The 72,089-nt window shown below is 44.7% G+C and overlaps 2 protein-coding genes across 2 annotated transcripts; one reads left to right on the forward strand and one right to left on the reverse strand.

Annotated features, from left to right (window-relative positions):
* Positions 1 to 17,963: 17,963 nt before the first annotated feature.
* Positions 17,964 to 19,286, reverse strand: DNAJC30 (DnaJ heat shock protein family (Hsp40) member C30). The gene has a single exon (XM_073565759.1). The coding sequence runs from the start codon at positions 19,160 to 19,162 to the stop codon at positions 18,314 to 18,316; it is 849 nt and encodes a 282-aa protein (XP_073421860.1). The 5' UTR covers positions 19,163 to 19,286; the 3' UTR covers positions 17,964 to 18,313.
* A 50-nt stretch (positions 19,287 to 19,336) lies between these two features.
* On the forward strand, positions 19,337 to 53,877 carry BUD23 (BUD23 rRNA methyltransferase and ribosome maturation factor). The gene is made up of 12 exons (XM_073565758.1): positions 19,337 to 19,606; positions 21,415 to 21,452; positions 21,599 to 21,694; positions 21,773 to 21,855; positions 21,941 to 22,037; positions 24,092 to 24,188; positions 30,387 to 30,437; positions 32,145 to 32,230; positions 32,303 to 32,348; positions 43,273 to 43,334; positions 47,227 to 47,316; positions 52,423 to 53,877. The coding sequence occupies exons 1-12, from the start codon at positions 19,469 to 19,471 to the stop codon at positions 52,475 to 52,477; spliced, it is 939 nt and encodes a 312-aa protein (XP_073421859.1). The 5' UTR covers positions 19,337 to 19,468; the 3' UTR covers positions 52,478 to 53,877.
* The last annotated feature ends 18,212 nt before the right edge of the window (positions 53,878 to 72,089 follow it).

The following is a 72,089-nucleotide window of genomic DNA, read 5'->3' on the forward strand; positions in this document are numbered from 1 at the left end:
CAACAGTATACGACATTAAGGTTATGAAGAAGTTCCTGGGAAACCATGTCTGCAGCAGTCTTCTGTTCCTTCATGCATTCACGGGTTGCGATACCACTTCCGCGGTTTATGGAATCGGGAAAAAACTCGGTCTACACAAGGTTTTGAAGGGAGACTCGGTCTTAAATAGCTGTGCTAAAATCTTTTCCACACCTAACAAAAACAGAGCTGAGATTGAAGACGCTGGGTGTAAAGCGATGGTGGCATTGTTCGGGGGCAAACCTGGAGACAATCTGTCTGCAATGAGGTATTCTACTCTCTGAAAAAAAGTTGGTTCAGCCAAAATCTTTGTTACACCTGAACGACTGCCACCGACCTCCTCTGCAACGAAGTATCATGCCCTTCGGAGTTACCTACAAGTGATGCTTTGGATGGACAATGGTGAGGCCATGGACGCTACTGAATGGGGATGGGAATTGCAGAACAACAGTCTAGTTCCAGTGATGATGGATACTTCACCCGCGCCAGAAACACTTCTGAAAATAATTCACTGAGATTGTTCTCGTGGTTGTAGTACACTTCGGTGCACTTGCAAAAGACACGGACTTACCTGTTCACGGGTATGCGGACCATGTCAAGAAGGGCATTGTGACAATATGAGTGAGGAAGCAGTGTCTGATGATGAAAATAGTGACTATTGACCTGACACGCTTATTCAGTGATGAAGTAGGTCTTAAAATGCACTGTGTATTAATTCTATAATTTCTAGAAATGTACATATATGTAATGACGTCATTGATGACGTCATGACCTCGCCTGTCCATGTAGTTAGAATAAAACTTTGTATAAAAATTGTTATATGAAAATATATAGTATACAAAATGCAAACTCTTCTGTAACCTACAGCTACAGCTTTGAAATAGGGAAATATTCGTTATTTTTAGTGCGATGGCTGTCATCGTCTTATGACGTCATAGTTAGGACCTTTGTGGTGATCAATTTTTGGAAAACTTTTAATATGTTGTTCCCCACATATAATAGTAATTAAAAAAATCATAAAACGCTTTCTTGGAATTTGTTCCGGGTCAAACCGTATTTTGACTGGACTAGAGTCCCCTTGCCTTTATTTGGCTGCATTCAGTATTTTGATTGCACATTTGTGTCATACTGGAGATTTGATTATAAAGGGTTTCTAGGGAATATAACCTAATTTTTAAATGTCTCAGACTGCTTAAAAAATTATAAGAAGTAACACTACCTCAGAGCCTTTCCCCACAGCTCTTAATCCTATACATATTGGGTGGTATGTGCTTTTTGTTCCTGTCCTCTACACATCAGAAATGTTAGGAAATACCAGCTCAGCCAATATCTGGCTGCAAATTCAACCCAAAGGCTACGGCCACGCTATCAGTATTTGTTCAGTATTTTACCTCAGTAGTTGCAAACCAGAACCAGGAGTGGGTGATAAATGCAGAAATGGTGACTTGTTTTTGTATTATACTTTTCCACTGATTGTTCCTCACCTGGATTTGGCTTACAAATACTGAGGTAAGAGGGCGTAGCCTGGGGCTTAGCGATGTAGGGTGCAGGACTCCTGAGCTCCGTGAGTACACCACAAAAAAACCATGAACCAAGCCACTTACAGAGAACTTCCAAACTTCATCCCATTTTGGGAAGACTTGGGACACTATGGAACATTTTAATACTTAAACCATCCCTTTTGCATGCTGACACTCCCGAGTTCTTTTTGCTTAAAAGCCGGCAGGGACATAACACTATGGACGGTGAGACATCCACTGACTTGTTTACCAGCGCAAGTGAAGGGAAGTAGCAGCTGATTAGAACTTCGCCTCAATTCAGTTGTCCTGTGACAGGAACGGACTCGTCAAAAGGCTCAAAGGTGACTTCTGCATCTACACCACAAGACTTCTGGAGGTAACCCTGAGGTGATACCTTAGGTGTCACTGAAGAAAAGGTGCAGGGAGCGCTGCGGAGATCGTGGCAACTACTGAGGCGATAGCTTCTTAAGCGCACACCGGACAGTAGATACAAGCAACTAATATTCCTGGATTTACCTCAAAGCATCTCTGGAAACAATAATTAGGTGACACCTGAGCTGTCACCGAAGACAAGGTACGGGGGACACTGGTAATCGGGATAAACATCGAAGCTGTAGTTTACTATATCTCTGTACCGGTTTTATCACTTAGTCACTGTATGCACTGGGTCACTCTATTATATCCCATATCATCTCGAGAAGTGAACCTGAGGTGATTCTTGAGTTGTCACTGAAAATTAGACTGCCGCAGAAGCCGCCACTTTCAGAATTACACCACAAAGTCTGATACTATCCTGACGTATCATCTGTATAGATACGGAGGACACCCTGTGATAATGATAAGTCTATAGATATACAGACATAGAAACAACAGCTGAGCAATAATTCTGTCATCCCAGCATATATTTTATCTTCTGAGGGAAGGCATATATGTTTGACTGAGGACTATGATACTCTGCAATCTACAACCTATACAACTGTGCTGAGAGGATTTGGAGCGTTCTCCTCACTTTATCATCCATCAGCAATGCTGACTCTCTGGTCCACTTATTAGATCTAGTCACCACTTCTTAAACTTCTACAATATATGTTTAAAGTTCTTTTGCTATAATAAAGTTTAATCATTATTTTACAGATTGACATTCAGCCAAAGTCTTGGAGGTAGGAAATTACTCATGCACTTTTAGTAATCAGTATATGGTTTCTACTCCACTACTAACCATAACTTTTTTTTATTTTTCTCTCAATATAACCATGTGAGGGCTTGTTTTTTGCGGGACGAGTTGTACTTTTGAACAACACCATTGATTTTAACATATCAAATAAAAAAATTCAAAGTTCGGTGAAATTGCAAAAAAAAGTGCAATCCCACATTTGTTTTTGATTTGCTTTTTTACTATTTTCAGTGAATGCTAAAACTGACATGACATAATGATTCTCCAGGACATTACGAGTTCATAGACTATCATGGCTGGTTATCAAGATTAGAGGTGTCCACACTCCGTTTTTTTAATTTGTACAATCTTTTAGATGCTCCAATTCTGGCGTTTTGCCCAGCACTTGCCCTGTGTCGGTGGCAAGTGGGGTTAATATTTGTGGGGTTGATGTCAACTGTTTTATGGCTGCTAACATCAAGACCACAAAAAGCAAAAAAACAACAACCATATCCTTATCTGTCTGACATACGGTGAACTGTGGTGAATTCATTGAGCTCAGCGTTGCACCGTGAAACTTTTTTCTCCCTGTGGTAGCGGTGAACTCACTGAGGTCACTGCAGTTCATCGGCCCAGCTCGCAGCGAATTGATCATAAGGAGTGTTAAAGTTGTATAGCCCTCTGATTGGGGTCATAAATAAAACTTTCACACTCCTTATCTATGAACTGCCAATATTTATGTTTATCCCTCTCCCATAATGACATTTCTGCTTCACATCACTTGTCTTATCTATTGCATTATTTCTGTGCTGTTTTGTGTATAAATATGTGATTCTTCAGATGTTGAATTAGTCAAGTCTGATGAAGAGACCTGAGTAGTCTCGAAAGCTTGCAGTGTGTTACCATCTTTTCAGTTAGGGCTTATACTCACTTGCAAGAGACCTGCACAATTCTCGTGCGAGTCTCTCGCATGAAAATCTCGGACTGCCGCCGGCACTCGGACCTGAGCGTACGGCTACATGTATTTCTATGTAGCCGCATGCTCCGGTCCCAGTGCTGGCAGCAGTGCCGGGTGTTCATGCGAGAGACTCGCACGAGAATCGTGTGGGTCTCTCGCAAGTGAGAATAAGCCCTTAGTCATTAAAAGGTATCAATCACTGAGGACTCTCAATTCTAAATATTCTTCTATCTACTGGCTAACACGGTACAAAGATATACACTCACTGGCCACTTTATTAGGTACACCTGTCCAACTGTGTGTTAAGACTTAATTTCTAATCAGCCAATCACATGGCGGCAACTCAGTGCATTTAGGCATGTAGACATGGTCAAGACAATCTCCTGCAGTTCAAACCGAGCATCAGTATGGGGAAGAAAGGTGATTTGAGTGCCTTTGAACGTGGCATGATTGTTGGTGCCAGAAGGGCTGGTCTGAGTATTTCAGAAACTGCTGATCTACTGGGATTTTCACGCACAACCATCTCTAGGGTTTACAGAGAATGGTCCGAAAAAGAAAAAAAATCCAGTGAGCGGCAGTTCTGTGGCCGGAAATGCCTTGTTGATGCCAGAGGTCAGAGGAGAATGGGCAGACTGGTTCGAGCTGATAGAAAGGCAACAGTGACTCAAATTGCCACCCGTTACAACCAAGGTAGGCAGAAGAGCATCTCTGAACGCACAGTGCGTCGAACTTTGAGGCAGATGGGCTACAGCAGCAGAAGACCACACCGGGTACCACTCCTCTCAGCTAAGAACAGGAAACTGAGGCTACAATTTGCACAAGCTCATCGAAATTGGACAGTAGAAGATTGGAAAAACGTTGCCTGGTCTGATGAGTCTCGATTTCTGCTGCGACATTCGGATGGTAGGGTCAGAATTTGGCGTAAACAACATGAAAGCATGGATCCATCCTGCCTTGTATCAACGGTTCAGGCTGGTGGTGGTGGTGTCATGGTGTGGGGAATTTTTTCTTGGCACTCTTTGGGCCCCTTGGTACCAATTGAGCATCGTTGCAACGCCACAGCCTACCTGAGTATTGTTGCTGACCATGTCCATCCCTTTATGACCACAATGTACCCAACATCTGATGGCTACTTTCAGCAGGATAATGCGCCATGTCATAAAGCTCGAATCATCTCAGATTGGTTTCTTGAACATGACAATGAGTTCACTGTACTCAAATGGCCTCCTCAGTCACCAGATCTCAATCCAATAGAGCATCTTTGGGATGTGGTGGAACGGGAGATTCGCATCAGGGATGTGCAGCCGACAAATCTGCGCCAACTGTGTGATGCCATCATGTCAATATGGTCCAAAATCTCTGAGGAATGCTTCCAGCACCTTGTTGAATCTCTGCCACGAAGAATTGAGGCAGTTCTGAAGGCAAAAGGGGGTCCAACCCGTTACTAGCATGGTGTACCTAATAAAGTGGCCAGTGAGTGTATATCTTTCCGCTAACTTCCTCCAGGAAGTTCAGCTCCACTGAGCTCCCTTGTGTTTTCTGAGGGAGAGCTTTTACCAGACTCCTCTGGTCATCGCTTAAAGGGAACCTGTCAGCAGGATTGTACACAGTAACCTACAGACAGTGTCAGATCAGCGCCATTATACTGACTAAAATGATACTTGGGTTGATGAAGTCCGTCTTGTGATTGTTTAATCTTTCTTTTCAGTTTTGAGTTAATGATATGCTCGTGCTTCGGGGCAGGGGCTTCATGTGGTGCTCTGATTAGCTATTCATCAGTACGGCTTCTGACAGGTCACTGATCCCTCACTGACCTGCTCCTTAGTTTACTTAATTAATATTATATATATCTTGGAAAAAAAATCGCCTTCTGCAGGCAGGTGCCAGCGGTGGCGACTGCGCTGTAGCCTGATCGCATATATAATGTACCATATTTTTCGGACCATAAGACGCACTTTTTTCCCCAAAAATTTTAGGGGAAAGTGGGGGTGCATCTTATGGTCGCAATATACTCACTCCTGTGGCTGGTGCAGGTGCGGCGTGGCTCTGCGGTGTGGTGGTGGCGGCGGGCTGTGCTCCGCTGCAGGGGCAGCGGCTCTCTGTTCTCCATGGGGGGGCTCCGCCGGCATTTCCTCAAAGCCGGGAGGCCACCGCACATCCGTTGCTGCCATGTTGCGGTGGCCTCCGGGAACATGGATGCCGGGAAGATGGCCGCCGGTCTGGGGACTGCGCATGCTCAGGTACAGATCTCGTTCTCGGGAGAAGAGATTCAAATCTCTGCAACGAGATCTCGTCCCGATATCTCACCTCCCGAGATCTCGTGACGAGATCTGAACCTGAGCATGCACCGTCCCCGGACCGGTGGCCATCTTCCCGGCGACCATGTTCCCGGAGGCCACCGCAACATGGCAGCAATGGATGTGCGGGGCCTTCGGTCTTTGAGGAAATGCTGGCAGAGCCTCCGCCCCTGCACCGGAGCCGCTGCCCCTGAGAACAGCGCCCCTGAGAACAGCGCCCCAGGACAGCACGGTGCCCCAGCACAGCACGGTGCCCCTAGCACAGCCCCCCTTCCCCAGCACAGCGCCCCAGCACAGCACCCCAGCACAGCCCCCCTGCCCCAGCACAGCACAGTGCCCCAGCACAGCACAGTGGCCCCAGCACAGCCCCCTTCCCCAGCACAGAGCCACCACCGCACCAGCTTGGGATGGGATTTCCTAGAGGCCACCGCACCAGCCTGGAACACCGAACGACCCCTGTGACCACTCCTCCACCTGTGCCGGATCCCTTCCCCCCTGTTAAGCTGAATTCGGACTGTAAGACGGACCCCCATTTGACACATTATTATTTTTTTCCCTATTTTCCTTCTGAAAATTTGGGGTGCATCTTATAGTCCGAAAAATACGGTAATTCTTTTCTTTCATGTTATCCATAAATTCCTGCAAAAAAAATCAGTTTGAAAATGGCTCCGGCTGAGATCTGATAGCTGCTACTGCACAGGTGCCGCCATCTTACTCGAGGAAAAAAAAAATTGTCTCCACTAAGATATCAGCGCCTGCCCAGTAGCCGATATTGGCGATCCAATAGATGCTACTGGGCAGGCTCCAGCAGCATCATCTTGGAAGAGGCAATTTTTTTTTTTCAAGTAAGATGGCGGCGCCTGTGCAGTAGCAGCTATCGGATCTCAGCCGGAGCCATTTTCAAATTGTATTTTTTCATACACATGAATATGTAAGCAGAGATCCAGATGAAGACCCTACACAGGCTTCGCAGCACGAAGCATATCATTTAACTCAAAACTGAAAATAAAAATTAACAACCACAAGACGGATTTCATCAACCAAGGTATCATTTTAATCAGTATAACGGCGCTGACCTGACACTGTCTGTAGGTTACAGTGCACAATCCTGCTGACAGGTTCCCTTTAACTCCAGGGAGAACAATATAATCAGGTCATTGGAAAGCCAACTATCCAGATTCTTCTTTCCCTAGACATTGTCTGTCAGGAGGCCCTCTTACACAGATGGTCCTTCGATATCAATAAAATTGGCCGGTTCAGACGAATATTGTGTATTCTTTTTCGTGCGCTTTTCTTTCAGTCATTGATTGGTAAATTTTCCAGATGAAGGAGTATTTGTCATTTACTTAAATGAACACTCCAAGTAGAACTGATACACTGTGTTATGCCTAGCGCTGGGTCTAGTGGGGTGGAGAGCTATGTGACTATCCACAATGTGATGTCCCATGAAATCAGACATGGCGCTAGGCATAACACCTAGAAAGAATAGCAGTATACTGCCTGATGTGTTGCTTTAAAAGAGCCATTTATATTATTTGATTAAAATGCTTTCAGAACTCTATAGGGATTATCACAATTGTGATCATCAAAGTGTCCAAGATCTCCCCAAAGATTTTAAAATCCCCTTCCTATCTCGGCTCCACTGTCCACAAGACCCCCTCTACATGTTACACGGTAGAACGCCATTTGTGATATTGGCCGAGCGGTATTGCCTCTGAATGTACTTTTATGTATGCAGCAATGTGTCTGGTGCTGTGTATAATTACAGGAAGGAATCGTGTGTGTCATGGTAGCTCGTGTGTACGCTACAGATAGACCCAGTAATAGTGAAACATAATTTGAAGTGCACACAAATACCTTGCCATTGGAGCAGGATGGTCCATTATTTGAATACTAGTTGAGTATGTAGACCTCCATGATGATGATCTTTTTTGATTTTTGAGTGTTGGTGGTTTAGCTGCCCTTGGTAATAGGGTGCGGTATACTGATTTCCTGGGTGTGTGTACACAGCGATATCTGTGAATGTGTGTCAGTAGTGGTGGATGCTGTTCATTCACAATGGTGGCAGCCAGTGCGTGTGGGTACAGTGTGTGTTGTGGCTCTGCGGAGGTGGGTTCAGACGCCTTTCTCCATGTGCTGTGTGTGCACTGCGTGTCGCTATGTCGGCGCAGTAGTTGATGTAACTCTTTATGATTCTCTGATATATACAAATAAATCCTGTTGCTTTCTCACTTAGGTTTCTAATTCTGTTTCCTTCTGTTTGGTGTAGTGCGATGCTTCCCTTCTCAGCAGGAGAGCCTGACCCACTCTCATTTCTTCTAATTGCTGCCCAGCAGTTTTCAGTTACGCTTTTCACTCATTAACTAATTAGTGTGGTTAATGATCTGTGCACTTTGGGAAAGGTTCCTGCAAACAGCTATCATCCTGTCATATTGTGAAGGAAACTGTAGACTGACCACAAGTTACAATAGGCTCCCATTTTCTGTGTTATTAAAGGGGTTGTCCGGGCTTTTCACATAATCTCAGTACATATCTGGGCTGCAGAATTATGACAATAAGTAATTTACTTTCTGTCACTAGTTTGCACGGTTTTCTAGATATTCTGAAGAGACCGTCCAAGGGGGTGTGTGTTATGGCATTGAAATGAGAACTAGTCATAACCTCCTACTCTACTCCAAACCTGCTCTCTATAGCAACAACCCCACCATCCATAGCTACAGGCCCTCCCCGTCCACATGAAGCAGCCCTCATCACACAGTAACAAATTCTCCCCCTCCAGCAGCCTCATTGCAGAGAGCAGCTGCTCCTCCCCCAGACACACACTGAACAGTGATCTATGGAAAGTGATACTAGTGAGGAGGAGGGAAAATCGTCCTGTATTCTGGGCCACTCCATGATTGCAAAACATAACTCATTATCAGTAATTCCTTCTCCCACTGTCACTGGCAGCAGTGAGAATATAGTTGGGTGGGGTTGTTGCTATAGAGGGCATGTTTGGAGTAGAGTAGGAGGTTGCGACTAGTTCTCATTTCAATGCCATAACACACCCTGTTGTGAACTCATTTTCTGGTCTACCAGTTGTGAGTTCTCCTTCCGGGCTCCCTCTGGTGGTAACAGGAGGTAGTGAGGTTGATTTAATTAGTAGAGATCTGCCACCTGATGATGAGGATAGCGATTGGATCTCTGGAATCTCAGACTGGATTTAAGACAGCCGACGCCCTATTCTGGTGCTGGTGATTCCTTCTGGCTTTTCAGGTCTTGGTTTTCAGCTCTGTTCCAGTCATCTTAAGCTAAGTGTTTCTGCTAATGTTCACACTTGATTTTGTTGGTCTATTCAGTTTTTTGTGTGGTCAGCCAGCCCCAGCTGGGGCTGTGCTGAATTTCCACTCCTATTTATCTGTATTTGCCAATTTGCTTTTTGTCCCTTATTAGATTGGCCTCTTTTTTTGCTCTGTCTCAGAATATTTCAGAGTGCTGATATAGTGGGAGAATTCTAGTGACTTCAGGGTTTATTTTGTTATCAGAAGTGTTGGACATTATTTTTGTAGGTTTTTTTGGGCAGATTGCAGACAGTGTCTTTCCTTTCCTGTCCTTTCTAGTTAGTTTGGGCCCCATCGTTTGCTCAGCCTATTTTCCTGCCTGTGTTTGTGTTTTCATCTTGTTTCACCGTCAATACATGTGTGGGGGCTGTCTATTCCTTTGGGGTCTGCTCTGGGGCAGTTACTTTTCCCCTTTTCTTGCTTTAGGCTTATTTAGTCCTCCAGCTGTGACAAGGCGTCTAGATTCATCGTAGGAACGCTTCACGGCTGCTGCTAGTTGTGTGGTTAGGATCAGGGGTCTGCAATCTGCATAGTTACCAACCTCTCTGGTTTTCTGTGACTTAGCTTGTTTAGTTTTCCTCCTCGGTGACCCATTCATAACAACACCCCCCCTTGGACGTTCTGTTCAGAATATCTAGAAAACCGTGCAAACTAGTGACAGAAAGTAAATTACTTATTGTCATAATTCTGCAGCCCAGATATGTACTGAGATTATGTGAAAACCCCGGACAACCCCTTTAAGGCTCTTTCCACAGCCATGGGAGAGATCTGCTCTTACACATCTTCCTTGAACGAAAGGACGATTGGATCTCTGCATAAGGGACAGGGAAAACATTCTTTATGGAAATATTACCATTGCCCTTGTGCCAATATCTGATCCTAATTTTTATCGAAAGGCCAGGAACTCACCTTGGATAAAGAAGGGAAGGAAAAAAAACTTCCCCCTACACTGTCTATAACCAGTACTGGATTTACAGGAGCCTGTACACCACCTATATTAGCTATCCACAAAATAGATAACAGTATCATTGCTGAGGCTCGCCAGCTGGGAACCCCTCCCTGTCACTGGGATCCCAAAAATTTCTGTGTAAATGATATGGTAGTCAGCATGTGCGACCACAACTCTACAGCTGAGGGTGCACACGCTTATTACCTCTCTGTTTATAAACGGTTCTTCAGGCTGCCTAATCTCAAGATCAGTGGCGTTTTCAGCAGGAAGACCCCCTGCAATCATACATTTATCATCTATCACGTGGGTTGGTGAAAACTGTTGTTTATGGAACAACCCCTGTAAATGTCTGAAACAAGCAGTTGTATGAGCCTTTGTTTATGGAAAACACTCGCTCGTTGCCTGATCATTCTGATCAATAGTCAAGATATTACTTCTCAGCAGCACATTTCTCCTTGTTCGTTATCTTTCAGAGTGCATTTGCCCATGTAGAATGGACTTAACCGCTTAGTGACAGAGCCAAATTTTAAAAATCTTACCTGTGTCACTTTATGTGGTAATAACTCTGGGACGCTTCAACAAATTCCAGTGATTTTTAAATTGCTTTTTTCGGGACACATTATACTTTATGGTAATGGTAAATTTAGGTTGATAGGTTTTGTGTTTATTTATAAAAAGTATCAGAAATTTGACAAAAATGTAAAAAAAAATAGCAATTTCCAAACTTTGAATGATTATCCCTTTAATTCAGACAGTCATACCATAGCAAAAAGTTTAATAAATAATAATTCCCACATGTCTGCTCTACATCAGCACCATTTGTAAAATTGTATTTTATTTTGTTTGCATTTTAGGAGGTTTAAAAATGTAGCAATTTTTCAAGGAAATTTACAAAATTATTTTTTTAGGGACCTATCCAGGCTTGAAGTGACTTTAGGGGTCCTATATATTGGGAACCCCCCCAAAGTTATACCATTTTAAAAACAACACCTCGTGACATACTGAAAACTATCAGACAGTTTATTAACCCTTCAGGTGCTTTTCAGGAATTAATACAAAGTGGCATGACAGGAATGAAAAATTTGACTTTCACCACCTAATTGTCACTGACTTTTGAACATGTTACTATAGCCGGCAGACTCTAAGGCCGCTATTTGCTAGTGAATTGCCATGGCCAGCATCAGGACCACACAATCATGATCTCAGGGTGCCAAAAGGGATAAAGAGGGAGAAACCACACTCTTTTAAACATTTATATGAAGTAGTCAGTATTGGCAGCAGCATCTAAGGGGTTAAACAGATATGGACGGTGACAACACTGATTGTGGCTGATGCAGCAAGTTGTCAGCTACAGTGTACAGCCGACAGCTGCTGGATTGTTACTTGTATGGGGTTGCTAGCCTCATATCTCAGGTCATTTAAAAGACGTATTGACGGTCATTAAGGGGTTAAACAAGCACCGATTCACTTTTTAGATCGCAGATCCGCATTTTTCATATATAAAAATTTACTCATGTAACCTTGCCTTTAAGCTCCACAAAATGTTTTTGTTTTAGTTTCTCATAATTGGTTTGAAATTGTGATGATGCTCCTGAAATACACCAGGTCCAGATAGTCTTGGCCATATGTAGTCATCAGGCGTCACTCCAGGACAGTCTCCGGACCTGCAGCAGCTGACCCATGAGTCAAAGCAGGAAAGCGGAGCAGAGAGGAAAAGACAAAAGAGTAGTTAGAACTGTCTGAGGTTGGGGAAGGCTGCATGGGTTCACAAAACAAAACCGAGGTCAGACAGAACAGGTATACGAGCCGAGTCAATAACAGGAGAGACGAGATGAAACAGTAGACTGGATACAGACAGGAAAAAGAACCTGAGTTCAGGCAGGGAACAGGAGTATCAGCAGCCTAATATATCCCTTTTGGCAGAGGATAGGCTGTGGACAACAAACCCTGCAGGACACAGTGGGGTTAAAATTCTACAGCATCTGGCCGCGCCTCACTATGAACAGATGGAGACAGCGCGAATATGCAGCAAAGTTGGAAGTGCTGCATGAGGCAAGTCAGCTCGACGGCCTGACACTGAGAGGTGCAGAGCGGCGAACTCAGTGAGTAGTATGGCAATGGGGACGTGTGCAATATTCCGCAGTGACAATTAGCTAGTCAGCATCACTTCGTTGGTCAGTGGGTAGTACTAGTTCATAAAAGTAACTCCTACAGGTTACTTAATGATTCATAGTGGTGTGTATTGGGATTTCTCAGCCATTTACTACACCAACTCAATGAAGTGAAATCTAAGTATCTCCAAGGCAATGATCACGATCTACAATAAAAGCACAGCATCGAGGTACTTGTGCCCTGGGTTGAGAACCTAGAGTAGCACTTCTTAACAGGGCTGTGGAGTGGAAGTCAGAGTCGTGGAGTTGGAGCCCATTTTGGTGGAGTTGGTCGGTGTCATGGAAATTGAGGAGTCGGATGTTTGGCTTATTGACTCCACAGCCCTGTTTCTTAACCTGTGAAGTACGCTGAGAAGGCAGGTATTATAGAACTGATCCTTTAGATGCACAAATCTATGGTTCAGTACCATAACTGACAACTTGGGTGTTCATTATAATGGATTCAAGAGACATTAAACCTAAATTGAGCAGGATTTGGGATTTTGGCACTTACTAGTTCTCAGTGGTGAACTGCAGCAAAACCTGATCTCTTGGCAGGAAAGAAGCTGCGGTAAAAATGCAAGTTTTGCTGCATTTTTTCTTGCGTTTAGCTGAAAATTTGCATTAAAAAAACATTTCTAAAAAAAAAAAAAGCCTAGTGTAAACATAGGTGAAATAATCTTGCACTTGTAAGGCTGTCAAACTAAGGGTATGTGCACATGTTAAGTATCTGCAGCAGAAGTTTCTGCACCCAAAATGCATCACTTGGCATGAAAACGTTTTTGACGTGTTTTTCCATATTTAAATGGGTGAAAAACGCTGCAAAAAATGCTGAAAGATATGACATGTTGCAGATTTGAAACTGCTTCAAATCTTCAGGGAAAAAATAAGGAACAATGTGCAGAAATCTCATTCATTTTGCTGGTACTGTAAACTGCAGCGTTCTGGTGCTTTATTTTTGGTGCAGGAATTTCTGCTGCAAATATCGATCGTGTGCAGATCCCCTAAGGCTATGTGCGCACATTTTTTAGATATTTTGACTTGATTCATCAACTGTGACTATTTTAAAAGTCGCTAAATTCGGTGCAATACCATTCCAGTTCCCCCATCCCCAGTGTACTTTTAAGTACACCAGCATTTTTGCACAATGTGTGACTTTTGGCACCAAAAAGTTGCAGTTCAAAGCCAGAAAAGACCCATTTTTTGACTTTGCATCAAATTCATGAATCAAACACGCCATTTTGAAGAGTTTGGCACCAAAACCGGTAACTAATATCACAAGACAAAAAAAAAAAAAGGAAAGTGACTTAAAAGTAAACCATGCAAATGATGAATCTGGGTCCATGAGTTTTTCAAGCAGGATATGCTTTTCTGCGGAGTGTTTCTTTTGTTGAAGCAGTTTTGAATACTTGTTTTCCTGTAGTGTTCTTTGCTGCCCTTTGATTGCACAATGTCAAGATTGGGAAGATTTTCTTCAGGATCTATTTTAAAGTGGCACACACTTTCCTTTTTTCTACTTGGCATTTTCAAAACCTCTTCAGGAACAAATAAAAAGCTTAAAAAACTGGTGATATGAACAGCTGGATTATGCATAGAAATGAATTGGAAGATTTAATATTTGGAGGGGTATGAGCTTAAAAAAACTGTGTGCACATGCCCTAAGCCTTCCTTCAATTATCTTTGTCCTATAGTGACAAAGAGACATAGCCTGCCATTATTTTTGGCAGCCCTGGACATACACTGTAATACTAAATCTGCCTATAAAAAGTTAGTTTTTTCAGGGGGTTGCCCCAAGATTGTAAATTATTCCCCATCCATAAGATAGAGGATAACTTACTGATTGCTAGGGGGTCTCACTGCTGGAACCTACATCAAGCTACAGAATGGGGGGGTCAGTAGATTCCAGTTTCAAAGATATGAAGCATGCACACATCCGGCTCCATCCATATTATACGTGGCTGCCAAAGATAGCCGAGTATAGCACTCATATCTAGGATGGTCAACAGAGGATAGGGGCAAATGCTCAACCTCTGCTCCTTTCTGTACTGCTCCCATTGCACTAACACTCAGCAATTAACAGGGGGTAACTTACTATTTTGGGCCAACCCTTTTAAAGGGACTGTCAGCACAGTTACTGCTCAAACCAAGTACAGGCGCTCTGTGCATCAGGGATTGGCCAAATCTTTAACTACACCTTCCCTCATGCTTGTTTTCCATCTGTCTCCACCCATCTCTGGCTTTATAAAGCCAGAGCTGTCAAAGAAGAGGGGAGACAGAAAACAAGCAGGTGGGAAGGTGCACTTAAAGGGACTGTCAGCACAGAATGACTGTCCTAAGTACCACCACTCGGTGCTTCACGGCAGGGCCAGTCATTTAACTGCACCTTCCCACCTGCTTGTTTTCCCTCTATCTCCATCCCCCTCTTCTTTCATTGACAGCTCTGGTTTCATAGAGCCAGGAAAGGGAGAGGTAGATGAATACAACCTCTGGTCCCTCCATGATGCATCGAGCGCCTGTACTTTGCCGGCACAGAATGACTGTTCAGACTGCGTCCCTACAAATGATTGGCCACCATGCTGCCTTGCGCTCCTGTATTTTGAACAGTCATTCAGTGCTGAGAGTCCCTTTAGTACTGTGTCTCCAGGTTTTCTCATTTTGCACTATTCACAATTATTTTTAGAAACTCATTGCAGAAATTTCCGTGACAATACTATTAATCACAATGTAATTTGTAGAAATCCATGACCTTGTTTCCAAAATCCCCCTTATGCTCAGATTCTTCCGTAGCTTTCAGTTCTCTGATTTTTTTCAGGAGCAAGGAAATGGGGACATAACATGTGACAATGGAAAACAGTTTGCAGAGCTCGCTCAGGCCCCTGAATGCTCATTAGATGAGCTTTTCTTCAATCACAGAATGAACAGGAATGGTAGAGAGAAGTCAGTATACATGGATGCAGGTTGATAAATATGTAAAAAGAAAAATTAAATCCCAAAAACTAATTTTAACATCTGCAGACTGCCTGAAGTCCTATTGGGTTTTCTTCCACCTCCCTGGCCCTATTAATAAGTGGTTGTCCACTACTGATCAACCCCTTTAAAATAGTTGTATCGTAAGCCATGAAGAGCTACTATGACCTAGGAAAAAGCTGCTAGAAAATGGAACATCTGCATACACAGACCGTGGAAGATCTGATACTATATGGCACCAGATCATGTGAATGGACTATTTAGAATCAAGTTTTTCCTGCACCTACATGTAGCTTCAAGTGGTCATCGTTTGGGCTAGAGAAGCTGGATCAGCCGGACTGGCTCCTTTCTGGGAAGTGGCATTGTGTAACATTAATCTGTGAGCCAGGGCAGGCAAAATAAGGGCACCCAATGTAAAATAAAGAAAAACAACACAACTTTGGTCCTCCATCACCTCTTTTATATATACAATCTGGACAATTACAATAAATATTATAAAGTGCGGTGGTCCTGTGCTCAGGAGTAAGGAAGGCACTGGTCTCATCATCACAGTCTTGCTCCTCTGACAGATTCACGTGCCTTATAAGAATTGGCATTAAATTAAAAGTGGCGACAAAGGCTAATATCGCGCGTCAGGATTACATAGACTTTGTAAACATTCGTTGCCACGACTCAATGTTACAGCACCATAATATATATGTGTCCACCTCTGTAATTCTGACAATCCTTAGGTTTAAACGACCACTCAATCTTCACACAGAGATTAATATACTTTGGGCACATTATACTACAAAGTTTAAAGACAGAGATTTCTGGATACGTCAAAATGATCTCAATATCTCAATGTTTCCGTAACCTGCATGACAATTGCAGGTTACAGCTTTCTCCACTTTCATAAACCATTACAGTACCACGACAGAGACTACAGGTCCCCCACATTTAGGTTCATGTACACACAATACATGGAGCCATAATAAAGCTACAATACCAATGCACGGAGCCTCTACATATTTAATATGCAGTTATTCTTCTCTTGAATATCTCCATACATGCCACCTTAGAACGATCCAGCAGCACATAGACCCCGTCTGATTCTATGCAAACAGCACGGACACGTGTGCGGGCCCCAATCTCAGAAAAACTGCAGCCAGCTGTTCCTTTTGGCAGATATGTAACCCCCTTCTCATGTACAGCACCATGGAATTAATGGCGCTATATAAATAAATAATAAAAATAATAATATTACTCCACCTGGAGCTACTCTATAACCACCTACATGTTACACCTCATAGTCAAGGTCTACGAGGGGCCTTACTGTCATCAATTGGGGCTCTGCACATTCACTCACATGAAGGTAAAATAGCTGGTTGTAGTAGGATACATGACTACATTTACTTCTACGGCTTCCCTCCTGCAATGCTCTGTAGCTACAGATGTAAAGAGGATCAGAGGAGTGTAGGCCAGATCTATTTCAGCAGGACAGAGTAACCATCTAACATGTATGGGGCGTCCTAACTATGCTGATGGCATGTTCAGGGGGAGATAAGAGAGTGGGTGTTGCATTTTAACATGCACAATCTTTCGTCCTCACAGGGGGAAAGACCCTTGTGAGACTGGAATACTCCCGTGACCACTCAGACAAAATAGTTTTTTGACTGTGCAGGTGTATGAGATGGAGGGATAGCTGTCTCTTCCAAATCCTCTATACACAAGCGCTCAGCTCAACTAAGCATTAATAGATAGAGAGTCACTGCCAGATACTCTGGAAACTGCTCACCTTTCCTAAAAACAATAAACCATTAAAATTTCAACTGCTTAAACCTCATTTGTCAGGGGAATTCTAGGGAGGCCATATACACATTGGGTGGTCACCTATGCCCACTAAAAACAGTGGGTTTGGTGGTCTTTCATCTAATGTACATGGCGGTCTTTAGGAGTATGGGCAGCTTAAAAGAGGTTGTCCACTACTTTAACATTGAGGACCTATCCATAGTGTAGATCGTCAATGTCTGATCGGTGGGGGTGAGACACCCGACAGCAGTGGATCAGCGGTTCTCAGTTACAGAGCTTTTCTGTCCACCGATATCGCAGTACTTGTCCGCAGCCAATTTCAGTAGATTGAGCAGCTCTGTAAGTGAGCACTTCTGGACGCAGCTGGCACCTAGAACAACTGATCGGCAGGGATGCAGGGTCTTGTACCCCCATCGATTAGACACTGATGACCTATACTAAGGATAGGCCATCAATGTTAAAGTAGTGGACAAATAGTTTATAAGGACATGTGGTTTACAGCAGCCACAGATAAATGGCCCCCAACATTCAGCAGCAAGTCCTAGAAGGATCATTACATTGTTAGTATAAACCACATGTTCACTATTCTGCTTTCCTTTTGTAGGAACTAGAGTTGAGCGACTTTGGTCGGATCGGGTTTCGTGAAACCCGAATGAAACAAAGTTTGAGTCGGATGAAACTGGTCCAACTAGGGCAAAAAAAAAGTCAGAGATTCGTCCGAAACCCGACCCCAATGTAAGTCAATGGGAAATAAAAGTCGGCATTGAGCGGATGACATTCATCCACTCAATGCCGACTTTTATTGACCATTGACTTGCATTGGGGTCGGGTTTTGGACGAAACTCCGACTTTTTTTTTGCCCTAGTTGGACCAGTTTCATCCCAAATACCGTAAATGTGTAGCGAAACCTAGAAATTATCAAGTGTTACACTTTGTGATATACACAGATGTAACTTTTTTCTTAAGGGCGTCTAAATATCAGCCATTTATAATGCATCGATTACATATCCAATGTCCGATTAGCCAATAACGGAGGCACCCAGTGCGCAGTTACCACCAGTAGGGTGGCCATGTAAGCGCATTCTCCAGATTAATGAACAGAAGAATCCCGCATTCACTGTACGTCAGAGGAAGGTCCTGAGTGAAGGGATGAACTATTCCCATAAGGGGCACGTAATGGAGTGACAGATTCATCGCAGTGACAGGAGTATGACAGTGGTGGACAATAATAGCAGCACTGCTGACAGCTCGGCCATCTTATTAGTCCGGGTGGTCTTGGACAACTCCAGCTTCTTCTTCTCGAGGTGCTCCCGCCTGGCCTTCCAGAGCTGCTCCCGGGTCAGCTGCTCCCCATAATGGGCCTGGTAGAAGGCATCAAAATCAAACATGGGCTTGGCGGGTGTTGAGGAGGACGTGGACGTCGCTCTCGGAGCTCCAGCTTCCTTTCGGGAAGGGCTGACGCTTTTCCCGCTGGGTTTCTTTGCGGAGCGGACATCTTCCAGGTTCAGGAGGCCGCGGTCGTACTTCTTCCTCAGGCTGGCGCTGCCCAATATATAATAAGCCTCCATCACCAGCCCAAACTGCCTGGCGGCGTCCTCGTTGCCGGCATTGCGGTCAGGGTGGTAGCGGAAGGACTGCTTGTAGTAGGCGGTCTTGATCTGGGCCTGGGTGGCGTTTCCCGTCACGTCCAGTATGTCGTAGTAGGCCGTGCGGCTCTTATACAGCAGAGGCCCCCAATCCTGTGCCCTATCGGGGCCACTTCTGTGCGTGTCACCTTGGTGATAGGATTTTCTTGATCCAGTCCATTGACAACAAACACGAACCGCCTGGCTGGGATTGTGTTGCCTTCTGCTCCAGCCCCTGTGGGGTCCCGAGGGCCACAATGTGTATAACCGTAGTCTATAGCTGGCCCCAGCAACTGCAAAGGACCCACAGGAAAGGGAAAACGAATCGCCATGATTCCTGCCACACACAGTCCTCTCTTCCAGCAAAAACGGCCGCGCTTTACTCCGGAACAACCTCAAACTGACCTCAGCCATATTTACCGGAGCGAAGGCCGGTACAGTATCAACCAATCACGTACCGTGTTTCTAAGGCGGGCCCTGACTAGGACTAAAACTGTAGCGGTTAAAATGATTGGCTAGCTACTGTGTCAATCACCATCTATAGCCAATAGTAGTAATTGTCGGAAGAAACCTAAAACGGGGCTTGAATATTAGCTCCTGAAAACGAGTGTTGGATAGTGCCACAGCCATTTTGTTGAAGATAAGCTCAGATTGCGGCAATAGAATGGCTCTATCTGAGGAGACTGGTGTAGCGTTCACGTCGGCCTCTTGTGAGAGGAGATGAGGCAGCCTCTTTATGACGTAATTTCTGTGCGCCAGCTCTCACGTGTAGTGTCCGGCATCTACCGGAGAGTTAGAGCTGCGGAGATCATGGCGAAGAGTGTGAGGAGGCCTGAGCAGACCGGACCTGCAGAACTGGTAGGAGGGCGTCCTGAGCTGCCATGTTGTGGTTTTTTAGGATGGCGAGTGTGGCTGCAGACATTCTGTGGTGATGGCAGTGCTCCTATAGATACACGTATTACATAACTTTTAGGAGTTTTTTTTTAAAGGCTTCACTAGCAGCACATATGGCCGCCCTAAATGAAGATATAGCACCCCTCACCACCGGTTTAGGGGGAGCGCCACAGTGATGGCGGCCGGTCGTGGGCAGACTCCATGTTAGTTCTGGGTTACTATGAGCTGCTGTGCTCCTTCCACTGCACAGTCGCCGATCACTGTAAGATTTATTGGGTAAGGTATGCCGCAGCTCGTCCTGAGACAAGCGGCCATTGTCCCATCCACTTTGGCCGCCCACTTTGATGGAGTTGGCCAGAGCTGGCGTGAAAACATGAAAGTCATAAATATTTCTTGCAACTTTTCAAAGTGTTTTATGTAATTGCTCCCATGAATCGGGGTCCGTGTTTGAAAAGCTGCCAGGAACTATAGGGAGGGACCTGACTAGTCCAAGACCTTCCCCAGGCCGCTCCAGTGAGTCACAGGCACACACATGGCAGATGCTGAAAGTGTCCTCTTAACATCAATGTGGAATGCTACACTGTGATGACTCTGTACATGCGGTGTGTGATCACCAACTATTTGCTGCACGTATTCGGTCTGCACATCAGTGCAGCAGCCGTGTAAAGGGAAGCTAATGAGGGACCTGGACTCCATCAGCAAATCACTACTACTTATAGGAGAAATCCAAATTAAGGAAACATTGTTTGTGGATAGGGTTTAATTTTTATTTTTTTAGGATCCTCTTCTCTTGGTCAGATAGATGTTTAAGAGTATCTCGTTGCAGGGGACGTGAGCTGCATTACATGGACAACCTGTTGGTTTGAATTGACAATATTTAATGCTTCCTTTTACCAGTGGTGATGCTAAAGGGAAACCCTTCCCCACAGATAGCTGCTGATTATTGGAGGTCCCAGCGGGTGGGGGGAGCACTCTGTGGTCAGTTCCACGTCAAGGGACTGAGCTTCTTTATTTGATAAGTATTTGTGTTAGTGTATAGATCTGAAGATGACTTCAGTCTTGGTTTGGCAGTAATATTTCAGGCATTACAATTTTGACTGCAACCTGACATATTCCCCATTTGTATGTAAGTCATAAGGACTCAGTGAAAGGCTTATAGAAAAGTTCACTAGTCTTCAGTGTTGGTGGTCAAGTACTTTTTCTTTTCACGTAGATCCATAAGAAGCAATTTAAAGAAGCAGTAACGTAGATTCCCCTTCCACAGATGATTTAAAAATTCAGCACCATGCTGTCTGAAGGATAACAAATAGCTAAGGGGCAAATATAATTCTTAAATATGCAGCCATTACTCTCAGAGCTAGGAAGCTGGAGTCGGTGTCCATTTTATTATTCTAGTAGAGCACAATATCCCTCGGGAGCAGGAATACTATTCGTAAACACAAGTAGCGTTATGAGCATAAATCATATATGAAGCAATCGCCAAACAATATTCATTCATTGCTCATTTTGCGCTTGGAGTAGACTTCCAGCTTAATGAAAAAGAAATTAATATGCCACAAGCGACCTGGAGCTACAGATGAAGTCCAGAAAATGACTTGGCTACTCCAGTAGACTGCAGTCGTGCAAGAAAGTCTCCATATAGCCCAGACTTAGTGGTTTATTCTGATGCAGGAGCCATTGGGTTTATAATGTAGAATTTCAGCTTGTGTATTCTGATCTTTTCATATGGTTATTTCTTTTATGTAATACTCTTATACTTTTCTTCCCTACAGTTTTACAATGAAGATGAAGCTCAAAAATACACACAAAAGTAAGGACTTCTGTGCTCGCTTTTAGGTTATGTCATCTTTTCGTCCTCACTGTCTGCCTGACCACTTCCCTACACTACTTGTCTGTGTGATTGCAATCAGTTCTCTTTGTATTAGTCCCCTGTAAGCTTCTTCCTTTTCGTTATAGCTCCCGTATTATAGAAATTCAGTCTCAGATGTCTGAACGTGCCGTGGAGCTCCTGTGCTTACCTGAAGACCAGCCTTGCTACCTCCTGGATGTCGGGTAGGGTGTGTGCCATATTGGATATACCATGAAGGCTCTGTATAGATGCGTCTTATTTTGTTGTTGTATTTTTTGCAGCTGTGGTTCTGGTTTAAGTGGAGACTTCATATCTGAGCAGGGGCATCACTGGGTGGGCATCGACATCAGTACTGCCATGCTGGGTGAGTGTAATTTCAATGATGATGTTGATCATTAAGTTGCACTCCTTTTCTTAGACGTAATCCCTGCTCTTGTTTCTTTCTCTAGATGTCGCATTAGAGCGAGAAATAGAGGGGGACTTGATCCTTGGGGATATGGGGCAAGGTATTCCCTTCCGACCTGGAACATTTGATGGCTGCATCAGGTAATCCTGCAGCTTAGAGAAGCTGAAAAAGGTGTTCTTATTAGTTGATATTTTAACACACTGGCGTGAATCCACTTGAAGAAAGGGAAAGGTCAAACAAATCCCAGATGCAGCTGGTGATAAGCAGGCTCTGTGCCGGTGCCTGTTAAAAAACCAAAACTAGTAAATAATAACAATCACCGCACTATGCTGAGATAAGAAAAAATCCGGTTACCGGCTACTCACTTTGTGAGAAGAAACTCGCTGTCAATGAGTAGGAACTCGCTGTCAGAGTTGTAACGGTATCCAGGGTAATTCACGCTGATAAAGGTGTAAATGAATCCATATAGATGCAGAGCTGCTGGATAAATATTATAGGGTTAAATCCAGGCTAGCCTGTCTGTAGGATTGTAGGCGGAGTTGGCTGCATTTGTAGTACTCACTTATAATAAGCCAAACCGATTAGGGATCCTGCTTTGAATAAGGCTGGTGCTGCAGCAGCGGGATAGAGGTGCTTGCCAATTGAGATTCTGACTATAGAAGGAGTATGGCAGTTAAATAGAATGAAATATGGTTAAATAATTATAGCCACTTGTATGGCAGATGAGCGCTGCACTTACTGAATATTTAGTTGTATATGCAGGGTTGCTGCTGGTAGATCCAAAGTGTAGATGGCTTTAATAAACAGTGCTGCGTGATAGAGGTGTGTAAGTGATAACGCTTGCCTGCTGTTTAAATGCAGTGCTAGGCGCACTTACTTGTGATGTCGGGGGCTCAGTAGGCAGGCTGGGTGCTGGTGCTCAGCTGAGGAACACTGCTACCCGATCTGCACGTGGGGACCGCCGATAACCAGTGCGCTCCGGCTGGAAGCGATGATGGGGAAGGCGGCGTGATGTGGGGGCGGAGCTAGTGTGACGTCACACTGAGATATGGACGAGTGCGCGCGAGGCACAGAAACCGACGTGTTTCAAGGGAAAGCTTCCCTCTTCATCAGGGTTGTGCCTATTGACGTGCATACCGTCCTTATATAGCAGCGCTATATTTTGATTATATCATGCTATAGCATCAGCAGAATCCAGTATTGTACTCTTATCCAGTTTTGATTATGATATACATTTACTGCTTATAGTATAGTCCACATGGAAGCTCTGACAGGCATCTGGGTTAGGCGATTACTTAATCTAATTAGCGCTGCTATATAAGGACGGTATGCACGTCAATAGGCACATCCCTGATGAAGAGGGAAGCTTTCCCTTGAAACACGTCGGTTTCTGTGCCTCGCGCGCACTCGTCCATATCTCAGTTTGATGTCACACTAGCTCCGCCCCCACATGCTGCCTTCCCCAGCGTCGCTTCCGGCCGGAGCGCGCTGGTTATCGGCGGTCCCCACGTGCAGATCGGGCAGCAGCGTTCCTCAGCTGAGCACCAGCACCCAGCCTGCCTACTGAACCCCGACATCACAAGTAAGTGCGCCTAGCACTGCATTTAAACAGCAGGCAAGCGTTATCACTTACACACCTCTGTCACGCAGCACTGTTTATTAAAGCCATCTATACTTTGGACCTACCAGCAGCAACCCTGCATATACAACTAAATATTCAGTAAGTGCAGCGCTCATCTGCCATACAAGTGGCTATAATTATTTAACCATATTTCATTCTATTTAACTGCCATACTCCTTTTATAATCAGAATCTCAATTGGCAAGCACCTCTATCCCGCTGCTGCAGCACCAGCCTTATTCAAAGCAGGATCCCTAATCGGTTTGGCTTATTATAAGTGAGTACTACAAGTGCAGCCAACTCCGCCTATAATCCTACAGACAGGCTTGCCTGGATTTAACCCTATAATATTTATCCAGCAGCTCTGGCATCTATATGGATTCATTTACACCTTTATCAGTGTGAATTACCCCGGATACCGTTATAACTCTGTGACAGCGAGTTTCTTCTCACAAAGTGAGTAGCCGGTAACCGGATTTTTTCTTATCTCAGCATAGCGCGGTGATTTTTATTATTAACTGTTTTTATTAGTTCTATTATATTTTGAATTTTTTTTTTTTCCTCTTCCTGCTAGTATCTCGGCTCTGCAATGGCTCTGTAATGCTGATAAGAAGACACATAATCCTCCTCAGCGGCTCTTTTGCTTTTTCTCTACTCTTTACTCGGCTCTGGTGAGTTCATGTACTTGTAATTGTACTTCACCCATTTGGTGAAAGTTACTTATTGAATTGTATTAGATGTACAACTTCCAGTAGTGGTGATGGTGCAGAGCAGGGGCAAATTTACCCAGCAGTCAGACAACGCACTGTAGAATGTTGTGTGATTGGTTGCGGGTCTGTTGACATTTAGTCCGTAGCCTCATGCCTATGAGACTTGAGTTTAGGTTATTCTTATATCACGGTTGGTATTAGACCGTGAAACACGGATGTGGGAAATTGTCCTGGCCAGCACAGAATAACTGTTCAAACCAAGTACAGGCACACGGTGCCCTATGGCGGGGCCAAATATTTAACTACACCTTCCAACCGGCTTGGTTTCCATCTATCTCCACCCTTCTCTGGCTCTTTGATGCCAGAGCTGTCAATCAAGTAAGGGGGTGGAGATTGAAGAACAACAAGCAGATGGAAAGGTGTTTATAAAGGCCCCATTACACGCAACGATATTGTGAACGATATCGTTGTAATGTCACCAGTTTGGTGACGTTGCAGCGATATCGAAACGACATAGTTGCGTGTGACACGTAGCAACGATCAGTTGGCTGATCGTTAATCGTTGCCTAATGGTCTGGGCCATGAATCTATCGTTGGTCTCCCGCTGGGCAGCACACATCGCTGCGTGTGACAGCGAGAGACCAACGATCAGTGAGCTCCCAGCGCCATACAGCAGACGCTGGGAGCTGGTATCCAGGGTAAACAGCAGGTAACTAAGCGCCACGCGGCGCTTAGTTACTCGCTGTTTACCCTGGATACCAGCGTGCTCGCTGGTCCTGATCGCTGGTGAGTCTGCCTATGTGACAGCTCACCAGCGATCAGCTAACTATGTCCCAGCGATCCCATCCACGTCGGATCGTTGGTGGGATCGCTGGGACATTGAAGCGTGTAACGGGGCCCTAAATGATTGACCCCACCATGAAGCACCTGAAGCACCAAGTGGCTGAACTTAGTTTGACCAGTCATCCTGCGCTGACAAGAGTCCCCTTAAAGTGAACCTGTCAGCAGTATTTTACTAAGGGTGGTTTCACATTAGCGCTTTTTAAGCGCACGCACGGCCGGGGGTAGCTCCGCCCCCGAGCCGGCTCTCTGCCCGGCGTGCCCGCCCCTTGCTTGTAGCGCCGCCTCCTAGCGCACAGCGGCGCCTGCGATCGGCGCACCCTATCTTTAGCATAGGGTGCGCAGATCGTGCGCAGGCCGTGCGCTAGTTGCGCTTTGACCTGCGCTGCGCACTTTTGAAGGTGCGCCGTGCGCGCCAAAATCAAACTTTTCGGATTTTGGCGCGCACGGCGCACCGTCAAAAGTGCGCAGCGCAGGTCAAAGCGCACGGCCTGCGCACGATCTGCGCACCCTATGCTAAAGATAGGGTGCGCCGATCACAGGCGCCGCTGTGCGCTAGGAGGCGGAGCTACAAGCAAGGGGCGGGCACGCCGGGCAGAGAGGCGGCTCGGGGGCGGAGCTACCCCCGGCCGTGCGTGCGCTTAAAAAGCGCTAATGTGAAACCACCCTAAGTAAAGTACAGACAAGGCCATATTGGTGCTGTCTACTGATTACAATGATGCCTCAGGTGAAGTAATTTGTTTTGAAGTTTTTCTTTAATCTCTGTTTGAAGTTTAGTTGTACTCATATATCTTTGATTACCATCCAAAGAAAAGGTGTGTGTATGTAGTCTTTAAAAAATTTTTTCTTAAACTTTATTGAAAATTAAACAATATAAAATGCATGGAAATTCAGCAGAGAGATGCAGTGGAGGACCACCTGCTAAATTTTTCTAAAAATACAAATTATAAATAGATATAAACTCTACTTCATAAATATTTGAATAATGCAAAAGTGCTGCCTTAGGGTAAGTGCACACGCTGCGGATTCACCTGCGGGTTTTTTCCCGCGGAAATGCAGGTAAAGTGACCTGCGGTTTGGCCTGCGGTTTCACACCTCTACTATGTTAAAGGTGTGAAACCGCAGCAGAATCCGCAGAAACAATTGACATGCTGCGGAAAAAAACCTGCAGCTTTTCCGCAGGTAAAAAACCGCAGCGTGAGCACTGCGGTTTTGAAAACCCATAGGCTAACATGGTAAAGTACCATGTCTGCGGAAATGCTGCAGTTCTGCAGGGCCAAAACCGCAGCGCGTGCACATACCCTTATTTATTTAAGGCCTGTTTCACACTTCAGTCTTTTTGCCATCAGTCATAATCTGTCAGACTGTGAAAAAACGGATCCAGTGTAGATTGGAAAAAAACTGATGCACCGGATCCGTTCTTTTTTTTTTTTTTTGACGTAACCGTCGCAGCAGCTACAGTAGGAAATTTAAAGGAATAGGATTCTAGGGGGGAGGGGAAAGAGAGAATATGAGAATGAAAGAGTGAATTTTTTGGGGCCAGAACGGCTTTTGGAGTTAAATTGGAGGAATGGAAATTCTTCTGAGCATGCTCAGTTGAAAAAAACGGAATCCGTCGCTGGATTCCATCATGTGACGGACGGCGACAGATCCTTTGCCCATAGGCGCCCATTATAGCGGACGGAGATGGATCCGTCGCTGTCCTACTTTTTGACGGAGACAAAAAAACGTTCCTATGGACATTTTGTCCGTCCGATGGACACCAACTTTCCGACGGATCCGTCACACGACAGACGAAATGGATGGCCAACCGTCGATAATAGTGTATGGGGAAAAAGACGGATCCAGCAGGCAAATCCGTCAGATCCGTTTTTTTCTCCTAACGACGGATTTTGACTGACGCCAAAAGACTGAAGTGGGAAACAGGCCTAAGCTGTTGATGCTTGTTGCATAAATGATAATCAAAAACAATAAGCTAACTTGCATAGTTTGCTGGCTGACTGTGGTGTGTGGTCCTGGTGCCCCAACGTACGTTTCACCCTTTTTGCTTCATTAGGGGCGTATGGAAAGGAGCAAACAAGTGGGTATATATAGGGAATGTATATCTTAAGCAGGTGGTCCTCCATTCCATCTGTCGGTTGAGTTTATTTGAATTTTATATTGTTTAATTTTCAATGAAGTTTAAGAAAAAAAAATTTAAAGACTACATACACCTCTATATATATTTTTTTTTTTTTTTTTTTTTTAAATTTGGATGGTATTTATAGCTTAGGTGTGCCTTCAGTAATTGCGGTATTTTCATATGCTCATTATGTTAGTAGGCATATATCATTGTGTATCTGGGCCGGGCGTGTGGGTAGGGTCTTCAGCTTTCTTCTGTCCCGGCCGCTGTATCTGGGGGTCTTTCCTTTTATATTTGAAATTTTGTGCCAGCACTGTCCTAGCTGCAGGCTGCACTTGCGCATATAAAGCTCTTTGAAGTCACCAGGAAAATGGCGCATGCGTAGATTGCTCAGTGCCACCAGCACCATTTTACTGAAGCCCACCATTAGCCACCATTGCCTGATCATGTCTCCTCCCTGTGTGTAAGGCCTGATCTAATGCCCTGCAATGCAAAGGATCAGCTGTCAGGGCAAGAAAGGTTGATGTCCCATGGATGGACAAGGTAAAAATAAAATATATATGTATTTTTCGCTTTATAAGACGCTCCGGATTATAAAACGCACCCCAAATTTTGAGGAGAAAAATAGGAAAAAACTTTTTTAATAAAATGGCGGTGCTTCTTATAATCCATGCGTCTTATTGCTTACCGGGGGTGGTGGCTGTGGTGAAACGGGGTCCCAGGGTTGCTGCTGGAGGAGGCAGGAGTGGTAAGTTGCTGCTGGGATGAGGGAGTGTTTTGATGTGCGGCGCGCCGCCGTGGGTGTCCGATGCTGTCGCTGTGATATGTCCCCAGTGTTGCCGGGAGTTGCTGTCACCGCGCTCTGTCCCTGGTGCTGCCGCCCGCTCTGTCCCCCGATGCTTGCTGCCGCCCGCTCTGTCTCTCCGGTGCTTGCCGTCGCGCTCTGTTTCCCGATGCTTACCGCCGCACTCTGTCCCGTGCTGTGTGGGGGGGCTCTGTTGTTCCATTCATGCTGGCCTGTGCGGTGGATTCCTTCCGGGAAAATGGCCACCGCGCGTGCGAAGATGGAGATCTCCGCACTGAAATCTAGGAAGATGAGATTTCAGTGCCGAGATCTCCATCTGCGCATGTGCGGCGGACATTTTCCCAGAAGGAATCCAACGCACCCCCATTTTTCCCCCAAAATTGGGGGGGAAGTGCGTCTTACAGAGCAAAAAATACGGTATATTATACCAATAAATACATATTTAATGGAAAAACAAAATAAAGTACACATGTTCGGTATCGCTGTATCCAGAGCGACCCGTTCTAGAAATCTGTCACGATAGTTTACCCCTTCAGTGAAAACCTTTTTATTTTATTTTTTTTAAAAAGTGGCAAAAAACATAGCTTTTTCATCATACCTCCGAACAAAAAAGTGGAATAAAACATGATCAAAAAGGCAAATGTAAATAAAATTTGTTTAGCTGAGAACTGCAAAAACAAGCTTGCCATACAGCTCCATCATGGAGAAATAAAGTTATAGCTCTCAGAATAAAGCGAAGAAAAAATAATTATTTTTTTTTTTCTAAAATTGTTTATATTGTGTAAAAGCGCCAAAACATAAAAACAAGACATAGATCTGCTATCTCTGTAATCGTACTGACCGAGTGAATAAAGTCGTGTAATCACGAACACTGCACGAGAAACAGCATAAATAATACATAAAACCAATTCTTCACCTGCTGTTGATTTTTTTTTTTTTTTTTTCATTCTGCCTCCCAATGATTGCAGTAAGGCTCGGCTCACATTTATCCTGCGCTTACACGGGGGGTGTTCCCGTGTAAATCTCTGAAATTCGTGATTTAGACGGAATCTCCGGCGGAATATTCCTCCCCTCCCCCCCCCAAAAAAAAGGAAATCCAGCAAATTCTGTTCTCACAAATCCAAATGCCCCATCTCCTTATGAGTTTGTGTGCCTAAACCACATTTAGCGTCCACATGTTTAGTCAGAACTGTAGCGATGAGATTATTCTTAATTTACAGGCTGTGTGTCTCCAGAAGAACATGCTGGGCACTACAAAGTACTGGTCACTACAACTGCAGATTTACAATTTTCACTCAGCAACATCTATTGCTGTTTGTTTCTGGAAACGCCAATGGAGTCAAAATCATCACTACATCTGCAGATAAATTCATAGAGGGGTGTAATTTCCAAAATGGGGTCACTTGAGTGGGGATTCTTCTCTTTTGGCACTGTATATGGAGTCCGCAAACTGTTCCAGGAAACTCTGTGTTCCTAGAGTCAAATAGCGCTCCTTACTTCCCGAGTCTCGCCGTATGGCTAAGCAGTACTGTACAGCCACATATGGGGTATTGCCATGTTCTGCAGAAATTATGGGACAAATATTAGTGCCATTTTGTTTATCAATTTTTCCCTTGTGAAAATGTAAAATTTGGGGCGAAAGCAAAATTTTAAGTGGTAATAATGTAATTTTGTTTTTCTTCACCGTCCAATGGTATAAGGTTCTTTGACACACCTGTGTTGTCGGTATGATCACTGCACCCCTCGATGAATTCACTGAGAGGTGTAGTTTGCCAAATGGGGTCACGTATGGGGGTTTCTGCTGTTCTGGCACCTCCAGGGGCTCTGCCAACGTGCCATGGCACCAGTAAACCATAAAAGCAAAATCTGCACTATAATATGGCACGCCTTCCCTTCTGAGCTTTGCACTGTGCTTCAAAAGTAGTTTTTGACCACATATTGGGTATTGGCGTACACGGTAGAAATTACGCAACAAATTGTACCATTTGTTTTCTCCGGTTACCCTTGTGAAAATGAAACATTTTGGGCAAAAGCAACATTTTTGTGGGAAAAATGCCATTTTTGCTGTTTCTGATGGGCTCACACGAATCGTCTATTTTGTGCGCTATGTACCTACATTTTATACATATATTCTCTATGACATTAATGCGGTTTATATTTCATATATTCAGTGTTTGCATACATGTCCTGCAGCTGCACTTTACAGTTGGAACGAAGTGTCCACTATACGGGTCTGTTAAGCAAACCATGTTATGGACGAAAATACACCCTTTGATTGCTGACCTACATCTGTATGTGGGTAGTATTACTTTTTTTTTTTTTGTAGCTGTTTCTTGTATGAATACGTTCTGGTATACGGACAGATTCTTAACCTGGTGTTTGTTTGTTCCAGGCTCGGGGAGCTCGTGCAGTCCTTCAGCTGTATCCTGAAAATGGAGAGCAGGTAGGGGCCATGTATTATTCCTACTCTCTTCTATATATAGAGGGTATTGAACGTTTTCAGACCCCTTTAAATTTTTCAATCTTTGTTTCATTGCAGCTATTTGGTAAATGCAAAAAAGTTCATTTTTTTCTCATTAATGTACACTCTGCACCCCATCTTGACTGAAAAAAAAAAAAAATAGACATTTTTGAAACTTTTAAAAAAGAAAAACTGAAATATCACATGGTCATAACACTCTTATTTAAGTCCCATGCTGTCCATTTCCTTGTGATCCTCCTTGAGATGGTTCTACTCCTTCATTGGAGTCCATCTGTGTTTAATTAAATGATAAGACTTGATTTGTAAAAGCACACACCTGTCTATATAAGACCTCGCAGCTCACAGTGAATGTCAGACCAAATGAGAATCATGAGGTCACAGGAACTGGCCATGGAGCTCAGAGACAGAACTGTGGCAAGGCAGATATCTGGCCAAGATTACAAAAGAATTTCTGCAGCACTCATACTCAAGGTTCCTAAGAGCACAGTGGCCTCCATAATCCTTAAATGGAAGAAGTTTGGGCCCACCATAAGCCTTCCTAGACCTGGCCGTCCAGCCAAACTGAGCAATCGTGGGAGAAGAGCCTTGGTGAGAGGGGTAAAGAAGAACCCCAAGATCACTGTGGCTGAGCTCCACAGATGCAGTTGGGAGATGGGAGAAAGTTCCACAAAGTCAACTATCACTGCAGCCCTCCACCAGTCAGGCCTTTATGGCAGAGTGGCCTGACGGAAGTCTCTCCTCAGTGCCTGATAGCTTGCATAGAGTTTGCTAAAAAACACATGAAGGACTGCCAGACAATGAGAAATAAGATTCTCTGGTCTGAGACGAAGATAGAACTTTTTGGTGATAATTCTAAGCAGTTTGTGTGGAGAAAACCAGGCACTGCTCATCACCTGCCCAATACAATCCCAACAGTGAAACATGGTGGTGGCAGCATCATGCTATGGGGGTGTTTTTCAGCTGCAGGGACAGGACGACTGGTTTCAATTGAAGGAAACATGAATACGGCCAAGTACAGAGATATCCTGGATGAAAACCTCTTCCAGAGTGCTCTGGACCTCCATCTTGGCTTAAGGTTCACTTTCCAACAAGACAATGACCCTAAGCACACAGCTAAAATAACAAAGGAGTGGCTTCAGAACAACTCTGTGACCATTCTTCACTGGCCCAGACAGAGCCCTGACCTAAACCCAATTGAGCATCTCTGGAGAGACCTGAAAATGGCTGTCCACCAACATTCACCATCCAGCCTGACAGAACTGGAGAAGATCTGCAAGGAAGAATGGCAGAGGATCCCCAAATCCAGGTGTGAAAAACTTGTTGCATCATTCCCAAGAAGACTCATTTCTGTACTAGCTCAAAAGGCTGCTTCTACTCAACACTGAGCAAAGGGTCTGAATACTTATGACCATGTGATTCTTTTTTAATAAATTTGCAAAAATTTCTACATTTCTGTTTTTTTGTTTTTTTTTCAGTCAAGATGGGGTGCAGAGTGTACATTAATGAGGAAAAAAAATGAACTTTTTTGTGTTTAACAAATGGCTGCAATGAAACAGAGTGAAAAATTTAAAGGGGGTCTGAACACTTTCCGTACCCACTGTACGTGCGTGACATTGTGTAAAGCAGCTGATTGTCTTTGCTGAATTTTTTTTTTTTTTTTTTTCATAGCTAGAATTGGTAACTGCTCAGGCGATGCGAGCCGGATTTACTGGTGGCATGGTAGTGGACTATCCCAACAGTACCAAGGCTAAGAAGTAAGTTTTAGTTGACATACATGTTGGTTGCCTCTCGTGCAATTGATATAATTAATATTATCTATTTTGTAGATTTTTCTTGTGCCTGTTTGTCGGTGTATCTGCAGTATTGCCTAAGGTAAGCCCCTTCTGAGAGCACTGTGATACTTATTGTGCATTATTCTAGTAAATGGGTTGTTTACTATATGGACAACCCCTTTGGTAAATATAGTAGCCCCGTCTCCCCTGTAAAATAATGACAGATACTCGCCTCACGTACCGGTTCACATGACATTGGCTACAGTACTCACGTGGCATAACGATCAGTGGTCGCTATTGGGCAGCCGAACACTGACCGCAGGGCAATACATGGCTCCATAATGTCACGTGAACCCCGGCGCCAACATGGCTGGGTATAGAGCACCAAATCTCCTGCATAGATGTGGATTAGTGTGGCTCATGGTTCATTAGTTTTCTCCAGAATTCTGGCATATAACTGTTTGAATTGTTGCTGCTTTTTTTTTTTTTTTTTCCAAAGCTCGTGGTTGTTTGAAAACTTTGTGACTTTTTGGCATTTTTACCCAAATTTTGCCCAGCTTCACCAACTTTTTAGAAAAGTGTGCTAAACTTAGCTGGAGGAGGCGGCCGTCAAAGTTGTGATAATTCACGGCACAGAAAGTGGCGTAAATTAAAGCAGAAACGTACTCCAGACTCTGGCTTTATTATCTGTATTGCGGGGTGTTCAGCAGCTGAAAAACATGCCAAGTTAAAGGAGCGCACCTCTTTATGAGATGGTGAGCTGAAAACGCCAGCGTATGGTCAGCCTTTTTTTTTTTTTTTTTTTCTCGCTGTGAACTACAAAAAACATACACTGCTAACAAGATTCAACTGGATGGTTATTTATATGGATACTGTTGCCTTCTATTGTTGAAAAAGAAGCAAAGCAAAACTGGACGTCTGCATGTTTTTTTTTTTTTTTAAGGGAATCTGTCACCCTTTTTTCGGCTTGTAGCTGCCGGCATCGACATCGGGGGCTTATCTACAGCATTCTGTAATGCTGTAGATAAGCCCCCGATGTAACCTGAAAGATAAGAAAATCACGTTATATTATACTCACCAGAGGGGGCGGTCCGATCCGGCGCCTCCCATCTTCATACGATGACATCCTCTTCTCCCGTCCTGTAATGCCTTCGGCGCAAGCGCACTGCTCTGCCCTGTTGAGGGCAGAGCAGAGTCCTGAAGTGCGCCGGCGTCGGGAGAGGTCCGGTGCCTGCGCACTGCAGAATTCTGCTCTGCCCTCAACAGGGCAGAGAAGTGCGCTTGCGCCGCAGCCATTACAGGACGGGAGAAGAGGATGTCATCGCATGAAGAAGGGAGGCGTCAGACCGGACCGCAACGCCCACCCACCCCGGTGAGTATAATAGAACGTGTTTTTCTTATCTTTCAGGTTACATCGGAGGCTTATCTACCGCATTACAGAATGCTGTAGATAAGCCCCCGATGTCTATGCCAGCAGCTGCAAGCCGAAAAAAGGGTGACAGATTCCCTTTAATGACAACAGAAAATCTCATGCTAGGTTCATGTGGATGTATATTACTGATTTTCAAAAAAAAAACCTGTTGATTTATCTTGATCCCCAAAAAAGAATACAAAGGGTGTAAACATTTTTGTGGTTTGCAGTAAAATATATGCCTCAAATGTGTGGCAAAAACGTGATGGGGACCTACAACTGAGTGACTGCCAGCAATCACCACTAGAGGGCGATAAATGCTCACAGTTTTTACACTGCACTCGATCATAAAGGCAATGTCAGTAGAGGATTTGGAGCTTTTTTTCATCAAATGTGTTTGGATCTGTATCATGTCAAAATGTGATGGTGATAGAAGGTACCCCTTCACCCCCAAGCCTGTTTTCACCTTCCTGACTAAGCCAATTTTTACAAATCTGATCACTGTCACTTTTATGTGGTTATAACTCTGGAACGCTTCAATCGATCCCGGTGATTCTGACAATGTTTTCTCTTGACATATTTTACTTTATGATAGTGGTCAAATTTCTTTTGATATGACTTGTGTTTATTTGTGGAAAAAAAACCCAGAAATTTGGCGAAAATTTTGCAATTTTCAAAATTTAATTTTTATTCCCTTAAATCAGAGAGTCAAATTGCACAAAATAGTTAACAAATAACATTTCCCACCTGTCAACTTTATATCAGTGCAATTTTGGAAACCTAATTTTTTTTTTTGTTAGGAAGTTATAAGGGTTAAAACCTGACCAGCGATTTCTCATTTTTACAACAAAATTTGCAAAACAATTTTTTTTTTTTTCGGGACCACATCACATTTGAAGTCACTTTGAGGGGTCTATATGTCTGAAAATGCCAAAACGTGACACCATTCTAAAAACTGCACCCCTCAAGGTGCTCAAAACTACATTCAAGAAGTTTATAAATCCTTCAAGTGCTTTACAATAATTTTTTGAATGTGGAAGAAAAAAAATAAACATTTACTTTTCTTTCACAAAAAATTTTTCCTTTAGACCTAATTTTTTTTACTGAACAGGAGAAAATGGACCATACATTTTGTTGTGCAATTTCTCCTGACCATGCCGATACCCCATATGTGGGGGAATTCTATGGTTTGGGCAAACGGCAGGGCTCGGAAGAGAAGGAGCGCCATTTCACATTTTGAATGTACAATTTGCTGGACACCATGTCATGTTTGGAGAGCCCTTGATGTTCCTAAACAGTGGAAACCCCCCACACGTGACACCATTTTGGAAACTAGATCCCTCAAGGAATGTATCTAGATGTGTATTGAGCACCTTGAACCCACAGGTGCTTCACAGACGTTTATAACGCTAAGCTGTTAAAATAAAAAGATCGCATTTTTCCCAGATAAATCTTTTTTAGCTCCAAATTTTGCATTTTCATAAGACTAACAAGAGAAATTGCTCCATACAATTTGTTGTGCAATTTCTCCTGAGTGCGCAGATACCCCATATGTGGGGGAAATCTACTGTTCGGGCACACTGCAGGGCTTGGAAGGGAAGGAGCACCATTTGACTTATTGAATGTAAAATATGCTGAAATAATTAGCGGTTGCCATGTCGCATTTGGAGAGCCACTGATGTGCTTAAACAGTGGAAACCCCCCCACAAATGACACCATTTTGGAAACTAGACCCCATTATAACGTTTGTAACGTTAAGCCATGAAAATAAAAAAAAAAAATCACTTTCTTTATCACCTTATTGGGGGACACAGATTACCATGGGTGTATGCTGCTGCTGCTGCTAGGAGGCTGACACTATGCAAAAAACAAGAAAATTGACTCCTCCCCGGCAGTATACACCCACCGACAGATACCAAGTACCTCAGTTTGTGCTTAGTGTCTGTAGGAGGCGGACCGGGATCTCCCCAGATCCGCATCTAACCATTTTCTTTTAGGTTTTGTGTGTGTGTATTAATCTTTTCCCATTTATTTTCCAGATTCTACATCGGGAAACAGGGGGTAAATGTTCACCCTGCTTTCCCATATCATGCGGCTGAGCGAGCAGTGTGGTGTCGCCCACATCGCAACTCTTAGTACCGCAGGCAGGACTTTTTCCATATCACCATTCGGTGCTATGGGCGGACGACAGGTGGCCGGTCCTTGCCAAAACAACTCCTCATCCCTATCCTAGGACAGGGCTGAGAGGAAGACGGTAGTTGCCATCGCTCCCAACAAAAGGACGCCGTCTTCTACGTGACACGGGTAAGAGGACCTTTCCCAGCGGCCTGTCTGCTATGCATGCCCCTGCGGTCATCCTCTTCAGGGACGTCAGGTAAGACCCTAACGATCCCTTTAGCCCCGTATGTCTTCACAAGCAGTGGTTTCAAACTTTGAATTTTCCGCCTCTACTCCCCCACTGCAGCCGCGCGCATCACATTGCAGCCGCGCTCCGGTTATACTAGGATCAGGGAAAGAGGCACACAAGGTCTACTAGGGCACAGGGGGGTCCTTGTAAGCAGCAGTTCAACGCAGGCTCACCTTTTATTATCGGCGCCGCGGGCATCAGTATAAGAGCTCGGAGGGGAGGGAGACATGGTTTCACTTTTGCTTTCAGCGCGCTCCCTCCTCCCTGTTCGGAGCGCTCTCCCCTTTTCTCTGGGCGTGAATTTCCACTCTGGGCGTGCTTTTTCTCGCGCCCATTTCACACCAATCACAGCACTACTTTCTTTTTAAGGACGTCAATCTCCATTTTTACCGCGCCCCTCCTCTGCCATTGCCTAGTCTCGTCACGACGCCAAGTGCCGCCCACCAAGATCACAGCCAGCTTCCTCCTGCAATTTCACTGGCTTCCTGCGCTGCTTGGGGGACACGTAAGGGTCCAGCTCGTCAGAACTTCGGTAGGCTCGGCACTTAATGGAAAAATTGTCTCTCCTCTGCAGCCCTTCTATTTAGTGCAGCCTTTAGTGCAGCCATAGTGCTCAACATACCTATGTTTAACCCTTCAGCGGTGCTATCTTTCAAGCCCACCATTATCCACTACGCTTGTGCACGCTGTAAAAGGAAGTGGGCGTCAGGTCAGTCGTCTCCCCTCTGCCTGTCCTGCAGCCCTTCAGCTATGTCTGCCTCTCAGGAGCACACCGATTCCCGGGATGAGGGCACTTCCCCTCTCCCAGAGTGGGCCGTTGCAATGTTCCAGTCGGTCTCCGATCTGACTAAAGTCTCTCAGTCCCTGGTCCAGGTCCTAGAACGTTAGCCTCAGCTATCTACAGCCACCTGTGCACCGACCGCCTCTCAGGGTGAGTCGTCCGCACCTGACCGCGACCTTCAGAGGGACAGGCCGAGTAGGATTTCTAGGAAGCATGTTCTATCTGACTCGTCTTCCAGCTCGCTAGGCCCGTCGGCTTCTCCCAGGTGTCCTTCTCCATCTTCAGAGGACGACCCTAGGTCTGACGACGATCCCCAATCGGGATCTAGTTCAGAAACAGATAATATATCTAAAACGCGGAATATGGTCGATAGTCTTCTTTCTGCCCTCTTCCAAACCTTGGAAATTAAGCAGGACGAACCTCCTCCTCAGGAATGTTCTGTTCCATTTAAACGAGCGAGGCCTCCATCCCGAACTCTTCCAAACCACAAGGAGTTCAATACTACTCTAACCAAACATTGGGAGCACCCTGAACAACGCTTTTCAGGCCGCAGGTACTTAGATGTCCTGTATTCCTTTGATGTAGATCTGCTCACAAAATGGACCAAAGCCGCCGAGGTGGATCCTCCCGTCTCTCGTATAGCCTCTAAGACGGTTCTATCCCTTCCGGACGCTTAAGGATCCAACAGACAGGCAGATAGACTTAGCCAGAGATTCTATTTTTGAGGCATCCGGCGCCTCTCTGTCCTATTTTCGCTTCCTCCTGGGTGGCAAAAGTCATTTTAGCTTGGGCAAAAACTCTTCGCAGAGGCATCTTAGCGGCAGCTCTCCAGGACGAGCTGACAGATCTAGCAGATCAAATTAATCATGCGGGTAAATACCTCTTAGCCGCCTCCTTGGATGCGGCTGGGTGCGTAGCAAGGGCTAATGGCAACATAGTAGCCGTACGCCGAGTCCTTTGGCTAAAGTCAAGGAATGCAGGTACCACCTCCAAAAAGTCGCTTACCAATCTGCCTTTCCTTGGTTCTTGGCTCTTTGGAGCCAAGCTAGATCAAATAATTTTGGATGCCACTGGTGGTAAGAGCACTTCTCTCCCTCAGTCTCTGCCAAAACGCTTTTTTAACAGAAGGGGTTTCCGGCCATTTGGGCCCTTTTCTGCCTTCTCGTCCACAGAAAAATCTACCCAGCAAGGTTCTCCTCCAAGTGACGGGTCACCCCCACCTGGAAGTTTTTCCAGGGTGGGAGGCAGACTTTCCTTTTTCGCGGACGCTTGGCTGTCTGTTGTCGACGATGCTTGGGTCAGGGAATCATCGCATCCGGATACAAGATCGAATTTGCTCCCAGCCAAACAGGCGTTTTTTCCTGTCTCGACCCCCAAGACAGCGGTCCCACGTTCCAGGATTCTTTCAAGCCGTCTCCTCCCTTCTTTCCGCCGGAGTGATTGTCCCCGTTCCCTCAGACGAACGGTTTTCAGGGTTCTACTCAAATTTTTTCGTAGTCCTGGGAAAAAAAAAAAAAAAGACGGGACCCTTCGACCAATCCTGGGCCTCAAGTTGCTCAATCGCCATGTGAAGATTCTCCACTTCAAAATGGAGTCTCTTCGATCAGTGATAGCTTCAATGGAACCCGGAGAATTCCTCTGCTCTGTGGACATACGGGATGCTTATCTTCACATCCCTGTTTGTTGGCAACATCAGAAATATCTTCGGTTTGCGATTCAGGAAAATCACTATCAATTCACGGCTCTTCCCTTCGGCCTAGCCTCTACTCCCCGTGTTTTCACGAAGGTGATGGTGACAGTCATGGCCATCCTTCGATCCAGGGGGATTCTCATCATCCCTTCTCTGGACGATCTCTTGTTCAAAGGCTTGTCCCGTCAAGACTGTCTCCTGAGTCTTCACATAACCCTGGATACCCTCGGCCGTCTCAGATGGTTAGTCAACAAAGAAAAGTCCATTCTCAGACCCACTCAGGGTCTGACCTTACTAGGCATGGAATTCGACACGAGTCTGGCCCGGGTGTTTCTTCCGAGGGAAAAATTTGCGTCTCTGTCCAAAGAAATTCGAGCTTTCAAACGGCCGAAGCCCATTCCCCTTCGGCTCTGCATGAAAGTTCTGGGGAAGATGGTGGCTTCTATGGAGGCAGTGCCTTTTGCACAGTTTCATCTTCGCCCCCTTCAGCTGTCCCTCCTCTCAGCTTGGGACAAGACGACGACGTCCTTAGACCGCCCCATTCTCCTCCCTCTCAGAGTGAGTCATTCCCTGACTTGGTGGGCAATGCCTACGTCAGTCCTACAGGGGAGGTCCTTCCTCCCGCTCCAGTGGCAAGTCATTACCACCGATGCCAGCCTTCTAGGTTGGGGAGCGGTTTTCCATCAGAGAACGGCCCAAGGACGCTGGATTCCACAGGAAGCTCTGCTCCCTATCAATCTTCTCGAAACCAGAGCAATCTTCCTGGCCCTTCTTCGCTGGCAACCTCTTCTCGTCGGCAAGCCGGTCCGCATTCAGTCGGACAACGCCATGGCTGTGGAGTACATAAACTATCATGGCGGCACGCGCAGCATCCAAGTGATGTCAGAAGTGGCCAAGATACTGCGCTGGGCAGAACAGTACGTTCCAGCAATCTCCGCTGTTCTTATTCCAGGGGTGGAAAACTGGGCAGCCGACTTTCTGAGTCGCCAAAGCCTAGCGTCAGGCGAATGGTCTCTCCATTCCACAGTCTTCAATCAGATATTCCAGCGCTGGGGTTATCCGGATGTCGACCGCATGGCATCTCGGATGAACCACAAGGTTCCGCGTTTCGTAGCCAGGTCCAGGGACCCTCTAGCCGTCACTTGCGACGCCCTAGTTATTCCGTGGTCCCAGGTCCAACTCCCTTATCTGTTTCCACCTCTTGCCTTGATCCCAAGAGTGGTCAAGAAGATAAAATCGGAAGGCGTGCCAGTGTTTCTTGTGGCTCCAGACTGGCCAAGAAGGCCTTGGTATGCGGAACTGGTGAACATGCTCGCGGACGTCCCCTGGAGGCTTCCAGACTGTCCGGATCTTCTCTCGCAAGGCCCCCTTTACCACGAGACTTCTCGGTCTCTGAATTTAACGGCATGGCCGTCGAGGCCACAACCTTAAGAGAATCAGGTTTTTTTCCAACCAGATGTTTCGATGATGGTCAAAGCCAGGAAACCATCCTCCTCCCGCATCTACCATAGGCATTGGAAGGCCTTTTCCCGTTGGTGCGACGATAAGAGTCTTTCCAATGTCCTTTTCCATTCCGTCCATACTGGGTTTCTCCAGCCTGGCTTAGATTCCAGTCTGTCTCTCAGTACCCTCAAGGGCCAGGTTTCCGCTTTGTTTATCCTTTTTCAAAGGAAGCTCGCTTCTTTACCGCAGGTTAAGACATTTCTCCAAGGAGTCGCTCATGTGGCCCCTCCTCATCATTCACCGATAGAACCGTGGGATCTCCATCTCGTTCCGCCATTTGAGCCCATCCAGGACATTCCTTTTGTCTTTTCTTTCATGGAAGGTAACATTTCAGATTGCCATAACATCCATCAGAAGAGTTTCTGAATTAGCAGCCCTGTCATGTCGTTCTCCTTAGCTGGTACTCCATCAGGATAAAGTCGTCCTCAGGCCCGTTCCTTCCTTTCTTCCAAAGGTGGTATCCTCCTTCCACATCAACGAGGATATCGTTCTTCCATCATTTTGTCCTGTTCCTTCTCTCCCTCTTGAGAAGTCACTCCACAAACTGGACGTTGTTAGAGCCTTGCGTGTTTATTTCGCTAGGACTGCTTCACTTCGTCAATCCCATTCATTGCTGGTCATCTCCGGTCACCGGAAAGGGCTTCCAGCATCCAAATCCACGATCGCTTGCTGGATTCGTTGTACTATTCTGGAAGCATACCGTCTTCAGGAAAAACAGCCGCCTCCGGGAGTGAGAACTCGCTCCTCCCAGGCGGTGGCAGCAGTGTGGGTCGTTCGACACCAGGCTTCGGCTCTGCAAATTTGCAGCGCCGCGACCTGGTCGTTCTTGCATACGTTTGCGAGGTACTACAGGGTTCATACCCAGGCTTCGTCTGATGCAGTCGTTGGTAGGAAGGTCCTGCAGGCGGCGGTGGCGCATCGGCCGACCTAAGCCCTTCCTGTTCTTTCGTTCCTTATTGCTGTTCCCGCCCTTGGGACTGCTTTGGAACGTCCCATGGTAATCTGTGTCCCCCAATAAGGCGATAAAGAAAGATGGATTTTTGGTTCTTACCGTAAAATCTTTCTTGGAGCCTTCATTGGGGGACACAGCACCCTCCCTTTCTAAGTTGTACCGTGTTGGGTCCTTGAGTCCCTTGTTGGGTTGGTACATATGTTTATAGTTCCGTGGCTTCTCCTACTGCTTTCTCACCAACTGAGGTACTTGGTATCTGTCGGTGGGTGTATACAGCCGGGGAGGAGTCAATTTTCTTGTTTTTTGCATAGTGTCAGCCTCCTAGCAGCAGCAGCATACACCCATGGTAATCTGTGTCCCCCAATGAAGGCTTCAAGAAAGAGATTTTACGGTAAGAACCAAAAATCCATCTTTTGCGTAGTTATAGTTACATATAGTTACATAGTATTTAAGGTTGAAGGGAGACTTTAAGTCCATCTAGTTCAACCTTTAGCCTAACATGTTGATCCAGAGGAAGGCAAAAAAAACCCCATGTGGCAAAAACTAAGCTCCACAATGGGGTAAAAAATTCCTCCCCGACTCCACATACGGCAATCATACTAGCTCCCTGGATCAATGCCCTATCAAGAAATCTAGTATATATACCCTGTAACATTATACTTTTCAAGAAAGGCGTCCAGGTCCTTCTTGCATTTCAGTAGTGAGTACCACAAAGGAGAAAATGGAATCCAAAGTTTGTTGTACAATTTCTCCTTAGTTCACCGATGCCCCATATGTGGTCAAAAACTACTTTTGCGGCACAGTGCAAAGCTCAGAAGGGAAGTGTCGCCATATTTCAGTGCAGATTTTGCTGCACTTATTTGAGGGTGCCATGTCACATTGGCAGACCCCTGAGGTGTCAGAACAGCAGAACCCCCCCCCCCCCCATAAGTGACCCCATTTTACCAACTAAGCCTCTCAATGAATGCATATAGGGGTGCAGTGATTATATTGACACCACAGGTGTGTCACAGAATTTTATACGATTGGGCAGTGAAGAGAAAATTTACATTTTTACCACCAAGGTTGTGTGTTAGCCTCAGAATCTGTCCCACAATCTCTGCTGAATGTAGTCATACCCCATGTGTGGCTGTACAGTACTACTTTTCCATACGGAGTGACTCAGGAGGAACAGAGCGCTATTTGCCTCCTGGAATGCAGATTTTCATAGACTAGTTTGCGGATTCCATATAAAGAGCCCCTAAGTGCTAGAAAAGCAGAATTCTCCCTGAAGTGACCACATTTTGGAAATTATAACCCTTTTATCTACAGATGTATTGATGATTTCGTCTCCCATTGGTGTTTTCCTGAAACAGGCAGCACTGGATGTTGCTGAGTGAAAATTGCAAACTGCCGTTGTAGTGACCTGTACACTGTAGTGACCAGTACATTATACCCAGCTCATGCTTCTGGAGACATGCATCTGTAAATTCGGTGGGCTCTCTTCTCTACAGAAATGCCAAACATGTGGGCACTGAATGTTGTTTAGGCACACTGGGGATCAGAAGGGACGGGGGGGGGCATTTGGATTTGGGAGCGGAGAATTTGCTGAATTTCTTTTGGGGATTGAGGAGCCATTTAGCTTTTCCAGAGCTTTTGTGCTACCAGTAACGTGGAAGCCCCTTATATTTCCGCTCCCTGCGTGGTGCCCCTCTGTCGCTGTCACTACTGATCGTGGGTGTTGCTGCGGGGTGTCAGCTGTCACCCGCACCCGATCGCCGCGGCACTCAGCGTGAGGCCGCGCGTTCGGTGCGCCGTACTAGTACTGTTTGCGGGAACGCTATTTTGCTATGTAATCTGAGAAAAGCATGATTCCAGTGATGTATAATTTACTAGGCTACTTGTTGTACTTTCAATGTAATCAGTTTTTTCACAGAAGGAGATTAGCACTGCAGAACTAAATGTCTCATTCCATGTAATTTCCTGCTTTGTGTAACCCCCACCATCACCACTGATTGGCAGCTTTGTGCAGAAAGCTGCCAATCAGTGATGCGGGCGGGGATATACAGGGATCAGCATTCAGAGAACTACTAGATCTACACCAGAGAATACAGTGATTTTCTTGAAACCTCACCAAGCAGACCAATAAATACATCGTGGGAAGCAGGCCCTCGTCCTTACATCATGCTGCTCTCAGATTATATAGCAAAAGCCTGCTGACAGATTCCAAATAAGTAAGAAATATGTCTTACCTTGGGCAAATACAACTGAAGTGAATGTTAATGTTTCTCTTTATCATAGGGTCTGGGAGATGGGTCAGCAGAACAGGGATCAAGACATCAGGCATCATTCACCAATGAGAGGTAAAACGTGTGTGTATGTGGCACACATAGACCTTTTTATTTTCACTATTCTATTAAGGGCTTGTAGCAAATAAACTGTTCCCTCAGAAAAGTCCAAGTAAAAATGTAAAAAAGGTGATTTTATATGTAATATACAGTTAGGTCCATATATATTTGGACAGACACAACATTTTTCTAATTTTGGTTCTAGACATTACCACAATGAATTTTAAACAAAACCAGATACAGTTGAAGTTCAGACTTTCAGCTTTCATTTGAGGGTATCCATTGGATGAAGGGTTTAGGAGTTTCAGCTCCTTAACATGTGCCACCCTGTTTTTAAAGGGACCAAAGGTAATTGGATTATTGACTCCAAGGCTATTTGATGGACAGGTGTGGGCAATCCCTTCGTTATGTCTTTCTCAATTAAGCAGATAAAAGGCCTGGAGTTGATTTGAGGTGTGGTGCTTGCATTTGGAAGGTTTTGCTGTGAAGGAAACATGCGGTCAAATGAGCGCTCCATGCAAGTGAAAGAAGCCATCCTTAAGCTGCAAAAACAGAAAAAAAAACATCCGAGAAATGGCTACAACATTAGGAGTGGCAAAATCTACAGTTTGGTACATCCTGAGAAAGAAAGAAAGCACTGGTGAACCCATCAATGCAAAAAGACCTGGGCGCCCACGGAAGACAACAGTGGTGGATGATCGCAGAATAGTCTCCATGGTGAAGAGAAACCCCTTCACAACAGCCAACCAAGTGAACAACACTCTCCAGGAGTAGGCGTATCAATATCCAAATCTACCATAAAGAGAAGACTGCATGAAAGTAAATACAGAGGGTTCACTGCACGGTGCAAGCCACTCATAAGCATCAAGAATCAAAAGGCTAGACTGGATTTTGCTTAAAAAACATCTAAAAAAGCCAGCACAGTTCTGGAAGAACATTCTTTGGACAGATGAAACCAAGATCAACCTCTACCAGAATGATGGAAAGAGAAAAGTATGGCGAAGGCGTGGTACAGCTCATGATCCAAAGCATACCACATCATCTGTAAAACACGGCGGAGGCAGTGTGATGGCTTGGGCATGCATGGCTGCCAGTGGCACTGGGTCACTAGTGTTTATTGATGATGTGACACAGCACAGAAGCAGCCGAATGAATTCTAAGGTATTCAGAGCCATACTGTGTGCTCCGATCCAGCCAAATGCAGCCAAACTGATTGGTCGTCGTTTCATACTACAGATGGACAATGACCCAAAACATAAAGCCAAGGCAACCCAGGAGTTTATTAAAGCAAAGAAGTGGAATATTCTTGAATGGCCAAGTCAGTCACCTGATCTCAACCCAATTGAGCATGCATTTCACTTGTTAAAGACTAAACTTCAGACAGAAAGGCCCACAAACAAACAGCAACTGAAAACCACCGCAGTGAAGGCCTGGCAGAGCATCAAAAAGGAGGAAACACAGCGTCTGGTGATGTCCATGAGTTCAAGACTTCAGGCAGACATTGCCAACAAAGGGTTTTCAACCAAATACTAGAAATGAACATTTTATTTACAATTATTTAATCTGTCCAATTACTTTTGGTCCCTTTAGAAACAGGGTGGCACCTGTTAAGGAGCTGAAACTCCTAAACCCTTCATCCAATTTTAATGTGGATACCCTCAAATGAAAGCTGAAAGTCTGAACTTCAACTGCATCTGAATTGTATTGTTTAAAATTCATTGTAGTAATGTCTAGAAACAAAATTAGAAAAATGTTGTCTCTGTCCAAATATATATGGACCTAACTGTATATGCTGAAAATAATTGTAATGTTCTGAAAGCAATGTATTCCCTTCAAGGGAAACAAAAAAAAAAACACCCTCTTCCACAGCCCTTATTACATGAGGAGCCCTGTGCTATGGCAGGCAATGGTTTCTGATCTGTTGGGTGACCACAATGTAATGGCATGGAGTTGGCACTAAGATGCATGCACACATGAATCTGTCAATTTATCCACTAAGTACCTTCATCTCTTAAGCATATTCTATATGACAGTAATGCAGACTAAATGACTTACCGTCAATGTTTGCATTCGTCTTGGCACTTACATAGTGCTGCTGTATTCTTTTGTTTGCACATTCTGCAGTTATATCCAGGGCTGTTGAGTCGGTAAGCTAAACCTGCGAGATATATATATATATATATATATATATATATATATATATATATATATATATATATATATATATATATATATATATATATATATATATACTATGACTTATCTCAGCTAAGACAAAGCCTAGATCCTCAGGCTACATTCACACCATGGGCGTAGCCAGGATCAAACCTGGGGGGGGGGGGGCAGAACCTCATACTGCACACCTCAGCTGCTGCAGAACCTCATACTGCACACCCCTACACTTGAAAATAAAGCTTGCACCTTAAGGCTACGTGCACACGTTGCAGATTCACCTGCGGGTTTTTCCGCGCGGATCCGCAGGGAAAACCGCAGGTAAAGTGACCTGGGGTTTTCCTGCGGTTTAGCCTTGCGGTTTAGCCTTGCGGTTTCACACCTCTACTATGTTAAAGGTGTGAAACCGCTGCGGAAACCGCCCAAACAATTGACATGCTGCGGTTTTTAAACTGCGGAAAAAAACGCATCGTGAGCACAGCGATTTTGAAAAGCCATAAGGTTACATGGTACTGTACCATGTCTGTGGAACTGCTGCGTTTCCGCAGGGCCAAAACAGCTGCGGAAACGCAGCAGAATCCGCAATGTGTGCACACAGCCTAAGAAGATGTGGTGGTGATGAATGCAGTCTATTTATTCCAACTATCAGTTGATATTGATTTGTTACTGAAGACGAGCAATGCCTGTCCTGGGCGTCCTTTTGGGCAGCTATGAGGTGTACCTGACTGGTGCTAAAAAAAAGGAGCATTAGTCTGTGTGCTATCTGGCTTTCATTCTTTTTGGTACAGATATGATATGGATAAATAGAGCAGATTTCTAATCTGCTTTTGCTGTTGAAAACATAATCTATGAGCTCAAAAACTTTTCAGGTGATGCGGTTTTTTAAAAAGCTGATCTGCTTTTGCAATTGAAAAACGTATCCTCAAAAAACGCAGGAAAAACGCTGTGTGTGAATGTAGCCTTAGATCAGGAATAGAACAGCCATTTATAGGACATTTCATAACTTTCCCAAATTCCTATCAAAAAATATTCAGCACATTCTGCATTGAACTACTGTACCCAATTTATTATATTTTAGGAGTCGGTCCATTTTATACCGACTCCGACTGCACCAAAATGAGCATCCACTCCACGACTCTGACTCCACAGCCCTGGTTATAGCAGCTTGAACCTGTTCACACATGCTTTATTGTGTTTGGAGGTGCTGGATAGTTGTGGGTTTTTTTATTACTTTTATATGGGCAGTGAAGTTAGATACTTCTACAGTGAGGAAGGCACACCATCGTCTATAATCGCCCATGTGTCCTTACTCTCAGTACCATGCAGCCATGTTGCATGATTCTTCCCAATTTACACACATGCACACGTCTATCTATAATTTGACTTTGTGGCAATATTTTTTGCTGAGGATGTTTGAGAAGATCCCTATACCATTATCGGTGCGCGTCTTTCGGAGATCTTAAATGCCCCTTTCTATATCTACTACCTCCTGACTGACCACTGTGAACATGTTAGATTGTCCATCATAAGTAATTACTAAGTACCAATGATATTGATGTGTCTGCCTGTACTTGCTGATAGGGTGTCGAGTCCCCTCACAGCCCCCAGGACAGACAAACAGCAAAAGAGGTTTTGCATCATGCCTGCTCCGAGGTGCCGGCATGTTTTCCTTCCTCTTACATTTATATGATAAAATAAGTTTTTCCTAAATCAAAATCCACTTTATATAACACAGGATGCGATTTAAAAATGTCCGAGGGAAATCGGCGAAGAAAAGCAGAGATTGGATACTGGAGAAAAAGGAACGGCGTAGACGACAGGGAAAGTAAGTGTGTGGGTGAAATGTGTCCGGATCAGTCAGTGAGCGGCTTTATATCTGGAAGAGGTGTCATTACATATGGTGGGCCACAATAAGACACAACAGTCGTACTCGAGGAACTGGGCAAAGCCAATTTCTGGAAGATGTTGGACCCACAATCTGCGTATCCATCACACCAAGCCTTCCCTGATGATTGGAACATGTGGTGTAGCTCTTGTGACATTTTAGTGTGCCAGTACCTGTTGTTTTCAGGGATGCCACACCCAGCTAGGGGATGTGCACACGATAAGTATTTGCAGCAGCAATTTCTAAGTCATTCCTGCATCTCGTTGCAGGAAAATTGCTGCAGGTTTTGTGACAAATCTGCGCAGAAAAATTTGCAACAAAACTACAACGTGTGCACAGGCCCTTAGAAAGGTCTACTCTTTTCCAATTGTGATATACTTCAATGAGTCCAAATGGCCGTCCACAATCATACCCAGTAGCCAATTGCAAAACATAAAGTCCTTCCTTTTTATCTGCTTTTTCTTAACTCTTGTACAGATGAAACCGGTATGAATGTGGGCCATTCCATCACCGACCAATAAATGTAGTCACTCAAACTGCCCTCGTTTACAGATAAGGAAAGATCTGTTCACACTAATGCCCCGGTGTACGTGTACCTCTCTACGGACACTGCAAAGACCTTTACGGCACAGTGTGCAACATATACGACTATGCTGAAACTGCTGCATTGGTTGTACAGTCATATGTTAAAGTTTGGGCACCCCTATTAATGTTAACCTTTTTTCTTTATAACAATTTTGGTTTTTGCAACAGCTATTTCAGTTTCATATATCTAATAACTGATGGACTCAGTTATATTTCTGGATTCAAATGAGGTTTATTGTACTAACAGAAAATGTGCAATCTGCATTTAAACAAAATTTGACCGGTGCAAAAGTATGAGCACCTCAACATAAAAGTGACATTAATATTTCGTAGATCCTCCTTTTGCAAAAATAACAGCCTCTAGTCGCTTCCTGTAGCTATTAATGAGTTCCTGGATGAAGGTATTTGTGACCATTCCTGTTTACAAAACAATTCCAGTTCAGTTAAGTTTGATGGTCGCCGAGCATGGACAGCCCGCTTCAAATCATCCCACAGATGTTCAATGATATTCAGGTCTGGGGACTGGGATGGCCATTCCAGAACATTGTAATTGTTCCTCTGCATGAATGCCTGAGTAGATTTGGAGCGGTGTTTTGGCTCATTGTCTTGCTGAAATATCCATCCCCTGCATAACTTCAACTTCGTCACTGATTCTTGCACATTGTCAATAATCTGCTGATACTGAGTTGAATCCATGTGACCCTCAACTTTAACAAGATTCCCGGTGCCGACATTGGCCACACAGCCCCAAAGCATGATGGAACTTCCACCAAATTTTACTGTGGGTAGCAAGTGTTTTTCTTGGAATGCTGTGTTTTTTAACCTCCATGCATAACGCCTTTTTGTATGACCAAACAACTCAATCTTTGTTTCATCAGTCCACAGGACCGTCTTCCAAATTGTAACTGGCTTATCCAAATGTGCTTTTTCATACCTCAGGCGACTGTGTTTGTGGCGTGCTTGCAGAAACGGCTTCTTTCGCATCACTCTCCCATACAGCTTCTCCTTGTGCAAAGTGCGCTGTGTTGTGGACCGATGCACAGTGACACCATCTGCAGCTAGATGATGCTGCAGGTCTTTGGAGGTGGTCTGTGGATTGTCCTTGACTGTTCTCACCATTCTTCTTCTCTGCCTTTCTGATATTTTTCTTGGCCTGCCACTTCTGGGCTTAACAAGAACTGTACCTGTGTTCTTCCATTTCCTTACTAAGTTCCTCACAGTGGAAACTGACAGGTTAAATCTCTGAGACAACTTTTTGTATCCTTCCCCTGAAAAGCTATGTTGAATAATCTTTGTTTTCAGATCATTTGAGAGTTGTTTTGAGGAGCTTGCAAGTGGCCACCTTAAATACCTTTTCTCATGATATGATACACCTGGCTATGAAGTTCAAAGCTCAATGAGGTTACAAAACCAATTTAGTGCTTCAGGAAGTCAGTAAAAAGTAGTTAGGAGTGTTCAAATCAAGAAAGTGATAAGGGTGCCCATACTTTTGCACCGGTCAAATTTTGTTTAAATGCAGATTGCACATTTTCTGTTAGTACAATAAACCTCATTTGAATCCAGAAATATAACTGAGTCCATCAGTTATTAGATATATGAAACTGAAATAGCTGTTGCAAAAACCAAAATTGTTGTAAAGAAAAAAGATTAACATTAATAGGGGTGCCCAAACTTTAACATATGACTGTACCTAGAAGAAATACATATCACTGAAATATTTCAGTTGCAAATTTTTATTCATTACATAGTGGAATGCATTGAGAACAATAAAGCATAGAAATGTTCAATGTAAATAAAAATTAATATCCCATGGAGGTCTGGCTTTGGAAGGATACTGAAAATCAAAGTGGAAAATCAAATTACAGGCTGATCCAATTTCAGTAGAAATGCTTGAAGACAAGGAAATGATGCTCATTGCTCAGTAGTGTGTGTGTGTGTGTGTGTGTGTGTGTGTGTGTGTGTGTGTGTGTGTGTGTGTGTGTGTGTGTGTGTGTGTGTGTGTGTGTGGCCTCCACGTGCCTGTATGACCTCCCTACAATGCCTGGGCATGCTCCTGATGAGGCGGCGGATGGTCTCCTGAGGGATCTCCTCCCAGACCTGGACTAAAGCATCCGCAAACTCCTGGAAAGTCTGGGGTGCAACATGACGTTGGTGGATGGAACGATACATGATGTCCCAGATGAGCTCAATCGGATTCAGGTCTGGGAAACGGCGGACCAGTCCTTAGCTTCAATGCCTTAATCTTGCAGAAACTGCTGACACACTCCAGCCACATGAGGTCTGGCATTGTCCTGCATTAGAAGGAACCCAGGGCCAACCGCACCAGCATATGGTCTCACAAGGGGTCTGAGGATCTCATCTCGGTACCTAATGGCAGTCAGGCTACCTCTGGCATTTGCCACCCCACACCATTACTGACCCACTGCCAAACCGGTCATGCTGAAGGATGTTGCAGGCAGCAGATCGCTCTCCACGGCGCCTCCAGACTGCCCCGTCTGTCACATGTGCTTAGTGTGAACCTGCTTTCATCTGTGAAGAGCACAGGGCGCCAGTGGCGAATTTGCCAATGCTGGTGTTCTGTGGCAAATGCCAAGTGTCCTGCACGGTGTTGGGCTGTGAGCACAACCCCATCTGTGGACGCCGGGCACTCAGACCATCTGGTAGTGCTCCTCCTGTTCCTCCTTGCACAAAGGCTGAGGTAGCAGTCCTGCTGCTGGGTTGTTGCCCTCCTACGGCCCCCTTCACATCTCCTGGTGTACTGGACTGTCTTCTGGTAGTGCCTCTGGACACTACGCTGACAGACACCGCAAACCTTCTTTGCTTTGATTACTGCTTTGCATACTCTTGGCATTCTCTTGATGACCTTCAAGAGTTAGTCACCGGAAATGGCTTTCACTTCACTGGTGTGCCCCATCAGGTTTAATAAGTGGGATTTCTTACCTTATAAATGGGGTTGGGACCATCAGTTGTGTTGTGCAGAAGTCTGGTGGATACACAGCTGATAGTCCTACTGAATAGACTGCTAGCTGCTTTTTTCTTGCCATAATACAAATTCTAAGTAAGGCAAAACGAGTGGCCATTACTTTAAGAAATGAAGGTCAGTCAGTCCGAAAAATTGGGAAAACTTTAAAAGTGTCCCCAAGTGCAGTGGAAAAAACCAAGCGCTACAAGAAACTTGCTCACATGAGGACCAGCCCAGGAAAGGAAGACCAAGAGTCACCTCTGCTGCGGAGGATAAGTTCATCCGAGTCACCAGCCTCAGAAATCGCAGGTCAACAGCAGCTCAGATTAGAGACCAGGTCAATGCCACACAGAGTTCTAGCAGCAGACACATCTCTACAACAACTGTTAAGAGGAGAGTTTGTGCAGCAGGCCTTCATGGCAAAATAGCTGCTAGGAAACCACTGCTAAGGACAGGCAGCAAGCAGAAGAGACTTGTTTGGGCTAAAGAACACAAGGAATGGACATTAGACCAGTGGAAATCTGTGCTTTGGTCTGAGGAGTCCAAATTTGAGATCTTTGGTTCCAACCACCGTGTCTTTGTGCGACGCAGAAAAGGTGAACGGATGGACTCTACATGCCTGGTTCCCACTGTGAAGCATGGAGGAGGTGGTGTGGGGGTGCTTTGCTGGTGACACTGTTGGGGATTTATTCAAAATTGAAGGCATTCTGAACCAGCATGGCTACCACAGCATCTTGCAGCGGCATGCTATTCCATCCAGTTTGCGTTTAGTTGGACCATCATTTATTTTTCAACAGGACAATGACCCCAAACACACCTCCAGGCTGTGTAAGGGCTATTTGACCAAGAAGGAGAGTGATGGGGTGCTACGCCAGATGACCTGGCCTCCACAGTCACCAGACCTGAACCCAATCGAGATGGTTTGGGGTGAGCTGGACTGCAGAGTGAAGGCAAAAGGGCCAACAAGTGCTAAGCGTCTCTGGGAACTCCTTCAAGACTTTTGGAAGACCATTTCCAGTGACTACCTCTTGAAGCTCATCAAGAGAATGCCAAGAGTGTGCAAAGCAGTAATCAAAGCAAAAGGTGGCTACTTTGAAGAACCTAGACTATTAGACATATTTTCAGTTTTTTCACACTTTTTTGTTAACTATATAATTCCACGTGTTAATTCATAGTTTTGATGCCTTCAGAGTGAATCTACAATTTTCATAGTCATGAAAATAACGAAAACTCTTTGAATGAGCTGGTGTGCCAAAATTTTTGGTCTGTACTGTATGTGTGTGTATGTATGTGTGTATATATATATATATATATATATATATATATATATATATATATATATATATATATATATATATATATTATAATAATTTTATTTTTTTTTCTTTTGGAAGGGGCACCAGCTGGAGGCTTTGTACATTATGAATTATTGGCTGCTGCAATTTTTTTTTTTTTTAACTGGTGTTTTTTTTTTTTTTTTTTCTTCTTTGTCCATGCAGGCAAGTTCGGGCAGACACAAAGTTCACAGGACGCAAGAGAAGACCTCAATTTTAGATTCAGCACAAACTTTTCTTTTTTTTTTTTTTTTTCCCCTGTGGGAGACTTTGCAGTGCGCTGGATGCAATAGTATCTGATGGTGTGTTTCCTTATTATGTGGAGCTGGAGCGCCTCCAGCATTGTGGAAGCCAGACCCTGCCGCACGTGCTATGCTGACTGGAGCTAATACGGTTTTGGATACTTTTCTACAAATCACCTTATGCCAAGATAAAACTATAGACAACTTCTGTAATAAGCTTTTTACTCTTAATTGTATCACAATATAGGCCACTTTTATGGTGTCACTTACTGGTAGCTTTTTGTTACTCTAGGGATTGGACTCATCTCCACGTAGCACCATTAAAAGCTTCTTGTGTGGAAGCTCTCAAATTTTAAAGGGCTTTCTGAGAAATAATCCATAATGTCTGCTGTCATGTATTATAGGCTGCATCCTGTCTTACGCATGCAGGAGGACGAGTTTCAGCGTGAAGAATTGCTGCTTTATACATATGTGAGTTATATTTAGGCTTAGTTGCTGCCTGAAATAGGTGATGGTGGCCGACTTGGATTACTACTCAGAAAACTCCTTTAATGTCTAGGCAACATCAGTGAATTTCATTCCATGTATGAGTATTAGCAAGTAGGGGATACTTGGGCCAAAGTCACACACCTGTGTCTCACGGTCTGAGTACTGACCACAGGTCCCCTTGATCTGAACTCAACAGCATCCTATATACTTAGCGACTGTTGAGTTTGAATCAGGACATTTGTGGCTCTTCTGTGAATATTGGTTCATAATTTGATTGCAAAACTCAGATGTGTAAATCTGGCTTTAAACCTGCTGCTGTTTCTCCCGACCTTTTTATTCACCTGCATGCTCACCTCAGGTCTTTTAACTGTCTCTCCATTCTGAGTATTGCAGTTCAGCTAACATGGTCCCCACATCAGACTCCAAGCCATGCTGTGTAATAATCCCCACTCTCTACATCGGATCGCAGGTCCGAAAGGCTCATCTTTCCATATATTACAATTTTTGCAGATTGAAAAAGTTCATGTTCTTCACCAGAATGTCAAAGGGGTTTGGACAAATAAAAGTGGAATTGGACAACACCTTAAAGCAGAGCAGTCAGCCCAACAACCATCTGTATGTCCCATTCCTCTGGGACATGTATGACTATGGGCAGTGACCTTCCCCATGTCCCTACATAATGTGGATCAGGGCACGTGTGATTCTGATGAGGGAGATAGGAAAACCTTTTCTACCTCGTTCAGGTAGCGTAAGCTTAGACTAAACAGAGTATTATAACATTGGCTATGGACTGAGCATCCTATTTACCTGGCTGAGAAATGTAACGTATTATGTTTTATTCCTAAAGGAGCCTCCAAAGTCACTCAATAAATATATTTATTTTACAAGACTCTTTTTAACTGATTAGTAATGACAGTGAGGGAAGCATCCATTCCATTATATTGCTCTGTGTGTGCTTATATTTGTCCACTAAGGGGACATGATTTACTTATGTGGAAATTGTCAACTTGAAAAAAAAATGAAAATGAGGTTTGTTTGTTTGTTTTTTTTTGGGGGGGGGGGGCGTTTTTGTTATATTTATGGAAAAGAAAACCTATGCACAAAAAATGAAATATTTTAATTTTCACTTTGGCCACGTGTGCATTCATAATAAATAAACCCCCATGTACATCTGATAAAGGGCAACTAAACATCTGGCGACCTAAAGATCTGTTGGTTGGAAGGCAATCGTTCAATCCTTCTGTTTGGGGGAGTGGTTGAGATTATTCTGGCAGTGGCTCCCTCCGGGGGAACACAGGAATGCTCCGGTGTATGGAGGAGTTGGGAGAGATGGATGACCGTTACACGGCAGTTTTCTAATGTGTATCGGCAGATTTTCCCCTGCGCTGTGCAGACTAAGGTGTGATAACAGAATTGCCAGTGGGCAGAGGGGCACAGCGATGGGTGGCAGCTCTATTCTGGCATTGCCCAGACAGTACAGCTGAGGTATGTTTTTTTTTTTTTTTTTTCTTTTTTGTAAACGTATGCAATTTTGAAAAATGGCATTTTTCTATGTTCGCAGTTGTAAGCTGAAAAGACACAGACTCTCTCGTTCAGTAGTAGGTCACCAGTTTGTAAACCTGGAAGTTACAGTTGAAGCCTGACGTTTCCATACACTATATAAAAGACACATATGCATGTTTTTATCAGTATCTGACATGAAATCGGAATAAACTTTTCCCATTTTAGGTCAATTAGGATTATCATAATTATTTGCCAAATGCCAGAATAATGAGAGAGAATGTTTTAAGGCAGCGCAAGCGCCAAAAATCATGATTTGCGCCAGTGCATCTTCCCGTGTAAACAAGACTTGCTGTCGAAAATCAAGGCAGCGAATGCATGCTGAGTGATCTATTACAGCTCACTCAGTGCGCATCGGTTTCTTTAGTCTGCCTGTGTAAACGACCACTAATTGGTAAAGGATTAGGGCCCCGTTACACGTATCAATGTCCCTGCGATCCCACCAACGATCCGACGTGGATGGGATTGCTGGGACATAATTAGCTGATCGCTGGTTAGCTGTCACATAGACAGACAGACTCAGCAGTGGTCAGGACCAGCGAGCAAGCTGGTTTCCAAGGTAAACAGAGGGTAATGAAGAGCCGCGCGGCTCTTAGATACCCGCTGTTTACATTGGAAACCAGCGTGCAACGTCGCTGATTGTTGCTCTCCCGCTGCCTCACGCAGCAATGCCCGCTGGCTAACGGGAGACCAATGATCAAAAAACGGCCCAGGATGATGGAGCGCGATCAGCAATACCCGGCAGGAGGGCCGGTTGCTGATCCATGTCACACACAGCGATATCACTGGCGAGATCGCTGTTGCGTCACAAAATCAGCGATCTCGCTGGCGAGATCGCTGTGTGACGGGGCCTTTAATGATCGGTGGTTGTGTTGCGCTGCCGTTCAGTCTGTGTAAACGAACCATAAGAAGCACAGTTGTGAATAAACCATTTACGACTAAACAATAGCAAGCACAGACATAAATAAATCATTCGTCCTGCAAGTTTTGTTAATGGGACAGTTGACCTGTGGGAAATCCAGGACACATGGTTATATTACTCCAATGAATGTGTTAACATCTGTGCTAATATCCTACTTATCTTGATCACAATTCTCGGCTCTCAAAAACATGCAGTCTTCACTTGGGCCAAGTGTGATAAATGCCTGTAAGTGCCAGATGAACCTGGAGTAACAGTAGGGCGCATTCAGACGGCCATATAAATCGATCCAAGATCAGATCACACTGCACTGACTGGCCGTGGCTCTCCCAACATAAACTTGACAGTTTCATATATTCCTATATAGTTGGGAAAACCGCAGCCATTACGTCCATTGTGGTCCGATCTAGGATCGATCTATACGGATGTCTGAACGTGTCCTGACAATGTTTTAGGGTTCATCTGGATGGACTTCGGAAGTTCCAACTGGTGGGGATATAAGTACCTAGAATGGACTTTACAATTTTTACAGCATTAGAAGACAGACAAGTTTTTATTCTCACCGCCTTTCATGTACATGAGACCAGTAAATCAGTTCTATGAAAAGAGAATAACAAGTTTGCCAGAAAACTGGTGTTACATAAATATCATACTAATTTGAATTTTGATGTGATTGTGCTGAAAGATAGAGAAAACGAAGCAACAACTAATTTTAGAGAGTTTTTGTTAGAGAACCAGATGGTGCACACAGGGATAAAAGCACCTCTATCAAGTTTGAAACAAAGATCAAAAACCCCAGCTTCTACAGTGGCTTGCAAAGGTATTCACCCCCTTGGCATTTTTGCTGTCTCACAACCTGGAATTTCCGCTTCATTTTGGGGAGTCTGCGTCAGTTCATGTAAAGAACATGCCTACAACTGTGAACACTTGTTTTTCTTGTGAAGCAAACAACAAATAGGACATAATAACTGAAAGCTTCAGTGTCCATAACTATTCTTCCCCTTTAAAGTCAGTGCTTTGTAGAATCTCCTTTTGTGGCAATTACAGCTGCAAGTCCCTTTGAATAAATCTCAGCTTGACACATCTTGTTACTGTGATTTTTGCTCATTCCTCAAGGACAAGCTGCTCCATCTCATTCAAGTCCGATGGTTTCCTCAGGTGCACCGCAATCTTCAAGTCTGACCACAGATTCTCAATTGGATTAAAGTCTGGGCTTTGACTAAGCCACTCCAAAACAGTTACACATTTTTTGGTCAAGAATATCCCTGTATTTCGAACCATTCATCTTCCCCTCGACTCAGATCATTTTCCCTATCCCTGCTGTCGAAAAACATCCCCACGGCATGATTTTGCCACCACCATGTTTCACTGTGGGGATTGAGTTCTTGGGGTGATGAGCTGTGTTGGTTTGGCGCCAGACATAGCGTTTGCCTTGGTGACCAAAAAGTTCAATTTGGGTCTCAACTGACTACAACACCTTCCTCCATACTTTTGGGTAGTCTCCCACATGTCTTTTGGCAAACTCAAAACAAGTCTTACAATTTTTGTGTGTAAGTAATGGCTTTTTTCTGCCCACCCTTCCATAAAGGCCGCCTCTATGGAGTGTACGGCTTTTTGTGGTTGTATGGACAGATACTCAAGTCTTTGCTTGGGATCTCTGAAGCTCCTTCACGTTTTACCTTTGGTCTCTGTGCTGCCTCTCTGATTAATGCCCGCCTTGACTGGGCTGAAAGTTTTGGTGGGGGCCCTCTCCTGGTAAGTTTGTTGTGGTGTTCTTTCCTTTTAATGATAATGGATTTGATGGTGCTCCGGGGGATCATCAGAGATTGGGATTTTTTTTCTTTATTATAACCCAACCCTGACCTGTACTTCTCAAAACTTTATCCTTGACTTGTTTGGAGATTTTCTTGGTCTTCATGGTGGTGTTTAGTTAGTGATGCCTCTTGATTAACATCTTTGCGAGCAATGACTGACAGCATGTGATGAATGGGTTGTCAGTTCCCGCCTCATGACGTGCTATGTCTGTCGTGGTTTCACCCCTTAAGGACTGATCCATGTTGCAGGTTAATTACCGGGCTTCATTTTTTTAAATCTGAACAGTATCACTTTATGAGGTGATAACTCTGGAACGCTTCAACGGATCCCAGTAATTTTGAGTTTGCTTTTTCGTGACATATTGTACTTCATGATAGTGGTAAAATTTGTCCAATATGGCATGCATTTATTTGTGAAAATATCTGAAACATGGCAAAAGTTTTTAAAATTTTCAAACTTTATTCTTTGGCGCCTAAACTAGAGAGTTATGGCACACAATAGTTATTAAATAACATTTCCCACATGTCTACTTTACATCAACAGAATTTTTTTGTTAGGAAGTTAGAAGGGTTAAAAGACTTCTTCTCATTTTTCCAACAAAACTTATACAACCATTTTTTTTAGGGACCAAATCACACAAACTACAGTAAAGAAGTTTATTAACCCTTCAGGTGCTTCACAGGAATTAATGCAGTATGGATTTTTTTTTATTTTCACAAGCGTAACAAAAGAAATTGAAACACAAAATTTGTCATGCAATTTCTGCTAAGTATGCCGATTTCCCATATGTGTGGGAAAACTACTGTCTGGGTGCATGACAGGGCTCGGAAGGGAAGGAGCATTGTTTGACTTTTTTAATGCAAAAATGTTTGGAATCTAGAGCGGACGCCATGTTGCGTTTGGAGAGCCCCTGATGTGCCTAAACAGTGGAAACCCCCAACAAGTGACCCCATTTTGGAAACTAGACCCCTCAAGGAATGTATCCAGGTGTGGTGAGAACCTTTAACCACTGTGCTTAATAGATGTTTATAAGAAGCTTATAACATAGAGCCGTGAAAATAAAAAAAAATCTAATTTTTCCCACAAAAATTGTTTTAGCCCATTTTTTTTTTCCACAAGGGTAACAGGTGCAAATGCACCGTCCAATTTCTTGCGAGTGTGCCGATACCATACAGTATGTGGTCCAAAAATACTTTTGAGTATATATTGGAGTTCTGATTTTGCTGGAATACTTTGAGGCTACCATGTCACATTGGCAGAGCGCCCCCCCCCCCCATAAGTAAACTCATTTTACAAACTACACCTCAATGAATTCATCGAGGGGGTGCTTTGAGCATGTTGACACCACATGTGCCTCACAGAAGTTTATACTATTGGGTGATGAAGAAAGGATGACTACATTTTTAACCCTAAAATGTTTTAGCCCCAAATTTTTAATTTTTGTAAGGGCTAATAGGAAAAATTAACCTCACAGTTTGTTGTGCAATTTCACTTTTCAGGCACAATACAAAGCTCAGTAGGGAAGGAGCGCCAGATTATACAGATTTTATGGTTATGGTTTGTGGGTGCCATGACCCACTGAGTGAGCCACTGGGGCCAGAACAGCAGAACCCTTCCCCCTTAAGTGACTCAATTTTACAAACTACACCCCTCAATGAATTCATCTAGGGGTGCAGTGATCATATTGACACCACAGGTGGGTCACAGAATTTTATACCATTGGGAAGTGAAGAAAAAAATACATTTTTACCACACACACTTTTGGACCCAGATTTTACATCTTCACACTGAGAAATGGGTAACAATTGCACCAAAAGTTGTCACAATTTCTGCTGAACGTGGCAATACCCCATACGTGGCTGTACAGTACTGCTTGGCCTCATAATGATTCGGGAGAGACGGAGCGCTATTTTCCTTCTGGTGCGCAGAAGGAAAGCACCCCCCCTGGCTGTTTATCCAGCGACCAAAGTGAAAAAAAGTAAAAGTCCCATACAGGGCCGAAGTAAAAAAAAAAAAAAAATACCCATAAATCCGTATTTTTATGTAAAGAAAAAAATCACAAAATAAAAAAGCACATCTTTGGTAGGCTTTTTATACCATCAAAGTGAAAGCCCCATAGATGTACTGAGTCAAATATGTATTTCCAGGATGTCCTATCCTGACAGCACTATGGGGGGGGGGGGGGTTGACCTTTCATCCTTACAGGGACAGGAAATACACGAGAGGTTAAAAGGTCCCCTCCCACACCACACTCCAGTGTTTTTCCTGTCCCTGTAAGGACAGGCACGAGAGCGCCGCAACGGCGGCGGCAGGAGAGCAGCAGAACTTACCGGGGCCAGGAGGTTCGGGGTCCCAGCCGCCAACTCCTCCGGTCGGACGGTGCGCACGGCACCCCCCTAAGGGGGGTTTCCCGCCTGCGGTCCTGTGGAGCGTCACTCCGGGACTATGTAGCGCTTCCCCCGGCGCGACTCCCGCGAGAGCCGGCGGCCGCGTCACTTCCGGTCGCCGGGTATGACGACTTCCGGTTTGGGCCTGCGTCGTCAGACGGAAGCGTCATGGACGGGAGAAGCGTTTCCAGTGCAAGATAAGGTAGGATAAGAGCGGGGGCAGCGGTACAGACTGGTCACCTTCAGCGTCATGGACGGAGAACACGGACGCAGGAGCGAGCCAGACCCAGTGTCCGTGAGTAGGAGGCAGGGTGGGCTGTGAGTTCAAAGACAGGAGCTGTTAGTAAAACGGTCTCCCGTTCTTTGTTAGGACAAGTCAGCGCCGACCCCGGTGGCAGCAGCATCTAGGGGATCAAACAAGCCCAAATGCCCCATCTGTGCCAGCAAGCTGCCGAGCACATGGAAGAAACCCTTATGCGAGGACTGTACCCTGCGGATCATCAGAGGAGAGCAGGCCACGTTCCTCACGGAGATGTGCACAGTGGTCAGAGAGGAGGTCCAGGCCTCCGTCTCTGCATGGCTACCCACGCAGTCGGCCGACCGGTTCCAATCCAAAAGACCAAGATGGGAGTCCGACCAGTCTTCAGGAGGAAGAAGGCGAGATCACCTCTGAACCCCTGGAGACGGGGAAAAAGTACCTCTTCACATCAGAGAATACGGACGAGCTCCTCAGGGCAGTGAGGAGTACGATGCAGATCGAGGAAGCCCCGAAGGAGCAATCCATCCAGGACGCGATGTTCGGGGGGCTAAGAGCCAAGGTCCGTCAGGTCTTCCCAGTCAATGACCATATCCGGGCGATGATCCTGGAAGAATGGGAGGACGCAGAGAAAAGACTGATTGTGCCATGAGACTTTAAACTGCGACTTCCATTTAACCCGGAAGACATCAACACTTGGAATGAGGTGCCTAAAATCGATTCCCAGGTGGCTAAGGTGTCAAGGAAGACCTCAATTCCCTTTGAGGACTCTTCCAGTCTCAAAGAACCCATGGACAAAAAGGCCGACGTGCTCTTGAAGAGGGCTTGGGAGGCCTCAGCGGCGGTGATGAAAGCAAACATAGCCGCCACTTCAGTCGCTAGGTCCATGTATCTATGGATCGACCAGATGGAACAGCAATTAAAGGAAAAAGCCCCTAGGGGCGATATCCTTGAGCGTATTCCCCTGTTAAAGATCGCAACTGGTTTTCTGGCGGATGCTTCGGCGGAATCTGTAAGATTCGCGGCCAGGAATAACTCTCTATCCAACGCGGCCCGTCGAGCCATATGGATGAAAACCTGGTCGGGGGACTACCAGTCTAAGAATAAATTATGTTCCATACCCTTCTCGGGGGGGAAAGTATTTGGGCCGGCTTTAGATAAGATTCTAGAGAGTGCCTCTGAGGACAAAAAAGGGTTTCCAGAGGAGAAACCTAGAAGGCAGTCTTCCTTTCAGAGATTCTGTCCTTACCAGAGGCAGGAATATAGAGGGAAGGGGAAATCTCCTCGCTGGGAATATTCAAAGGGGGGAAAAGTAGGGCTCCCCCGTCTCGTTCCGGGCAAAGTTCCAGAAGCAGAAGACAATGACGCCATACCGGTAGGGGGGCGTCTCAGACACTTTGCGGAGGCTTGGCGACTCATCTCCCAAAACCCATGGGTCCTCAATACAATCTCCCAGGGTTATTCCCTCGAGTTTACAAAAACCCCCCCTGCACGATTCGTGGTCACAGAACCCCGTTCCAGAGCCCTGATAGATCCTATATGGGCCGACATAGGGGATCTATTAAAGACCGAGGTAGTGGTTCCCGTCCCAGAAGCGGAGAGAGGTCAGGGGCACTATTCAACTCTCTTCACGATAACAAAACCGTCGGGAGAAAGCCGAGCCATCATAAATTTAAAACCATTAAATCAATGGGTTCGGTACAAGAGATTCCGAATGGAATCCCTGAAAACCGCCATCCCACTGATAGACCAGAACGCTTCCATGTGCACTATAGACTTAAAAAGTGCGTATTATCACGTGCCCATCCATCCTCAATCTCAGAGGTTCCTACGTTTCGCCCTAAAGAAAGGCGGCAGATACTACCACTTTCAGTTCCAGGCCCTTCCGTTCGGCTTAGCGTCAGCACCTCGAGTTTTTACGAAACTGGTCGCCGAAGTCGTGGCAAATTTAAGACAGGAGGGCATAATCATCGTGCCTTACTTAGACGACTTTTTAGTGGTATCCCGTACAGTGGAGGAGTTGAAGGAACAACTCATTTCAGTAATTTCCAGGCTCGAGAGCCTAGGTTGGATCCTGAACAGAGAAAAGTCAGATCTTCGGCCCAGTTCTCAGAAAAAATTCCTGGGGGTCATTTTGGACTCCAGAAGAAGAATCTCACTCTTAACCGAAGAGAAGAAAAGGCCCATCATGGACAAGGTTCGTCAGCTCGGTCAGCACCAGGTTTCGATAAGGACCGCGATGAAGATTCTGGGCACCCTAACCGCATGCATACCCTGCGTTATGTGGAGCCAGGCCCACACACGAATCCTGCAGAGGGAGATCCTGTCAAGATGGGACAGACGACAGTCCTCACTGGACAAGAAGTTCCGGCCGTCTCCAGCTTTAAGATCATCCCTGAAGTGGTGGACCAACCACAGAAATATCAGCCAGGGGGTTCCTTGGATCCTGTCTCCTTGTGTAACCATCACCACGGATGCCAGCAAGGAAGGATGGGGAGCTCACCTAGAGGGAAGATACCTGCAAGGAACATGGCCCAAGGACATCAGCTTACAGTCCTCAAACTACCGAGAACTACGAGCAGTTTGGGAAACGCTGAAGAGAAACAAGTCATGCCTACAGAACCAGCATATAAAGATCATGTCGGACAACGTGACCACAGTGGCCTTCCTACGCCACCAAGGGGGTCCAAGGCACGGGAAGCTTCAGGACCTAGCGGCTCGCATCCTCACCTGGGCAGAAAACAACACCCGCTCCTTGTCAGCAATACACCTGGAAGGCTCCCAAAACAATATAGCCGACTACTTAAGCAGGCAAGAAGTCCGGGCCACCGAGTGGGAGCTAAAAGAAGAGATCTTCATGGACTTGTGCCATCGCTGGGGGACACCCCAACTGGACCTCTTTGCGACAAGAAGAAACGCCAAGCTGGAGAGGTTCTACTCCCTCAATCCGGCGGACCGTCCGGAAGAGATCGACGCCTTGAACCAGAGCTGGAGAGGGAGACTACTATACGGGTTCCCCCCCTATCGCCATAATACCAAGGGTTCTCAGAAAGATCCAGGAGGAGGGAGCTCGGGTGATGCTAATCGTACCCTTTTGGCCCCGGCGGAGTTGGTTTCCCCTCCTCAAGAAAATGGCTCAGAAGGGACCACTCCATCTACCAACGTCGTCGGACCTACTTGCCCAGGGCCCAGTTCAACACCCAAACCCAGGAAGTTTGCAACTAGCAGCATGGATCCTGAGAGGGACATCCTGAAGTCCAGTGGCCTCTCGGACCAGGTGATCTCTACATTACAGGCCAGCCGTAAACCTGTCACGCGGGCAATATATCGTAAGATCTGGAAGAGGTTCTGCTCAGAAAGTGGTAGTGCCCCTTTAGACCTGTCTCGGCCCAATATCCCTCAAATCCTAGATTTCCTACAGGCAGGATTTGATAAGGGCCTAACCCCGAGCACACTCAAGGTCCAGATAGCGGCCTTAAGTACTTTCTTCAATTTCTCCCTATCCTCCCATCCATGGATAGCGCGATTTACCAAAGCCACCCAGAGGTTAAGACCCACATTAAGAAGGACGGTCCCCCCCATGGGACCTAAATCTAGTCCTCAACTCTCTGTGTAGACCCCCTTATGAACCAATATCAGAGGTAGACATTGCAAAGCTCACACAAAAAAATGTATTTCTGGTAGCGATCACCTCAGCCAAGCGCTTAGGGGAGATCCAGGCCCTCTCAGTCCAGAACCCCTACATTCAGATCTTTGAGGATCACATAGTGCTCAAGTTAGACCCGAGGTTCCTCCCGAAAGTAGCATCTCCGCAAAATCTAAACCAGGAGATAATCCTACCCTCGTTTTGTCCAGACCCAAAGAATGATAAAGAAAAACTGTTCCATTCCCTGGATGTTAGACGTGCAGTCATCCGCTACCTAGAGGTCACCCGGGATTGGCGACGGGACACAAAACTATTTATCCAGTACGGCGGTAAAAATAAGGGTAAAAGCGCAGCTACACAGACCCTGGCAAGGTGGATTAAGACAATTATCACCTCGGCGTACGAGGCCGAAGGGTTTCCTATACCGGTAGGACTTAGGGCCCATTCCACTAGGGCAATAGCGACATCATGGGCAGAGAGGGCGGGGGCCTCAGTAGATCAAATATGCAGGGCCGCCACCTGGTCTACACCGAACACTTTCTGTAGACACCATAAGTTGGACACTTTGACAGCTAGCCAGTCGACCTTCGGTCGTAGAGTGCTACAAGCAGTAGTCCCACCCTAAGCGAATTCCTACTTTGGTATTCCCCATGGTGCTGTCAGGATAGGACGTCCTGGAAAATGGAGATTAGACCTACCGGTAATGTTATTTCCAGGAGTCCATCCTGACAGCACTGGTAGTTCCCTCCCTAGGATCTGTACTGGTGTCAATATCCTTGTACTAAATCTCAATAAATTTTAATTGCATCCATACTGGTGTGGTACTTGGAAAATCACTGGAGTGTGGTGTGGGAGGGGACCTTTTAACCTCTCGTGTATTTCCTGTCCCTGTTAGGATGAAAGGTCAACCCCCCCCCCCCCATGGTGCTGTCAGGATGGACTCCTGGGAATAGCATTACCGGTAGGTCTAATCTCCGTTTTTTAAGTAAAAAAAAAAACAAACAAATTTGGTAGCGCCGCATCCAGAACGACCCCATCTATAAAATTGTCAAACTACTTAACCCTCAAGAGTGAACGCCATAAACGGAAAAGTAAAATGTGGCAAACTATAGTTTTTGTTCATACCGCTGGAAAAAAGGGAAATGAAACACTATCAAAAAGACGAATGGAAATAAGAATGTCATCTTGTCCCGTGAAAAACAAGCTGCCATACAGCTCCGTCAGTGGAAAAATAAAGTTATAGCTCTCAGAATACAGCGGTGCAAAAACAATATTTTTTCAATCAAATAGTTTTTGTGTAAAAGCGGTAAAACATAAAAAATTATAAAAATGTGGTATTGCTGTAATCGTACTGACCCAGAGAATAAAGCTGCCTTATCAATTTTAACACACGTGGAATGGAAAAAAAATCTTGTTGCTGTTTTTTTCATTCTGCTTCCCAAAAATCTGAATAGAAAGCAATCAAAAATATGTTCCCAAAAATGGCACCAATAAAAAACATTGACTGGTCCTGCAAAAGAAAAAAAAAAAAAAAAAAAAGTCCTCACATGACTGTCAGCAGAAATATAGGAAATTATAGCTCTTAGAATATGGCACTGCAAAAACTAAGTAAATAGCACCTTTTAGGGTGGTTTCACATTAGTGGTTCAGGGCACAGCGACGGCCTGCGCACGGCCACCGCTAAGCCCCGCCCCCTGCAGTGCCTCCTCTGGTAGCTCCGCCTACCGGCGCATGACGCTGCATGCGTCCTGTGTCCCCTATCTTTATCACTGGGGACGCAGACTGTGTGCAGTATGCGTTTGGCGGCACATGCGTCCTTTTGACGGTGCGCAGAGCGCAACAAAATTGCAACAGGTTGCGTTTGGCGCTGGTCGGCGCACCGTCAAAAAGACGCATGCGCCGCCAAACGCATACTGCGCACGGCCTGCGTCACCAGAGATAAAGATAGGGGACGCATGCAGCGTCATGCGCCGGTAGGCGGAGTAACCGGAGGAGGCACGCCGTGGGCGGGGCTTAGCGGCGGCCGTGCGCAGGCCGTCGCTGCGCCCTGAAACGCTAATGTGAAACCACCCTAAGTGTGTGACAACTGGCAAACACAAAAAAACTAGATACATTTGTTATCGCTTGTACTGCACAATGGCGTAAAAAAAAAAACAATTCTTGACCTGCTGTTGACTTGTTCCTTCTGTCTCCCAAAGATCACAAGTAAGGCTTGGCCCACATTTATACTTCGCTGAGCGAGTACACCAGGGTTTCCACGTAAATCTATGAAATTCTTGATTCAGATTAAATCCCTGGGGAAGATTTCCTTTAATGAGGCAGATGGAGGTACTGTGGACTCTGGCCGTGCACATCTTTTTTGATGTGCATGAAAGCACGGTCCGTGTACTTCTGAAAAGAAGGAAACCGCTGAACAGAGGCCATCGCAGTTATCACTACAGTAATGCTAAACGTGGATGCTGAGAGCCCGTTTAAGTTATGGGGTGCGTGTCTCCAGAAGCATGAGCTGGGCACAATGTACGGGCACTACAATAGCATATTTGCATTTCCACTTAGCAACACCCATTGCTAGCAAAATCATCACTACACTGTAGTTTAATTCCCAGAGGTTTGTAATTTCCAAATTGGGGTCAATTGAGGGGGTATTCTGCTGATTTGGCACTAAGGGGCTCTGTATATGGAGTCCGCAAACTATTCTACAAAAATTTGTTCTCCAAGAGCCAAATAGCTGTCCTTCCCTCCCGAGTCTCGACGTGTGTGGCCAAACAGTACTGTACAGCCACATATGGGGTATTGTCACAGTCACAAAAATGGTGTAACACATGTGGTTATTTTTACCTATATCCCATTGTGATCATTTAAAATCTGGGACTAAAACAAAATTTGTGGTAAAAATGTAATTTTTTTCCTTCACTACTCAATGGCATAACATTTTGTGAAACACATGGTGTCAATATAATCATAAGGCGTACTTTGTAAAACTTCTTGAATGTGGTTTTGAGCACCGTGAGGGGTGCAGTTTTTAGAATGGTGTCACTTTTTGGGTATTTTATGCCATATAGCCCCCCTAAAGTCACTTTAAATGTGAGGTGGTCCCTAAAGAAAATGGTTTTGTAAATTTTTTTTTGGAAAAATGAGAAGTGGCTGGTCAACTTTTAACTCTTCTAACAAACAAAATTACGCAGATGTAATGTAGACATGTGGGAAATGTTAGACACATGTAAGGTGTAATTGTTATTTATGCCCTTTTTTGCCTGCATTAGCAGTAATGCTCTGTTAATTTTAATGTAATAAAATTTATTTGGTTTGCAAAAACTCTTTTTATCCCTAGTTCTTGCTTAATTGTCTTGACAGAGGGATTTGGGTGTATTATGTGGGAAATGTTTATCAACTACGTTGTGTGATGTAACTTTCTGGTTTAAAGGCACAAGACTTTAAAGTTTGGAAATTGCTAAATTTTTGCCAAATTTCCATATTTTCACAAATAAACACATTATATTGAACCAATTTTGCCACTATCATGAAGTACAACGTGTCACAATAAACCTATCTCAGAATCACTGGAATCTGTTGAAGCGTTCCAAAGTTATAACCTCAATAAGTGACACTGGTCAGAATTTTTAAAAAAAATGAAGCCCGGTCCTTTAGGAGATAATGGTGCGGCAGCCTCTGTGGCCTTTCAGAAAAGGTTTATATATACTGACAGACCATGTGACACTTGGATTGCCCACAGGTGGAGATCCATTCGCTAAGGATGTGACTTAAACCGGAGTGGAGTCACACTAGCGAGAAATACGGACAAGTGCTATGTAAGAAAAAAAATCACAGCACTCGGACCAATGTTAATCTATGGGGCAGCTCCCATCATCCGTATTGTACGTGCAGAGGAAATCGCAGCATACTGCAATTTGCACCGTATTACGCCTGAGACTTGTCAATGCAAGTATATGGGTGCGAGAAAAAAAACAGATTACACACAGACCACCAGTGTGACTTGCGAGAAATACGCACCGGTGTCCTTTAGAAAAGCCGGCAATTCAGTGCGCCATACTGTAAAATCACACTGACATGTTAATACAGAATAGATAGAATACATGTATACACATAGTATAGGTGTGTGTGTGTGTGTGTGTGTGTGTATCTATATCATAGACACATATATTTCAGAGAGTTATATATAGTAAAATCGTTTAAAATTCAATTGCCGGCGTCTATAAAATCATTACAGAACCCGACATGAAATGACACATGGTTTACATACATTAAACCATTTCATTTAGATTTATATATGTATTTAACTAATAATTAGATTAGTGTATGTGTGCAAAATTTGGGACACGTACAGTGGGGCAAAAAAGTATTTAGTCAGTCAGCAATAGTGCAAGTTCCACCACTTAAAAAGATGAGAGGCGTCTGTAATTTACATCATATGTAGATCTCAACTATGGGAGACAAACTGAGAAAAAAAAATCCAGAAAATCACATTGTCTGTTTTTTTTTTCATTTTATTTGCATATTATGGTGGAAAATAAGTATTTGGTCAGAACCAAGCAATCAAGATTACTGGCTCTCACAGACCTGTAACTTCTTCTTTAAGAGTCTCCTCTTTCCTCCACTCATTACCTGTAGTAATGGCACCTGTTTAAACTTGTTATCAGTATAAAAAGACACCTGTGCACACCCTCAAACAGTCTGACTCCAAACTCCACTATGGTGAAGACCAAAGAGCTGTCAAAGGACACCAGAAACAAAATTGTAGCCCTGCACAAGGCTGGGAAGACTGAATCTGCAATAGCCAACCAGCTTGGAGTGAAGAAATCAACTGTGGGAGCAATAATTAGAAAATGGAAGACATACAAGACCACTGATAATCTCCCTCGATCTGGTGCTCCATGCAAAATCTCACCCCGTGGGGTCAGAATGATCACAAGAACGGTGAGCAAAAATCCCAGAACCACGCGGGGGGACCTAGTGAATGAACTGCAGAGAGCTGGGACCAATGTAACAAGGCCTACCATAAGTAACACACTACGCCACCATGGACTCAGATCCTGCAGTGCCAGATGTGTCCCACTGCTTAAGCCTGTACATGTCCGGGCCCGTCTGAAGTTTGCTAGAGAGCATTTGGATGATCCAGAGGAGTTTTGGGAGAATGTCCTATGGTCTGATGAAACCAAACTGGAACTGTTTGGTAGAAACACAACTTGTCGTGTTTGGAGGAAAAAGAATACTGAGTTGCATCCATCAAACACCATACCTACTGTAAAGCATGGTGGTGGAAACATCATGCTTTGGGGCTGTTTCTCTGCAAAGGGGCCAGGACGACTGATCCGGGTACATGAAAGAATGAATGGGGCCATGTATCGTGAGATTTTGAGTGCAAACCTCCTTCCATCAGCAAGGGCATTGAAGATGAAACGTGGCTGGGTCTTTCAACATGACAATGATCCAAAGCACACCTCCAGGGCAACGAAGGAGTGGCTTCGTAAGAAGCATTTCAAGGTCCTGGAGTGGCCTAGCCAGTCTCCAGATCTCAACCCTATAGAAAACCTTTGGAGGGAGTTGAAAGTCCGTGTTGCCAAGCGAAAAGCCAAAAACATCACTGCTCTAGAGGAGATCTGCATGGAGGAATGGGCCAACATACCAACAACAGTGTGTGGCAACCTTGTGAAGACTTACAGAAAACGTTTGACCTCTGTCATTGCCAACAAAGGATATATCACAAAGTATTGAGATGAAATTTTGTTTCTGACCAAATACTTATTTTCCACCATAATATGCAAATAAAATGAAAACAAAACAGACAATGTGATTTTCTGGATTTTTTTTTCTCAGTTTGTCTCCCATAGTTGAGGTCTACCTATGATGTAAATTACAGACGCCTCTCATCTTTTTAAGTGGTGGAACTTGCACTATTGCTGACTGACTAAATACTTTTTTGCCCCACTGTAGGTGTTAACGGGTACATTCTTTGAAAAAAAATTGCGTGGGCTCCCGCGGTAATTTCTCTGCCAGAGAGGGAAAGCCAGTGCCTGAGGACATATATTAATAGCCTAGAGAGGGACCATGGTTATTGGCCCCCTCCCTGGCTACAAACATCTGCCCCAGCCACCCCAGAAAAGGTGTATCTTTAAGATGCGCCTTTCCTGGCACTTAGCCTCTCTATTCCCATTGCCTTTAACGGTGGCTCATGGGTTAATAAGGGGTTGATGTCACCTTGCTATTGAAAGGTGACATTAAGCCGTGTTAATAATGGAGAGGTGTCAATGAGACACCTATCCATTATTAATACAATAGTAGTAAAAGGTTAAAAAAAAAATACAAACACTAATTAAAAGTTATTTTAATGAAATAATCACCTTTTCTGGGGTGGCTGGGGGCAGATGTTTGGAGCCTGGGGGAGGGGGGAAATAACCATGGTCCCTTCAAAGGCTATTAACCCCTTCCTGATATGTGACATACTATCCCGTCCACGAGACCCGGGCCCCTATGACCGGGTACGGGATAGTACGTCATCGCGATCAGCGGCGCTCACGGGAGCGTCGCTGATCGCGTTCGGGTGTCAGCTCATTATCACAGCTGACACTCGGCACTATGTGTCAGGGGCGGTCACGGACCACTCCCGTCACGGACCACTCCCGTCATGTTAACCCCTGGCACACTGCAATCAAACATGATTGCAGCGTACCAGGGGTTTAGGGAAGCATCGTCAGGGAGGGGGCTCCCTCCGTGCTTCCCTGAGACCCCCACAGCAGTGCGATGTGCAGCATTGCTGCGGGGGCCTCCTTCCCTGCAGGTCCCTGGATCCAATATGGCGGCGGGGGCCTGCAGGGAAGCATCTTTCTCAGTGCCTGCTAAGAGCAGGCTCTGAGAAAGCCTCCAGCAGTGCCTGCAGATCGCCGATCTGACACACTGCTGTGCAAGGTGTCAGATCAGCGATCTGACATATTACAATAATGTCCCCCCGGGACAATGTAATAAAGTAAAAAAAAAAAAAAAAAAAAGGAAAAATAATTTATAAAAAAATCACTAAATAAATTAAATAAAAATATTCCCTAATTCAATTTTTGGAAATAAAAAAAAAACAATAAAAGTACATATATTTAGTATCACTGCGTCCGTAACAACCCGCCCTATTAAACTATCCCGTTAGTTAACCCCTTTAGCAAACCCCTTAAAAAATAAAAATAAAAAAGCTTTATTATCATACCGCCGAACAAAAAGTGCAATAACGTGCGATCAAAGAGACGGATATAAATAACCATGGTACCACTGAAAACGTCATGTTGTCCCGCAAAAAACAAGCTGCCACACAGCGTCATCAGCGAAAAAATAAAAGTTATAGCTCGCAGAATAAAGTGATGCAAAAATAATTATTTTTTATATAAAATTGTTTTTATTGTATAAAAGCGCCAAAACATAAAAAAAGACATAAATGAGGTATCGCCGTAATCATACTGACCCGAAGAATAAAACTGCTTTATCAATTTAGCCACAGGCGGAAAAGAAAAATTCATGAAATGCTGGTTTTTGTTCATTCTGCGTCCCAAAAATTGGAATAAAAAGCGATCAAAAAATGTCACGTGCCCGAAAATGGTACCAATAAAAAACGACAACTCGTCCCGCAAAAAATAAGACCTCACATGACTCGGTGGGTCAAAATATGGAAAAATTATAGCTCTCAAAATGTGGTGATGCAAAAACTATTTTTACAATAAAAAGCGTCTTTTAGCGTGCGACAGCTGCCAAACATAAAAACCCGCCATAAATAGTAAATCAAACCCCCCGTTATCACCCCCTTAGTTTGGAAATAAATACATTTTATTATTTTTCCCTTTTTCCTGTTAGGGTTAGGGCTGGAGTTAGGGTTAGGGCTGAGATTAGGGTTAGGGGTGTGTTGGGGTTAGGGTTAGAGTTAGAATTGGGGGTTTCCACTGTTTGGGCACATCAGGTGCTCTCCAAACGCAACATGGCGTCTGATCTCAATTCCAGCCAATTCTGCGTTGAAAACGTCAAACGGTGCTTCTTCCCTTCCAAGCTCTGCCATGCGCCCAAACAGTGTTTTACCCCCACATATGGGGTATCAGCGTACTCAGTACAAATCGCAAAACAACTTTGGGGTCCAATTTCTCTTGTTACCCTTAGGAAAATAAAAAATTGGGACCAAAAATATCACTTTTGTTAAAAAAAAAGTTTATTTTCACACCCGGGCGTTATAAACTTCTGTGAAGCATTTGGGGGTTCAAAGTGCTCACCACACATCTAGATAAGTTCCGTGGGGGGTCTAGATTCCAAGATGGGGTCACTTGTGGGGAGTTTCAACAGTTTAGGCACATCAGAGGCTCTGCAAACGCAACATGACACCAGCAGACCATTCCATCAAAGTCTACATTCCAAAACGTCACTACTTCCCTTCCAAGCCCTGATGTGTCCCCATATAGTAGTTTTCTCCCAAATATGGGGTATCCGCGTACTCAGGACAAATTGGACAACAGCTTTTGGGGTCCAATTTCTCCTG

This window comes from Dendrobates tinctorius, unplaced genomic scaffold (assembly GCF_039654945.1).
Source record: "Dendrobates tinctorius isolate UK_male_01 unplaced genomic scaffold, ASM3965494v1 ptg000016l, whole genome shotgun sequence".
Taxonomy (NCBI): Eukaryota; Metazoa; Chordata; class Amphibia; order Anura; family Dendrobatidae; genus Dendrobates; species Dendrobates tinctorius.

Bases quoted from the DNA above. Each gene is read 5' to 3' on its own strand.
- DNAJC30 (XM_073565759.1), bottom strand. From the start codon at position 19,162: ATGGCTGAGGTCAGTTTGAGGTTGTTCCGGAGTAAAGCGCGGCCGTTT.
- BUD23 (XM_073565758.1), top strand. From the start codon at position 19,469: ATGAGGCAGCCTCTTTATGACGTAATTTCTGTGCGCCAGCTCTCACGT. The intron at 24,189-30,386 runs GTGAGTTCATGT...TGTTTGTTCCAG, and splicing joins CTACTCTTTACTCGGCTCTG to GCTCGGGGAGCTCGTGCAGT. The intron at 30,438-32,144 runs GTAGGGGCCATG...TTTTTTTCATAG, and splicing joins ATCCTGAAAATGGAGAGCAG to CTAGAATTGGTAACTGCTCA.